This window comes from Zingiber officinale, chromosome 6A (assembly GCF_018446385.1).
Source record: "Zingiber officinale cultivar Zhangliang chromosome 6A, Zo_v1.1, whole genome shotgun sequence".
NCBI lineage: Eukaryota > Viridiplantae > Streptophyta > Magnoliopsida > Zingiberales > Zingiberaceae > Zingiber > Zingiber officinale.
Window position 1 is genome coordinate 24383374 of NC_055997.1, and position 72089 is coordinate 24455462.

A 72089-nucleotide genomic window follows, 5' to 3' on the forward strand; every position below is an offset into this window, starting at 1 on the left:
CCGAAACTTGCAAGAAGGAAGGTGCCTTGGTGGTTCTTATCAAAGTAGATCGTTGCCCACACAACGTCCGAGATAAGTAGAGGAATACGATAGAAGATCAAGAGGTTGTTGCATACAAAGAAAGGTATAACTAGTAATTCTATTCCGCATCATACTAGTTTTCTTTGTATGGATTTTGAAATACCAAACATAAGAGGCTAGTGATTCTAGGTTTCGGATTTGTGATTCAAAGTTACGTTTCTTTTATTTTTCAATCTTGTGATTCAATTGTTCTTTTTGGTTAAACCTAGGGTTACTATAAGAAAATTAAATATTGAATTTCGTTAAGAGGCTTTGTCGAGGTAGTGGTGGATGTTCCCATACCCAAGAAGGCCAAGTGCCTCACCATGATTGACCTGGGAGCCGATTTTCAAAATAAATATTTAATTGAATTTGTAACATAGGTGGATTTGGATTTATAATGTTAAGTATCGTTTGCGATCCAAGTCTAAACCTCTAAGAACAGATAATTTAAATTTGGAATCAATAATGTTAAGTTCCATTTGCGATTTCGAATTTAATTTCTAAAGAACACAATAGGTTGTTAGGAAAGGTTCAGGACTTGTACAAAATTTTTGTACAGGGGAACCGGTACGATATTCCCAGTAGCAACCAACAATTGGTATCAGAGCTAGGGTTTGTCTCTGTGTGTTTGGTTTTTAGTTTAATTATGCACATGTCATACATAATTTAGGCAGGATAATAGTAGATATACTAACTTTGTGGTTGCAGGCTCCAACTATTATGGCTTATGGTTATTGTGTGTGATTGAACCCTTGGACATGTCAAGGGCATTTTATTATGTGTGCATGATTGTATTTAACTAATACAGTAGGAGCTATATTAGTCCTAGGATTTTACATTTATGTTCGATCTAGACTTGATGTACATTCCCTTATGGAATATAGGATCGATGTATGTAAAATATTATTTCTGTCCCGGATCGTATCCTTGCGAGGCGTGGTGCTATTGGAGGACCAGAGGTGCAGCAGAAAAGGAAGCTCGATGGACCCGACGACATGAACCCTAGGGTTGGCAGCACGTGAATGACAGTGATGAAAAAGGTCATAATAGTTGGAAAATTAGTTTTCATATTTATTGCTTTTATTTACTGTGATGTGTGTGATGTGTGCTTGCTAGGTTAAAATTCCTCACCTTGAATAACTAAGTGGGAGAGGGATTTTTAAATAAATTCCACGGTCTCCATTACTGGTTTGTAAGTGATGCAAACAAACTTGCGCGTTGGCTCTAAGTGCCTTCCTCTATATCGGATGAGTTTGTTTGCGGATCACTAGATCAAACTTCTATTTTGGATGATTATAGGAAATTAATTAGGAGCGTGCGATCTTCCCCATCGGAAGGGATACAATCTTGTTTAATGGACTAAGTATCAAGTAATGGTATACACTTAGACACATTTAATAGTATCCTCTCCATCAGATTCACTGCTATTATTTGTGTGACCGAAGGAAAACCAACTATTAATTTTATTTTTCATAAAGTTAGGTTGACAAAAATAAAATTAATGGTAAAACCTCCTCTTACAAATGTTTGATTTTGTATACATCCACACTATCGTGGCATGCAAAATTCATGGTGATTTGAGGTGTTGGTAAATTTAAATAATATTATTTGAGGAATCAATGTTATTTTAAATTTAGAGTCCTGACCAAAGTTTATTTTGTGATTCTTAGGATGAGTTTCAATCCACTGGCCATTATACTGAAAGAGAACAAACTTACTAGTCCCAATTATATAGATTGGAAAAGAAACCTGGACATTGTTCTTACTGTTGAAGGCTATAAGTTTGAACTGTTAGATGTCTTCCCTAATGTGCCTAATAGTGATTCTAGTGAAGAGGAGATTGAGTATCATAAGAAGTGGATAAAAGCAGATGAGATGACACGGTGCTACATTTTGGCTTCGATGTCAAATGTGCTGCAACATCAATATCAGGACTTACCAACTGCCTATGATGTAACGCCCGCCCTCCCACTGCTTAAGAGGGATGGGGTTACTTACAGTCATATGTGCATGCATACATATAAAATCATGGCAGCGGAAACAGTTATTTATTTGTTTTTTTCTATACTAATCATCATGCTTATCATATTGAACATGTAGACATACTAGTATTCATATACTGTCAAAGCATAAAGACAACACATGGTTCCTATGCAAACTTAGAACATAAAAGCATAAAGCAGTTTTCTTCCACCGTGCCATTGTCACACACACTCTTGCCCTTCCTGCTGCTCCTCTTAGTTTAGCTATTCCTTTCCTTTTTCTGCAGTACAAGGAAACATAAAAACTATAAGCCCATAGGCTTAGTAACATGTTCATTTGGTAAATCATAACATAACATGTGAGAGCATAAGCATAAAGTCATATCATGACATGTGAGAGCATAAACATAAAGTCATATCATATCATGTGAGAGCATAAACATAAAGTCATATCATTTCATGTGAGAGTATAAGATCATATCATAGCATGTGAGCATAATCTTAAAGTAGTAACATGATCATATAAGAATCATAAACATATTTTCAAGAGCATCTTAAGTAAGCATAAAGGAAACCATATAACATGAACTTGTAGATGCAAGATGTTCTTTTGAAAATATGTATCATGAAATGAGTATATGCAAGATGTCCTTTTGAAAACATATATCATATACATACTTAAACATAATATCAACATGAGGGCCCGGCTTGTACCACATACATACATAAATGCGCGCATCCTAAATAGATCCAAGGTAGCTAATCTTGAACCTACTAGGAACTATGCCCGTTTCATAGACCATCGGCCTAGGGGCAACTTAGGAGCCCATCCCTTTTACTAGGCCCGTTTCATAGACCATCGACCTAGGGGCGCTTATGGAGCCCACCCTTGGTACAAGCCATACAAAAGTAAAATAGCATATCATGTTTCTTATCATATCATATCATATCATATCATGTTTCTTGTCATATCATGGCGTATCATATTTTTGTCATATCATGAATAGAGCTCTTAATCCCAACTTAAGGGAAGCATCTCTTTGTCATATCATGAAGAGTGCTCTTGATCCCAACTTAAGGGAAGCATCTCTTAGACTTTTCATCTTACATAAGCCTTTCATAAACATATCATGATAGCATGAGGTGAACATAACATAAGCATATCATAAGGAATCATAACATGATGACATAAGTGCACATATAACATAAGCATATCATAAGGAATCATAACATGATGGCATAAGTGCACATAACATAAAGCATATCATAAGGAATCATAACATGATGGCATAAGTGCACACAACATTTAACATATAACATACAACATGGTGACCTAAAGCCCATAGCACATCATAAGGAGTCATTATCATGCATGGTTGGGGTTTTGATCTTCCTACAAACCCTAACTCATTCTTGGCCAAAACCTAAAGGTGAGGTTCCAACTTTTCAATACAACATGTAGCATGGAAACTTAAACTAACAACATGTAAAAGATCATACATCATGAAGAAGCATAAACAAGCATGGTTAGATTTCAAAACTTTGTTCTAAGTCTCAAATTCAACCTTGGCCGAAACATAAAGGTGAGGTTTTAAACTTTTAAATACAACATGAAGCATGAAACTTAAACCAACCATATATTAGAGATCATACATCATGAGGAAGCATATACAAGCATAGTTAGGTTACAAAATTTTTCCCTAAGCCTTTCATCCATTCTTGGCCGAAACCTAAAGGTAAGGTTTTAAACTTTTAAATACAACATGAAGCATGAAACTTAAACTAACCATATATTAAAGATCATACATCATAAGGAAGCATATACAAGCATAGTTAGGTTTCAAAACTTTTCCCTAAGCCTTTCATCCATTCTTGGCCGAAACCTAAAGGTAAGGTTTTAAACTTTTAAATACAATATGAAGCATGAAACTTAAACCAACCATATATTAAAGATCATACATCATAAGGAAGCATATACAAGCATGATTAGATTTCAAAACCTTGCCCTAGACCTTGTATCTCAACTTGGCCGAAACTTCAAGGTAGGGTTTCTAAACTTTTAATACCACATGAAGCATAAAACTCTTAACTAACAACATATAAGAGATCATGTATCATGAAGGAGCATAAACAAGCATGTTTTCCTTTCAAAACTTTGCCCTAGACCTTGTATCTCAACTTGGCTGAAACTTCAAGGTAGGGTTTCTAAACTTTTAATACCACATGAAGCATAAAACTCTTAACTAACAACATATAAGAGATCATGTATCATGAAGGAGCATAAACAAGCATGTTTTTATTTCAAAACTTATCATGGCCGAACCCTAAGTTTCTTTTCAAAACATTTTAAGCATAGAAAACGTAGGAGGCTACTTGTACTGCAGGTGAGGGGGGATACTTACTTCCTCTCGCTTAATTCTCTAAGAGAAGTAACCTTGCTTGTGAAACTTTCCTAGAGAAGAATTCTTTTAGCTTGGTCTCGGTAATGGTGAGAAGAGGGAGCTTGGTTTCGGTGGGGAGGAGGAGGGAGGAGGAAGAGAGAAGAAAATGAAATTTTCTCTTTCCTTTTCTCCTTTTATTCCAAATGAAAGGAAGAAGGAAAAATGAACTTTTCCTTCCCTTTTCTTTTACTGATCCTAAATGAAGGGAGAAAGCAAAACTCTCTTTTCATTGTAATAAGAAGAAGGAAACTTGGACTTCTCCTTCTTAGTGAAGAGAGCCTTCACTTTCCTTACCTTTAATCATAATTTCCCTCTTTTCATAACAGCACACCCCTGCTTGGGCTACTGGTTATAACATGGAACCACTTACTAAGAGGTCCAAGGTTCAATCCTTGGTCATGCCTCTTTTTGGTTCTTCTTCTTTTTTTTTTTTTTAAAGAAGAGTCCACATGAAACCTATTTAACCATGCATAAATTCATGTAAAATTTCTAGGGATCCTATGGGTGTTACAATCCCCCATGCCTCATAAAAGTTCGTCCTTGAACTTAAAATAGCTCTGGGTAACTAAGGTGGCCTAGGACTTCCTGTTGAGTGCGTCAGCCACTTTGTTCACCTTTCCCGGATGGTAGAAAATCTCGCAGTCATAGTCCTTGACTAGCTCAAGCCATCTACGTTGTCTCATGTTTAGGTTCTTCTGTGTGAAGAAATATTTTAGACTCTGGTGATCTGTATAAATCTTACACTGTGCTCCATATAGATAATGACTCCATATCTTGAGAGCAAAGACCACGGCTGCTAGCTCTAAATCATGAGTGGGGTAAATTCTTTCATGTTCTTTGAGTTGCCTAGAGGCATAGGCAATGACCTTGCCATTCTGCATGAGTACAGCTCCGAGTCCTAATCTAGAAGCGTCGCTGTACATATCGAACCCTTCGTTACCTTCCAAAAGAGTGAGAATTGGAGCACTGGTCAGTCTCCTTTTCAATTCTGTGAAACTCTTCTCGCAATCGTCTGCCCATTCGTACTTTTTATTCTTCCGGGTGAGAGCTGTCATAGGGGCTGCAATTCTGGAGAAACCCTCTACGAACTTTCGGTAATAGCCTGCTAGCCCGAGAAAGCTTCTGATCTCACTAGCATTCTTTGGCCTTTTCCAGTTACTCACAGCTTCAATTTTGATTGGGTCTACCATCACTCCGTCTTTAGAGATAACATGACCCAAAAATGATACTCGATCGAGCTAAAACTCGTATTTGGAAAATTTCGCATACAGCTGCTTCTCCTGAAGAATTCGTAAAACTATGTTCAGGTGTTCAGCATACTCCGCTTGGGTTCTCGAATAGATGAGGATATCATCGATGAAGACGATCATAAATTTGTCGAGAAATGCTGAGAATACCCGATTCATCAGGTCCATAAACAAGGCAGGAGCATTCGTCACTCCGAAGGGCATAACTACAAACTCATAGTGTTCGTATCTTGTTCGGAAAGCCGTCTTTGGTATATCATCCCGTTTCACTTTTACTTGATGATAGCTAGACCTCAGGTCAATTTTAGAGAAGACGGTGGCACCCTTTAACCAGTCAAACAGGTCGTCAATCCGTGGTAGAGGGTACCGGTTCTTGATCGTCACTTTATTTAGTGCTCGGTAGTATATGCACATTCGTATAGACCCATCTTTTTTCTTCACAAACAGTACTAGAGCTCCCCATGGGAAGTGACTAGAGCGGATAAGTCTCTTGTCGAGTAACTCTCGTAGTTGTTCCTGAAGTTCCTTCAATTCAGCCGGCGCCATACGGTAAGGTGCTTTAGAGATCGGTTTAGTACCCGGAATCAATTCGATCTCAAATTCGATTTCTCTATCTGGGGCTAACCTTGGTAGTTCGTCGGGAAATACCTCTGGGTAATTGCATACAACTCTAACATCTTTCAGCTTCAGTTCCTCTGCTTGACTTGTATCAACCACATGTGTTAGAAACCCAGTGCATCCGTTGTCCAACATCTTCCGTGCCTTTAAGGCTGATAAGAATTTCTTAATTTCTTTCCTTGTCTCTCCAATAAATTTGAATGTCGGCTCTGCTTCTGGCTGGAAGACCACTTTTCTCTTACGACACTCTATCGAAGCACCGTACTTGCTCAGGAAATCCATGCCCAATATACTATCATAATCCTGCATGTTGAGCACTATCAGATCACAGTAAAGTTCCTTGTCTGTGATTCTGATGGGCGCGGCTCGCAACATATGAGTAGATGGCATTACCTCTCCCGAAGGGAGGGTCGTTAAGAATTTGCAGTCTAAAACTTGTGGCGGCATGTCTATCTTCCTTGTGAACGGTGTAGAGATGAACGAGTGTGTTGGCCCAGTATCAAATAATACAGTAGCATGCTGACTGAAAATAAATATCTGACCTGTGACAATGGTAGAAGCATTCGCCACATCTTCCTTGGTGAGGGAGAAAGTTCTGACATTCGTCGTAACTGGCGGGGCCTCCAATCTCCCTTGGCTTATCTGAGGACCTTCTATCGCAGCTTGCATCAGGTGTAGCTATGGGGGAGCACCTCTGTTCTGGACATACTGCTGAGGAGGTGTCTGACTCTGGGTAGGACAGTTTCTGGCCATATGTCCTTCCAATCCATAGTTGTAGCACTTATTTGTGCCCATACGACATTTTCCCTGATGCTTCTCCCCATATGTGGTACACTGAGGGAACGTAGGTTGCTTGTTTGCTGGACCACCCTTAGAGTCGTTCCATTACTTTCTCTTTCCACTGTGGTTTTCTTTCCAGTTGGCTTTGGTGTTTTGAGATTTTTGTCCTCCCAGCTGGGCTTGACTTTTGCCCTCGTTCAGCTCCTTCAAGTAGTGTTCGGTGATCAGGGCACTGCTGATTAGCTTTTTGGCAGTCTGCGGTCTATTAACTCCACCGGCCACATTCAGAGCTATCTCGGGTCTGAGCATCTTCAGCATAAGTCTAACCCTTTCTCTTTCTGTGCTGACCAACTCTGGGCATAGGCGCGCTAGACGGTTGAATCTCTTCATAGCTGCATTAACTGAGAGGTCACCTTTTCGGAACTCGGTGAACTCATCGTAGTGCTTGTTTGTGACACGCATGTGGAAGAATTCCTCGAAGAATTCAGTCTCAAAGTCCGTCCATCCCATTTGGTTTACTTGTCTCTTTGCTTTAACTCGGTCTCACCACATTCTGGCATCGCCCGTAAGGCAGAACGATGCACACTTGACTTTCTCGTGTTCAGGCTAGCTAATAGCTCCACTATGCTCTCCACAGTCTTGAACTAGGCTTGGGCATCCCATGGCTCACAGTTACCAGAGAAAGCTTCCGGCTTCAGCCTCTGCCACTGAATCAGATACGCCTCTTGGCGAACCACTAGGGCTGGGCCTACCGGTGGTACAGGTGCCGGTGGCACTGGTGCAGCCGCAGGTATGACTGACATCGCATTTTGATTCCCTGGTGGGGTAGCAGGGTTCCCTTGCTGATTCATTAGAGTATTTATTATTTACTGCTGTTATATGACCTGACGCTGAAGTTCAGTGACTACATGCATCAGATCAGGTGGAGGTACTGTCTCATTGGCTCTAGTATTGCGTCTTCTAGCCATGCTTATCTTCATGAATGACAACAAGGCTACCATAAGTTATTATTATTCCTAATCTACCATCATGCATACTTAAACTAAAACTGTAACTTATCATAATTAAAAATGGAGTAGACATGCATACTTAAATTAAAGCATTCCTTATCATACATAAAAAAAAAATAGAGTAGGCATAGATATTCTTACTTGGAGCGGCAGGATGTAGGCTTTGTTGGAGCACTCTTTCTCAAGACATTACTCATTGTTGATATTTGATTAAATTAGTTTAAGTTGAGTATTAATTGTGATCTAACATAAGTATTGAGTGAGCAGATATGAAGAGAAGACCAAGTATGAAGACTTGGCAAGGAAAGTTCCGGAGGTGCGATCTATTGGCATAATAGAGACTTAGCATGACAAAGCCAAAGGTAGCCCTTGAAGGCAAGTGCAAGGATGAGGAGTCATGGAGACGGAAGCATCTTAAGGACGCAAGGCTGAGGGAAGGTGCTTGGAGGCATGAAGTCTAAGTTAAGGAAGTAATTCAAGTGTATAAAATAATGTATATCTGAAACTGTACGTTTGTTGTAAATTTCAAAGATATAAGGTACCAGTCGACTGGTGCCCACACCAGTCGACTGATACCAAGACACAGAATGAACAGAAGGTCGGCAGACAGATTGGAGTCAAGCACCAATCGACTGGTACTAGTACCAGTCGACTGGTAGATGACCGTTATGAAGTGGCGGCTCAAAATCTCATCAAATCTTTAGTGCCGTTGAAGCCCATCAGTCGACTGATATGTATACCAGTCGACTGATGTCGGGAAAACTATAAAAGCAACTGTTAGAGCTTGGAGAAAGTACTACTGTTCAAAAACTGAAAAAGTGCTCATCAAGTGATCTTCAAGTCCACAGATATTCACTCTCTTCCTTCTGATCCTAATCTTCATTTTGTAAAGAGGAAGAGGAAATTGTGCAAGGGTTTCTCCACCTTCGATTGTGATTCAAGAAGGAGAAGTTTATAGAGGAGCTTGATTGTGTGGGTGTGTGCCTTGGATTAGTCACCTCAAGGAGGTGGAGACCAAGTAAACCAAGGAGTTAGCATTGTTCTCTTGTTTTCTTGTATTTTCTTTATCTCTATTTGCTTCCGCTAACAAGATTGTAGGAGAAATCGAAGAAAGGCTATTCACCCCCCCCCCCTCTAGCCAATAGCAAAGGTCCTATCAATTGGTATCAGAGCGAGGTTCACATCGGAAGACCTCACCGTCAACCGAAGCATCAAAATGACATTTCAAGAGGGATATAGCACCGCAAGGCCACCCTTCTTTGATGACAACGACTTTGCATATTGGAAAGGTAGGATGGAGTATTATTTAATGAATGACATTGAAAATTGGTTTAGTGTTGTAGTTGGATTCGAGATGCCAAAGGATGGGTCGGGAGCTCCTCTTTCAACCAAGAATTGGACAAAAGAGATGGCAAAGAAGGTTTAAGCAAATGCAAAGGCTACAACAACCCTACAATGTGGACTCTCAAAGGAGCAACTAAGCAAAGTAGGACCATTCAACTCCGCCAAAGAGCTTTGGGAAAAACTCATTGAGTTAAATGAAGGATCAAGCGAATCAAGGAGAGCCAAGAGAGATCTCTTGTTGGGGTAACTTCAAACTTTCACTATGAAGTCCAATGAGACCGTGAGTTAAATGCACGGTAGATTCAAGGAGATAGTGAATGGACTTCATGTAATAGGTGAGAAAATTGACAATCGAGACTTAGTAAGGTATGTTCTCCAATCCTTTCCTAGAACCACCTTATGGGCATCAATGGTTGATGCATATAAGGTCTCTAGAGATCTTTCTTTAGTTAAGCTTGATGAATTGTTTTGTGAGTTTGAACTACATGAACAAGCTAATGTGGTTTCAAAAGAGAAAGGTATGACTCTTGTTGTAGAAAAGAAGGAAAAGAAAAAGAAGAAAGAAAAGAAGGTGGAATCCTCATCATCCGAATCCGAGCAAGAATCATCGGATAGTGATGATGAAATGTCCGCAAGTGAAGTGGCACATTATGCCAAGAAGATGATGGGAAGATCAAGGAAATTCACAAGGAAGGATGTGAAGAGAATGTTCCAACCCTCAAAAGGTAAAAGTAATCAAAGTTCAAGTTTTAACCCTAATGTCATTTGTTATGGATGTAATAAGAAAGGACACATCAATCCAAATTGCCCGGAATTAAAGAAGAAAGAAGAAAAGGAGAAGAAGAAGGAGAAAAAGAAGAAGGAAGCCATGGTGGCCCAAGCTACATGGGATACACCAAGCATTGACTCATCGGATGAAGATGAGTTATGCCATGTTACTCGACATATGGCATTTATGGCTTTTGAATATGACAAAGAAGAGTCAAGTCAAGAAGAAGTGTCAAGTGAAGAGGATTCATCAAATGAAGAGTCATCAAGTGAGGAATCATCGTCAAGTGATGATGATGAGGTAAAAGAATCTTCCAAAGTAGAATTTCTCTATAAAACTATTGCTCACCTCAAAATGCTTTCGTCAAATCACAATCTAAGGTAAAAACCTTGAAGGGAAAGCTTAGGACCATTAAAGTTGATGCATGCATGTCTAGTGAGTCAAATGTGCTCAAGGAAGAAAATGAGAAATTGAAGAATGATGTGATTGAATTAAGAGCATGTTTAGAAAAATTCACAAATTGATCCAAGTATCTAGATATGATCATTAGAGATCAAAGAGCTGTTTACAACAAAGCCGGAATAGGATATAGACCTAAGGAAAAGGAAGTTGCATATATATCTCTAATCAATGGTACTAGAAATGATGCACTTAAGAACAAAGTTATGAAAAATCTTAAAGGGAAGGTAAAACAAGCTTGGGTGCCTAAGAAATATTTGAATGATATTTCTAAATCTAGTGCATGGGTACCAAAAAGTTATGTGTTTTATGTTTCTTAGGTAGAGGAGAAGAAGGATGCAAGTATGTGGATTGTGGATAGAGATTGCTCAAGACATATGACCGGTGATATGAGCAAGTTCTCTATAATAAATTATATAAAGAAGGGAACGGTATCATTTGGGAATAATGGAAAGCTCAAGATTATAGGTAAAGGTACAATTGAGGTATCATTTAAAATTACCATTCATAAAGTCCTATTGGTTAAAAGTATGGGGTTTAATTTGCTTAGTGTTAGCCAATTATGTGATACCGGATATAATGTGGAGTTTCATCCCGATAAATGTTTAGTTAAGCACAAAAATCTTGGGAATGTTGTGCTAAAAGGATTTAGAAAAGCAAATCTTTATTATATTGATCTTTCATATGCTTCTAATCCTCCTATTAAGTGTTTGATATCAAAAGAAGAGGAAGGATGGTTATGGCATAGAAGACTTGGACATATCAACATGAGAAACATAGCCAAGGTAGCCAAGATGGATCTGGTAGAGGGACTACCAAAGATCAAGTACATCAAGGACAAATTGTGCGATACATGTCAAGAGGGTAAGCAATCAAGGTCATCATACAAAGGTAAAACCTTAACTAGCACTTCATTACCTTTAGAATTATTGCATTTGGATCTTTTTGATTGTCATAGAATACCTTCTTTGGTAGGTAACAAATATTGTTTGGTGATAGTAGATGATTACTCTAGATATTCTTGGGTTTATTTCTTGAAACATAAGGGAGAAACTTTAGAAACAATTATGGGATTTACCAAGAGGGTAGAAAATGAACAGAACCTCAAAATTGATAGAATTAGGAGTGATCATGGTAGAGAGTTTGAGAATTTGAACTTTTCTAAGTTTTGTCTAGAAAATGGCTACAAGCATGAATTCTCTTGTCCAAGAACACCTCACAAAATGGTGTAGTGGAGAGGAAAAATCGAGCTTTACAAGAGGCGGCTAGAACCATGCTCAATGCATACTCCTTACCAAGCTATTTGTGGGCCGAAGCGGTTAATACCGCTTGTTACATTCAAAACCGTGTCTTGATTCACAAGTTTTTAGGGAAAACACCTTTTGAATTATGGAATGGCAAAATCCCTACAATTCACGATTTTAAAGTCTTTGGTTGTAAGGTTTATATTCTTAATACCAAAGATGACTTAGGAAAATTTGAGGCCAAGTCCAATGAGGGAATTCTAGTTGGATAGTCATCTACTAGTAGAGGATATAGAGTATACAATAAAAGAACTTAAACCGTTGAGGAATCATCCAATGTTGAGTTTGATGAGTCCACTAAGACTTATCCTAGGAAGTTCTCTATTGACAAGGATATAATTGAACATAACCAAACCATTACTCAAGAAATGCAAAATCCACAGTTAGGGGGTATTGATCAAGGGGGAGGAAGAGATGGTTCGGATGATGAAAGAAACAATGTAAACAATGACCCTTCCAAAGATGATGATTCGATTACCTCAAGGACCTTAAGGCATCATCAAGATCATCCTATTAATCAAGTAGTTGGAGATGTTGCACAAGGGGTAAGGACTAGATCATACTTTAGAGATCACACTAGTCAAATTGCTCTAATATCACAACTTGAACCAAAAACAATTGATGACGCTTTACTTGATACGGATTGGATTCTAGCAATGCAAGAAGAGTTGAATCAATTTGAAAGAAGTGATGTATGGGAGTTGGTTCCAAGACCAAATGATAGTACAATTGTCACAACAAAATGGGTCTTTAGAAACAAGTTGGATGATCAAGGGAGAGTCACTAGGAATAAGGCTAGGTTGGTAGCTAGGGGTTTCAATCAAGTAGAAGGACTTGATTATGATGAAACATATGCTCCGGTAGCCCGATTAGAGTCCATCCGAATATTATTAGGATATGCCGCTTACATGGGTTTTAAACTTCACCAAATGGATGTAAAATCGGCTTTCTTAAATGGGTTCATTAAGGAAGAAGTTTATGTAGAGCAACCACTCGGATTTGAAAATATAGATTGCCTAAACCATGTTTATAAGCTTAAGAAAGCATTATATGGGTTAAAACAAGCTCCCCGGGCTTGGTATGAGAGATTTTTCATCTTTTTTAATTTCTAAGGGCTTTAGGAGGGGAACAATTGATCCAACATTGTTTTTAAAGTCTAAAGATGGAGACATTTTCGTTGCCCAAGTCTATGTTGATGACATCATTTTTGGCTCAACAAATAATGACATTCTTCATGATTTTATCAAACACATGGAAAGTGAGTTTGAAATGAGTCTAATTGGAGAATTGAGTTTCTTTTGGGGATTACAAGTTAAACAAACTAATGAGGGAACCTATGTTTACTAATCCAAATTTGCTAAAGAACTTATCAAGAAATTTGGGTTGGAAAATGCTAAAGGAGCAACTACCCCTATGGGGACAAACACCAAGATAGATAGTAATCAAGAAGGAAAATTAGTGGACCCAAAGCAATATAGGAGCATGATTGGTAGTTTGTTATACCTAACCGCTAGTAGACCGGATATATTATTCGCTGTAGGAATGTGTGCAAGATACCAATCATGTGCTAAAGAGTCACATTTACTAGCGGTAAAAAGAAATTTGAGATACATCAAGCGTACTCTTAATGTGGGACTTTGGTATCCTAGAACTAGAAATTTTGACTTAATTGGGTATACCAATTCCGATTATGCGGGTTGCAAATTGGATAGAAAGAGTACTAGCGGTGGATGCCAATTTCTTCGACCTTCTCTTGTAAGTTGGAGTAGTCGAAAACAACCTTGTGTGGCATTGTCCACAACCGAGGCCGAGTATGTGGCAATGGGTGGTTGTGTAGCCCAATTGCTTTGGATGATGCATACCTTAGAGGATTATGAGCTACATTATTCCAAGGTCAAGGTCTTATGTGATAATGTGAGTACCATTAATTTAACCAAAAATCTGGTACATCACTCTAAAACAAAGCACATTGAGGTAAAACACCACTTCATTAGAGATCATGTGGCAAGAGGAGATATTGAACTACTTTATGTTGAATCCAAATCTAATCTTGCTGATATTTTTACCAAACCTTTACCTGAAGCGGAGTTTATCTCTATTAGAAGAGAGCTTGGTCTGTGCCTTGTAGAATAATAGATTTAGCTTTTCATGATCCCATAAATTTAAAAGGTAACTACATACTTGAATGTATCTCACAAAGACCTAGGATGACTTGCTTGTATTTAGACATCATGTGAGATATTAAAAAGATGCATTTGGTTCACCATATTAGTTATGATGCATTATTTTGAGCCAATATGACATCTAGTCACATTTATCCTTAATTGGACCAATCATTGGGAAGGCTTGTGCAAAATTAATGTGTACATAGCTCTTTGAACATGATTGGATATTTCCTTAAAAGATACAAGTATCATACCCTATTGTATGCAATTCAAGCTGACATGGCAAAATACCATATAAACACATGCAAGAAAGGAACTTTGTCCTAATATAGGTACAGCAACTATTGGAAAGTCCTAGTTGGAACTTTCACTCAAGAATATACTACATAATCTAACTAGTTTTGAAGCTTGTGTCAATCTTGGGATCTATGATAGACATACTTTTTTTGTATATTTTTCCCAAGTAACCATGATTCAAATAGACCTCTCCGCAAAATTTGAGATTTTTTTGAGGTCTGTAGAATTATTAGCAAGTTTCTGAAATTCGGGTCAGAATGGGCTAATATTGGTATCAGTCGACTGGTAACAGTAAATTTTTCAAACAGAATGGTTCTGTATGTTTCTATTTTAGGTACCAGTCGACTGATATGTACATCAGTCGACTGGTCCTCGCGTCTTTATATCTTTCCGTGCGGCAGGTGGCTCGATGGAAATCCTAGTTCCTTCCGCTGCCTGCTGTCGCCTGCGTTCCAGAGCGGCTCGTCGACGTCTCTTGTCTTCTCCGGCCTCCTAAACCTCATCTTCTTCCTTGATCTGCCCTTATCTTCCCTCTTTGCCCATTTTGTTTCTCCTGTTGCCTCTCAACGACAGTCCTCTTCCCTCTTTGCTCACCACGACTGCTTCTTAGCTATGGAACGAAGGTAATTCCTCTCAAACATTTTCCTCAAGTTCAGTTGTGATCTAAACCCTAATACTTTGTTCTTTTATGTTTGTTCTTGCTGTGCTCTTTTCATTTGGGGCTGCATTTGGATCATATGCATTGCATTACTACATTTAGGGTTAGGCAAAAACGCAGGGCTGGTGAGGGGACCTCCCGGCAGTCCGCTCCCGTTCCCTTGGCGGATCGATTTCGTTCCGAAGCCGCACGACAACGGTTCGCGAGCACTGATTTCGCTATGATGCCCTGTCGGTATCTGAATTAGACTTACTTTACTGAGATTGTACCAGATTTCATGGACACTATTCTATACTTTGGGTTGGATAAGTTAGTGCATTGCATGCATATGGTAAATCTGGATTTGTGTAAGGAATTCTACAACAATCTGCATCCTAGTGCTATCGGAGGCCGTGCATGGGTGTCTCGTGTAGGTGGTGTCGACATTGAGTTCACTCCGAGCCTTATAGTTATGGTATATTTGAAGGCCTAACTAAAACAAATTTTGCCAAATATCAAAAGGGGAGATTGTTGGAGCAATCTTGCTCAAGACATTCCTCATTGTTGATGTTTGATTAAATTAGTTTAAGTTGGGCATTAATTGTGATCTAACATAAGTATTGAGTGAGCAGATATGAAGAGAAGACCAAGTATGAAGACTTGGCAAGGAAAGTTTCGGAGGTGCGATCTATTGGCATAATAGAGACTTAGCATGACAAAGCCAAAGGTAGCCCTTGAAGGCAAGCGCAAGGATGAGGAGTCATGGAGACGGAAGCATCCTAAGGGCACAAGGTTGAGGGAAAGTGCTTGGAGGCATGAAGTCTAAGCTAAGGAAGTAATTCAAGTGTATAAAATAATGTATATCTGAAACTGTACGTTTGCTGTAAATTTCAAAGATATAAGGTACCAGTCTACTGGTGCCCACACCAGTCGACTGATACCAAGACACAGAATGAACAGAAGGTCGGCAGACAGATTGGAGTCAAGCACCAGTCAACTGGTACTAGTACCAGTCGACTGGTAGATGACCGTTATGAAGTGACGGCTCAAAATCTCATCAAATCTTTAGTGTCGTTAAAGCCCATCAGTCGACTTATATATATACCAGTCGACTGATGTCGGAAAAACTATAAAAGCAACTGTTAGAGCTTGGAGAAAGTACTACTGTTCAAAAACTGAAAAAGTGCTCATCAAGTGATTTTCAAGTCCACAGATATTCACTCTCTTCCTTCTGATCCTAATCTTCATTTTGTAAAGAGGAAGAGGAAATTGTGAAAGGGTTTCTCCACCTTCGATTGTGATTCGAGAAGGAGAATTTTATAGTGGAGCTTGATTGTGTGAGTGTGTGCCTTGGATTAGTCACCCCAAGGAGGTGGAGACCAAGTAAACCAAGGAGTTAGCATTGTTCTCTTGTTTTCTTTATCTCTATTTGCTTCCGCTAACAAGATTGTAGGAGAAATCAAAGAAAGGCTATTCACCCCCCCCCTCTAGCTAATAGCAAAGGTCCTATCAGGCTTGATGTGTGTGTAGTGGAAAGACAAACTTGGCTCTGATATCAAACTGTAATGCCCGCCCTCCCACTGCTTAAGAGGGAAGGGGTTACTTACAGTCATATGTGCATGCATACATATAAAATAATGGCAGCATAAACAGTTTTTTTTTTGTTTTTTTTCTACACTAATCATCATGCTTATCATATTGAACATGAATACTAGTATGTCTACATGTTCAATATGATAAGCATGATGATTAGTGTAGAAAAAAAAACAAAAAAAAAAACTATTTCTGCTACCATGATTTTATATGTATGCATGCACATATGACTGTAAGTAATTCTGTCCCTCCTAAGTAGTGGGAGGGCGGGCGTTACATATGACATGATGAACAATCTCAAGGAACTCTTCGGACAGCAGAATCGGGCTGCTAGGCAAGAGGCAATGAGAAAATTAATGACTGCCACCATGACAGAGGGTACACCCGTTAGGGATCATATCCTAAAGATGATGACTTACTTGAACGAGATACAAATCCTTGGAGCTGAAATCGATGGGGAAACCCAAGTCGATATTATTCTCCAGATGTTGCCCAAAAGTTTTGAGCAGTTCTGCCTAAACTACAATATGACTAAAAGGATGTATTCATTGGCAAACTACTACAGAACTTCATATAGCAGAAGGGTTATTTCGTCATAATTCTCAAATTCACTTTGCTGAAAATATTTCTACTTCTAAGTCGAAAAGCAAGAAGTAGAATAAACAAGCTGGCTCAGCAAAGAAAGTGAATCGATCTCTAAGTACTAGACCAAAAGCTGGAGTGAAGAAGACGAAAGGCAAGTGCTTCATCTGCGAGTGGGCTGGACATTGGAAGGCAAACTGTCCTCGTAGGAAAGAGAACAATAAATGTATATCTCATTCTCTAGTAGTTGAAACATGTTTAGTGGTGTTATCTACCAACACCTAGTGTGTAGATACGGGAGCCACTAATCATGTCTGCAACTCTTTGCAGGAGTTTCAGGAAACCCGACGACTATTTAAAGGAGAGATAACGTCTACATGGACAATGCTACTAATGTGGCGGCTATTGCAGTGAGAGACGTCTACTTATCATTTGATAGGAATAGAAGTTTGGTTTTAAGAAATTATCTTTATGTACCCAGTTTCAGAAATAATTTAATTTCAGTTTCTAAACTGTATTTGGATGGATATTCTATTTCTTTTAATAACAATGTGGTTATTAAGAGAAATAGGGTTATTAATCTATTCTGGTGCATTGGTTGGCAATTTATATACTTTAAATCCAATTTCTCCCACGAAGCAACAAATGGAAATTAATAACACATCTTCTAATTCTAATAAGAGAAAAGAACCTTTGGAAATGAACCAAACATATCTTTGGCATCTAAGGTTTGGTCATATTAACTTAAGTAGGATTCAATGGCTTATAGCTGATGGACTCTTGGGTTCATTAGTAGTGGAAAACCAAATTTAGTGAGTATGTGAAATGATTACGTTAATCCAAATAGGGTTTCCTAACCCTAATTGGGATTATGTCTGATTAATCAAATTATGGTAGATTGGCATGATTTATATTCTATGTTGCAAAGTTTTGATTCAATTTGTAGCAGACTCTAGGACTTGAAGATATTTAGTGCAACTTATATTAAAGGCGGGTACTTCTTCCTTGGCCTCTATAATTTATTAAACTAATTGTATGGATTATCTTGACTCCACTCATATTTTATCTATGTTTGATACTTATTTGATTGATCTTTGAGATGATCTCTTTATTGTCTATACAGTCTCACAATTTGATATTCCTATTCTATAGGGACACGTGTATGGTGTGTATAGTAAGAATTTGTATTAAGAATTTGTATGCTACATATTGTAGATGTTGGTAGACACATGTTGGGTCTTTTCATGCATATAGATACATGTGATTGATGGATCATATTTTTAGATATACATATATTGAGTGTCCGCATGTGTTTGCTATGTATTATTAGCGGTATCTTGTTGATTATACCTTTGTTATGTATGTATATGTGTTTGGTGTGTCCTATTAGAGGTATCTGGTTGATTATACCTATGTTGAGTGTTCACACATATCAAATGTATATTGTTGAAAGTATCATGTAATTATACCTATGTTGAGTGTTCACACATGTCAGATGTGTACTGTTATCATATTGATTATACCTATGTTGTGTGTGCATACATGTCGAGTGTATACTGTTGGAAGTATCATGTTGATTATTCTTGTATTGTGTGTGCATCGGATGTGTACTGTTAGAAGTATCATGTTGAATATTCCTGTATTGTGTGTGCGTCGAGTATGTACTGTTGAAGGTATCATATTAATTATACCCATGTTGTGTGTGCACACGTACCAAGTGTGTACTATTGGAGGTATCATGGTGATTATACCAGTGTGGTGTGTGCACAAGTATTTGATGTGTACTATTGGAGGATCATATTAATTATACCTATGTTGTGGTGTGCACACGTGACTGGAGTGTACTACAAGTGTTGTTAATTATTGTTTTTGTTATCTAATAGACATCTGTTGGATCTTATCATGCATATAGATATATGTGATTGATAGATTATATTTACAGATATACCTAGGTCTATCATGCTAGGTATGATTGTGTACTAGTGTATAAAGTCCGTATACTCCTGTTGATGTAGTTGGTTATTTAGTAAGTAACACTATACTATGTTGTTGTGCGAATCCTATCGACCAGGGCTCTCTCCCTTTGTAGGTTGAGGTTTGAGCCAGTCGGCAGTGATTGTTATACATCTGGAATTGCATGTTTCCTGTCGGCCAGGGCTCTTTCCCATTGTAGGTTGAGGTCTGAGCCAGTCGACAATGATTGTTATACATCTAGACTTGTATATATCCTATCAACTAGAGCTCTCTCCAATTGAGGGTTGAGGTTAGAGCCAGTCGATAGTGGTTGATATACCCTAAGTTGCCCACGAGTTATATGTGGTAGAGTGTTCTTGCGTAGCTTATAGCTAGATAGCTACATCTTGTCTGCCGAAGGGTTATTTATAGTAGAGTGTTCTCGCGTAGACAAGGACCTTGACATTTCAGACTGCCCATAGGTTATCTATGGTAGAGTGTTCTCGTATAGTCTCTATCTAGATAAATAGATATCTTGGTCATTTGTATTGCTTGTGGTGGACCATTTATACGGTATATTGCTTGTGATGGAGTGTTGCTCCCACATACGATGGATTGCTTGTGGTGGAGTGTTGCTCCCACATATGTTGTATTCATGTGATAGAGCACTGCTTTCACATTTGATGATTTATTACTGTTATATATATTGGCACATGTTTAGGTTTTGCGGTAACCATATTGCTTATGTTGCAGACGCATGTTGTATATATTTGAGATCTTACCATAATTCATACATGTGCATATATTATATATGGATATATTGTCATATATATTATTCAGGTGTTTTGAGCAGATCTGTTGTTGATCCCTAGTGATTTACTGATTGTTATACCATGCATATTAGACCGGTACTAGTATGTGTGGTATCATGTCATATATGATCATCTTCTTATTTCCCTACTGAGACTATTTATCTTTAATCGTCTTACACATTTATCCATGTACTACAATTTATCTATTATCCGCTGAGTTATCCGGACTCACTACCCCTTTTACTTGTTTTATTTCACCAGATAACAGGTAGATGTTGGAGAAGTTGCTTGAAGGATCTTGGCTGCCAGTCCCACACACATTTGAGATCAACTTTCCATGCTATTTCGTATTTCACTATTGGTACTTTATATTTGGTCTTGGTATTAAGTTATGTTGTTTTAGTTATGGTTTTGAGGCTTGTGACCACCTTTAATCGTTTTGGGTTGTTATTCTGGTGTAGGTCATGCCAACATGCGGCCAGTCTATTATCTTGTGTTGTCTTGTGTTTGTACAAACTGTGTAGGCTGTGTAGATTTATTTCCTTCCGTTGTACTTTTAATTCAGCCGTGTGGATTGCCTATATAATTGTGTGATTGTGATTATTTTTAGCTGTGTGGGTTGCATATACAACTGCATGATTGTGCCGTGTGGGATGTCATTTATTATACTTGTACATCCGAGTAGCTATGCATCCATGTTTCAATTATGATTGTTACAAGGGTGATTTTGTCTATTTGTCGGGTAGAGACTCCTTTGGGGCATGACATCTAATGCTCACTCCTCTCTTCTCTTATAAGTATACGTCCAAGTTGAAGATAAAGGATGAGGTGCTATGCGAAAGGTTTGCTCCCAAAGGCTGTGTGTCTTGGTAAAACCTCTAGTGAAGAGGAACATTCAACGACATGAGGGATTTGGTTTGTGAACTAATAAGGGTGATTCAATCTTATGATCGCTCTTTTGACAACTAGCTTGAAGAACACACATCTGTCGTCGTCAACCCACTATAAGTGTTTACGATTTACAGATTTTGTTTCTGTATTTTCATGCTTTATAATCTACATATTGCATTAGCAATCTCCTCCTTTAATAATCTTTCCTGTCACTTAAGCATCTCACTATAAACAAATATATTGATCAAATATCAAAACTCAATCCGAGTCAACTTGAATTAGTCAATTGGGCTTGGCCGACCTAGTTAACCTTGATTAGAAGACAATTGCACCAATATTTTTTCTTTTATGAAAAAAAATTTCATTTAAACTTATGTGGTTATGTATGGCTATAAATTATGAGAGGGTGAAGGGGAAAATGGAGTCCGGCTATCACTTGCTCTCTAAAGACAACGATGCTCTTTGTTGGAGGAAGGTGGGGACAGTCTTGGCCAAAAGTGATAACCATGTGAGAAGGAAGGGCATAGTTGATGGTGAGGTCATATGCATCCATGAGGGTGAAATTGGAAGAGCATTGTGTATACCACCCATTATCTTCAGCCATCACGAGGAAGGAGATGAGAAGAATGACAAGTGCGAGAACAGCGAAGAAGGAGAAGTAAAAACCTCAGGATTTTTTGAAAAACATTTATAGGGAGTTGTCAAAATCACCTATTCAACAGAGCTGTTATATTGTAATAGTAAAAAGGAAGGTTGCATTTTCAACCGCTAGATGGAGAAGAGAAAACAGTGGGTATGGTTAAAGGCATATGCTCATAATGACGAATACATACGTGACACCAAAAAAAAAAACCTACAGTAGTAACTGATTTGACAGGTAGTCATCTCGAAGATCAGTGCTTTTATCAAGGCAAACTTGGTTTTTTATGCAACCCTTTTTAAAGCACGACTAGCCCTAAGCTCACACGAATTTTTACAACTCGCTCAGGATGACAATAAGTAAAACAACTTGGCCAAAATTGTGTCTGATTAATTCAAGGCTCTGGGCAGAGCTAATATCGATAAGGTTTTATTCTGACTGATCTTAAGCATCTCCACCTAAATAGGTAATATTTGTTGTGGTCTGTCTTGTCTTAAAATCTAAACTTGAGTGGAAGTAAACTTAAGTGAACTTAAGATCGGTCGGCTACAAGGGTTGTCGTACCTAGCTAGAGATGCTTTATACCTTATAATCTGTTTAGCCTTAAGGGTAAGATGAATTCTACTCCAAAGGGGATTTGATAAGGTTGATTTTCCCCTAATTAAATTTTTGTTTTGTCCTGTCCAGATTTTTGCTCGGCTAGACTTACGTTATCATTAGTATACATAGGTTAAAGAAGGAAAAGCATAAATTACTAGATTCCTAAATTTGATAGTAAAGATAGCTAAATGAAAGTTAAGCTATATTCCTGGAAAATATTCACATATTCATCAACTAGAACAATGAAGGAAAAAATAAAGTAAATTCCAATAAATTTGGAAATAAGTCGGGCGGGTCTCTCTGGGTTATCCTTTTGCGATCTAGGAAGATGCTAGAGGGATCAGAAGTCAGATAACCACCTTCTTTTAATTGCTCCACGATACCCTCCGCTCCAAATAGAATTGCTTTGGCAAGAGAGTGGGTGACGGGTGCGTTAAACTCACATGTCAGAAAAAGGTTTTTTCCTTGTCTTGAACCTTTCGTCCTTGCCCTCTTGATAGCTTGCCAAGTTCGTCTGGGTAGTTGTTACTTCAAGTTGAGCGCTTGCTAAATCCGAGTGTAGAGAATCTCATTCAACACATTGAGCTATCAGCTCAGACTCTTTAGCGGCCAACTAAGCATTGTGCATAACTCGTAACTCCTACAGTTGAGCAGACAATTGTGAAATCTTTGCAGTTTGCTCATCTAGCTATATTTTCATTTTTGCTCGGAGAGTTGTTTGTGCTTAGAGTTTGTCTTCGGAGTTGTTCAGAGCAGTTCTCAATTTGGTCGCTTTTTCGAGTTCGGCTTTTGCAAGCCCTTGAGCCTCTTGGAGGTGAAGTTCTAATTCGCTTAGTCGTTTAGCGGATGCATGGAAGCTGCCTCAGAAAATTGTTGTGTTAGCGGCTCGTTTTCTTGAGTTAGGGTGTACAATTGTTGGGTCATGCCCATGCTCATTGCCCACTATTGAAAGATAAACATCAGTACGAACATCCTAATATGGGTACAGAACAGTAAATCAAATCACATTACCTTAGTTTGTGCATAGGAATAATCGTCTGCTAGATCCGTATGAGTAAGCTCGCTGAGTTGATTTCCTACGTCCTCTTAGACATTAGTTAAGCAACCCCCTAGCAGTATTTGAATAGTGGATGAAGGGGTCGATCTCGGGGAGACCACATCCTAGGCGAATGGTAAGGTGAAGGTGACCGATGATTGATAAGGCCGACTCGGTATAGTAATAGTGGTCTTTGCACAAGGAGATACAAAATATGCGGGCTATGAGAACCTGCCTGGTTGAGAAAGGACCTCATGTGTTGGGTTGGTTTGTACGGTTGGATTGACAGAGGGACAAATAGATAAGGTTCGTTCGAAAGATTACGCTTCCTCCCGGATGAGCTTTTCTTGAGTTGATGATGGAGGCAAAGAGGGTGTTTCCAAAGAGGAGGCTTGCCTCTTAGGAGATGGGAGAAGGGTAAGTTTACGCCCTTTTCTTTTTTTTTTTCTTTGGGGAAATATCTTTCTCTAAAGGAAAATCTTCATGTATTGGAAGCGAATCAGGATGTAGTTCTCTAGAAACAGCAACTGCTTTGGACTCAGTCATGTGACTTTTAGAAGCCCCACTGAAAGGGGCAGTCAAGGGCAGGCTTTGTTCAGTCAACAATTCTTGCTCCTTTAGCCGGAGCTCTTCGGTGGATAGGTCAATTGTTTCATCGACTAGAGATTTCAAAATAGCATCCATTGAATAGAATAAAAAATATCTCAATTTGCAATAACGCAAGGATTAAATTACTAAAACTTATCAAAAGAGCAGGATAGCTTCTTTTGGATGGGGCTTGAACCAAACAGATATAGAAAGCTTTCACACAGCCGCTTATGGATTCTAAAACATTGGTTGTTCAACTTGGGAAAGTAAGAAACATATAGATTGGATCTTGCTTAAACTTTCTAAAGTTAGGGAGAGGAGGAAAAGAATATTGCCATTGTAAGAGGTTCTTCTTCATACAGGACATCACTAGAAACTAACTGGAGTGGTTACGACCAGCGTTATGACCAGCTCACAAATCTATCTGAGGGCCCCCCTGAGCCAGGATATGTGCCCCTCGTCCATATCTCACCACTACAAGAAAAACCCTCATAGACATCGATTTTCCACCGCTGTCTATTACATTTTCGACCGATGTCTATGAAGGCGATGTAAAAGGTCTGTCATTTTAGACATCGGGTTATACCGGTGTATTATCACTTAATGACACCGATTTTCGAACCGGTTATTAACCGGTGTAGTATCACTTAACGACACCGTTTCATCAACGGTGTAAAACCGATATAATATTATATGTTAATAACACTAGTTTTGGCAGCGGTATACGACCGATGTAATATTAGTTAATGACACCGATTTTGGCAGTGGTGGAAAACTGATGTAATATTAGTATTGTTTAACGACATTCGATTTCCGAAACAGTGAAAAACCAATATTATATAACATTTTAATAGTGCAAAATTTAGTTAATATTATTATACATCGGTGTATCTAAACACACCAAGTCAATATCCATGTAACCAAAACATAAATATTATTCTTGCAACGTAAAAAGATAATAGATATTGTACACATCAAGTCCGTATCCATAAATTACACAAATATAATATGACAAATAAGTAAGATGGAACTGAGTACAATCATCAAATATAGAATCACTAGTCACCATCAGAATATCCATTTGTTCGAACTATTTCTTTTGCCATGTCAGCCATTTGAGAGCATTCCACCTGCACATCAGATTTAACCCAATAACATCAATCAAATTAGGAGAATAATAAAAAATAAGAATAAAAACTAATAGGTACATAAACGAATCCTTTTTGTTGTTTCGTGTTCCAACAAAATATTGTATTTGAAAGCACTATGAAAGTAGGAACTAGCTAAGCTAGTTCATGGAAGGACACAAGAAGAAAAAAGGAGGACACTTAAAACTCCAGTCATACATTCTATACTTGTGATTACTCTCTGTATATACTTTGTCGAGCAGCATGTTTGATCTAGTCACATGGAGGTCCAGAAATTCGCACAAAACCGGAAAGAAAGTTATAATCGATTAGGAAAAAAACCCTTTCAAGATTTTCAAAGAATAGTTCTACATATCTAGAATTAGTTAGGGAATAACTATCATTTTCCCATTACACGATAGCTTATTTCACAGATATGATATGATTTCCAACTATTGATGACCTAATTCATTCCAGAGAAGGTAATTCAAAAAATGACTTACTGCATATACGTGTTTTGCCCCTGCTTTAGCACAAAACAGAAACAAAATTCCTGTTCCTGCACCCACATCAAGGACGACCTTGTTCTTGAATAGAAATGAATTCTAATAAATAACATTCTGATATGTTTTTGTCCTAACAACGTCCTTTAACATTTCCTGCAGGACAAAAAAAGTAAAGGGAATCCAGTGCATCAAAATTTAAAAAAACAAAGATAAATGATTTCAAAAGAGCATAATAGAAAGCAAAAGAAAATAACAACAGACAATTAAAAGAGATGAAAATCTTACTATCATCCATGATGCCCAGAAATTTTTATATCAGTATGAATCAACTAAACAAATATACTAACCATTTAAGCATATAACAACAGACTAAGTATGCTTCTATGGCACAGACAAAGAAGTTCATGTCAAACAGATGCATCCCTTTCAACATTTAGTTAAGGCTACTAAATATCCCAAAGAAATAACAGAACTTTTTTTGTCAACGGTAGCACTTAAATATGCATAAACAATAAAAAAAAATCGACACACAAAAAAAGAAACTTGATAGTTAAAGGAATACATAAAATCAACTTAACAACAGGAAATAACAACTCCTTAATCTAGCAAACAAAAATGATAAAATCAACTCAGGGCAGTGTTTGAGGAAATTCATCAAACACATTGCATGCATCAATCAATTAAATTTGTCAACAGTAGCCTTGGTCCAGAATTTTGTTTTCTGGATAAGAGCATCAGTTCTAACATCCACTACTGCTGTAGCTTCATCGAGGGCAAGAATCTTTGATCTCCTTAACAATGCTCGTGAAAGACTGAGAAGTTGTCTTTGTCCGACGCTGAAATTCTCCTCAGCTTCCGAGACCTAATGGGTACGACACATGTATGTTAAATAAAAAAAATAAGCATATTCATTGTTGTAGTTGTTGACATGGTATCCAGAGAAAAGAAGTGTATCGAAAGACAATCCTGAGATGCTTCACCAATTAAAGGAATTCAAGAGCTATCGCTTATATGTACAAGCCTGAACAACTACAGCACTTGTAACAAGGATTTAGTACATGTCGATAAAAAAGTTATGCTTGACAAAAGCATCCAACAATTACAAAAGATGACAATGCATATTGTAAGAATAAGATGAACTATACCTCTGCATCGAGCCCCAATGAATTCCTTCGAATCACATCTTTTAGATGAGCTCTCTCTAATGCTTCCCAAAGATCAACATCATTGTGCTCATTGAAGGGATCCAAATTAAACTGAACAGTTCCTGAAAAGTTTTACGAACCAGACAGTAACATACACAAACAAAGAAGAGCTCGGTGGCATAAAGAAATAACAAAGACAACCACAAAAAAAATCAATTATGTTTTAACAAACTCCTCAAGTAATTGTTCCACTTCCCACTAATGCTACAGAGCAATGTAACTGAAGATGCACGGTCAGAAAAAGAGTGGAAATATAAACAGGCAAAAGGCAAATGTTAAATTTTAATTCTCAAAAGCCAAACAAGAAATGATTATAACTCATTTCACATTTACTAATGTAATTAAGATACAAAGAGAAATAGAACCTGTGAAAAAGATTGCAAAAATACTATTAGATAGTGGATAGAACCAGAATCTTCTTTTATTTTATAATACCTACTATTAGATAATGGAGAGAATCATCGTCTTCTTTTATTTTATAATACTGAGCATAATCACACCAGAATCTGTCATATTACTAGAACCTTCTAGTAAACTCCGCGAATAAACAAGACAATTTTGTTTATAGTAAATTTTGAGGGTACAATGAATAACAGTATCCGTGCATCGGTTGTATTAATCCGACAGTAACTATGAAGCATAGTAAAAGTTAGTTCTTGACACAAGAACTGGGAATAAGAAATCCTATTTGTTGAGAACTGGAGTGAAGATGATAAAGATCACACCTTGACAGATCCAATCTAATACATCCAAAATTTGAACAAAAAAGAGTTCTTTTCTAAAAAAAAACAATTGAAAAGCACTGAAACAACCCAAACATCAAAGGAATCCAAAAAAAAGAAATGGAGCAAGCAACTTACAGCGTGAGGAAGTCGACATAACAGACAAGGGGACTCCAGCCGAGAGAACAGTACAGATCGACGAAAGGCTTCAGATCGCTCTCCTGGCTCAAGAGCCATGAGAAGAGCACGGCGATTCCCTTTGCTTCTCTCCGCGCTTCTCGCTCCGACCTTCCCCAGTAGAACCACCCTCTCTCCCCCCACATCTGGCCAAATTCCGCAGCCAAAACCTCGATATCCTGGATTTTCAGACCTCGTTGACGAGAACAAGAACCCTAATTTATGTAGCATCCAAACCCACCGAAATTAGAAGGAAACAAATGGGAAAAAAGAGGAGAAAAGACGCACTCTTCTCCACTCTTTCGTCCATGGAAAGCCTTGAATTATTTGGATAGGATCGGCAACCGAGTCCATCGTGCCATAAACAGCAATTTTATAATCTCTCATTTTATAACCACTTCGTTACCCTCTTTACAAATGAAGAATCGTCTCCACTAGCGCAATGGTCCACAAAAAAAATTAAACATCTTATCAGACAACACCATCATCCATAAAGCAGAAAAAAAATCTGACACAACAAAGACACAAAAAAACACAAAGTAAAACTTCGGAAAGGATAAGCTAGATCCGATGGCACTAAAAGGAAGGGAGCCCCTGAGGTTGAGAATGAACTAGCGGAAATGGAACCAAAGAGTTCGTGTTTCTTAACTGTTTGACCTCCTTCCGTATCTCATTTCGGTAGGCATCGGTGGGGTTCATCACCTTTCCTCCTTTGGTTGTCTTCATCTTGCCTCCCTCCGCTGCAACTACTCTGAGATCCGACGATAACAAAACCCTAGAAAGCAAAACCAACTCGTCACCTCTTCTTTCTCGAAATGCGAAGAAGGGCTCCTCTTCTCACCCAAAGGGAGGAGGTGGAGGAGATGCTGTGTGGTTGGACGGAGGAGCAGGGGCGTCGATCCCGATCGGGAGAGGAAGGAGCGTCTATCTAGAAAGGGGAAGAGGGAGATGAGACTGAGAGAGATAGCTGGACAGCGCGATATAGGTTTAGGTTTGGAGGGAAGAGTGAAGTGTTGTAAATTTTGGCTAAGTATTGATGGGAAAATTAAATTATTTTATTTTGGTTCATTAACACCACTTTTAACAACGATTTTTTACTATATGATTTCGTAGATAGAATAAAGAAGCTATCATAGACACCGGATTTTAAAAACCGCTATTAAAATCAATTTCTTTTAACAAAAAAAAAAGACGCTCATAGACATCGGCTAAAAAACCCGATGTCTATGAGCGAAAATCTATGCTCATAGACACCGATTTTTGGAAAAATCGGTGCAAAATACTCAAAGACGTCGGAATTTGCCTAAAACCGTTGTTGTTCCACCGATGTCTATGAGGGTTTTTCTTGCAGTGCATGTGTTTCCTTAATCTCCTATTTATCCCATTTCTTAATATATTTTTGGGACCGGGCTTGAGTATCGGAGTGCAAGGCCGAGACAAGCCCGATCTATTTGCAAATTCTTTTATCGATGGGATAGCTCACCCCCTCCTCTTGGTTTTTAGCTTGAAGTCTCCTGACAGTCAATACCAGCACCACATCACCGATGGTTCATTCTTCTCAGCTTTCGGACAGGATCAAAATACATATATGAGACGGGGCTAATTTAAAATATTTTATAAAAAAATATAATAAATCCACTCCTCGAAATTCTTCAATTAGTCATTCTTCTAATAAAACCATTCAATTTGTCCCCGGGCTATGATGCAACGGTAAAGGTGCTCAGTTGTCTTCCAAATACTTACAGTTTAATTGCTAGCTATAACATATTTATAGAGATTTTTTTCTCTAAATGAGACTTGTAACAAAGGGATAATAGATTTCCAAACTACTCGCCATAAATATTTTTTAATTTATTTTGATGATCGATAAAAGACTTCTATCTCATAAGATCAGTTATTGCAAACTCGATGTTAGCCAACATTATTAATCATAATAAAATCATTCAATTTAATATCACACGCAACTATAAAAAAAAATTATAAAATCTTGTTGACATTCCTAAGAATAATTTGATAATAGTTATGCATGGTAGTCCTGCACAAATCTCTATCTTCCTGTTTCCAAACTTTTTTCTCATTAATCGAACTCAATCAATTTTCACAGAATAAGAGATATTGGCCTTTTCTCCTGACAATCAACCGAGCAAGTTGGACTTTTAAGTTCATGAATACTTTTCTCATTCATGAATGCTTGTTCTCCTATTTCTAACCCTTACATCAAGAGCTTAATTATATTCACACTTATCACCATATTTGACTTTGAAGGCACGAGTGTTGAGTTTTGAAAGATGCATACTTAGAAGCCCTAACAGAAGATGTAACAGAAGAGGTCTAGTCGTCGAGTTCAAGGAGGAGGTAATTACTAAACATCAACTTAATTAAGATCATAAATGAGGTCAATTAAATAATAATTTAATTTAAAACATCAACTTCCATTGTCATCCGTCCCCTTTGAAAGGCCAAAATTTAATTGCTGATAATATTAATCACTTTTTTTTTATAATCTAATATCCAAATACTTACCCGTCCCCTTTGAAAGGCCAAAATTTCTTTGCTAAGATACTGTCTCACACGATTCATCGGATTAATTTAGAAGCACAAATAATTTCTTGTCCAACCGCTATTGTCTTAAATTTCCATTCTACATAAAAAAAAATTCCTATGTGCTTAGTGTATAACCGACCCTCAAGCTAGTGGCTAAGAAGTAATTAGAGTTTTTTTTCGAAGATATACGTTTGTCAAAACTTAATCTCTTATCCCTATTGTAATATAACTATCATCTTCTATGTAGTTAGATATTCAAGGGAATAATATTGGAAAATTTAATGTATGATAATAAGTTCGTACCAACCAACTTAACCTTTTCCCGAGAGATTATTGGAAATATACATGCATGCATACTTAGGTTGTAAATTTCTTTTATTTTTCTTCTATTTTTCAAACATACGTAAAGAAAAATGGTGGAAATTAAGAAATATAGGAAGATAATTTTGATGTATGGATAATGACTATAGTACGAATTTTGTAAAATATCTCCATGCTCTCTTAGCATAACAATCTTTTTATTAAAAATATTTAATTAAAATTAAAATTGAAAATTCAGAACACTGCTTCTTCGGTCAAAGAAATATTTTAATTGGCTTGGAGGAGCACGAGGGATGACTAGGGAAAGAAGTATGGATTTCAAATTTTACACGAGCATAATACGGTGATGGACTAAGTGACGTTTAGATCTTCTATAAATGCATGTAATTAAGTTGAGGGAGAGAGTCACAAACAATATCATTTAAGTGCTTTAATTGTTACTTCACTGCCATGACCATGGAAGCTAAACCCCTCTTCTCACCTTTCTCCTTCATCACTCTCTTCCTTGGCCTCTTCATAATTTTACTGATAAAGATCAGATCAAGGAGCAGACTAGCATTAGCTCCTCTCCCACCCGGTCCGCCCAGGCTTCCCCTCATCGGAAACATTCACCAGCTCGTCGGCGGCAACTCTCACCGTATCCTTCTCCAACTCGCCAAAACACACGGCCCCCTCTTATATCTCCGAGTCGGACAGGTGGACCAAGTCGTCGCCTCGTCTGTGGAGGCGGTGGAAGAGATCATCAAGCGCCATGATCTCAACTTTGCTGACCGACCCTTCAACTTGACCTTCTCCAGAATATTGAGCTATGGCCCGCGCAACGTCGCCATGTCCCCCTACGGTGGCTACTGGAAGCAGATGAGGAAAATCTACGCCATGGAGCTACTCAACTCCCAGCGCGTCAAGTCCTTCGCCACGATCCGCGAGGTTGTCAACCTAAAGCTCACGGCGGAGATCGCCGACAAGGCGTTTGCTCAAACACCTTTCAATCTAAGCCAGATGGTGATGTCCATGACTAATGAGCTAGTAATCAGAGCTGCGTTTGGTAACAAGTGCAAACATAAAGCGGAATTCTTGAAGCTGGTCAAAGAGACAGCGAGCAACGTGACCAGCTTCGCGGTGGCTGATATGTACCCCTCGCTCAAATTCTTGGATATTATCACGGGATTGAAGTTCAAGTTAGAGCGAATTCTTGCTAAGTTCGACAAAATCTTTGAGGAAATCATCGCAGAGCATCAAGTCTTACTGGCCTCTGAGCAAGCAGAGGAGGATCTACTTATCGATGTACTTCTCAAGCTTAAAGATGAAGGAAATCTAGAATTCCCAATCACATACGACTCCATCAAGGCCGTCGTCATGGTAACTGAATTATATATATATGACAGAATATTTATTTATTAAATATCTTTCCATTGTTGATAGCTTAATTATTATCTTTAGGAAATATTCCTGGCAGGGACGGACACATCATCAACGACTATTGAATGGGCTATGTCAGAGTTGATCAAGAATCCTAAGGCAATGGAGAAAGTCCAAAAGGAGATGAGGGAGGTTATGAAAGGGAAGACCAAGCTCGAAGAGAGTGACATCCTCAAATTCAGTTATCTAAATTTGGTGATCAAGGAGACGATGCGGCTCCACGTTCCAGTCCCTCTGTTGATGCCGAGAGTATGCAAAGAGACGTGCGAGGTCATGGGATATCGAGTGCCCGCCGGAGCTATAGTGCTCATCAATGCATTTGCACTGGGCAGAGATGAGCAGTACTGGGGCTCTGATGCTGAGAGCTTCAAACCTGAGAGATTTGAGGGCGGCTCGGTGGACTTCAAGGGCTTCAACTTCGAGTTCTTGCCATTTGGTGTAGGGCGAAGGATGTGCCCCGGCATCAATTTTGGGTTGTCGACCGTGGAAGTCGGACTGGCTCATCTCCTCTTCCACTTTAACTGGCAGCTTCCTCGAGGCATGAAGATTGAAGATTTGGACATGATGGAAGTTTTTGGGGTTACCTCATCAAGGAGATCACCTCTCTTTGTGCTTGCCAATCCAATAACGCCTCTACCATAGTTATAATTATATAGTCTTTAATATATAATAAGAAAAAGATGCATATCCTATCTTAAAGAAATATTTCGATACAAAATAAATTAGTAAATTATATACTAGTCATTGCTCTTTTTAACTAGTCAAGAAATTAATGTTGCTAATTTATGAACTCCGATAGTTTGAAATTTAGGCAATGATGGCTTATGAGGTTCTTCAAAATTTATTTTATGAGCAAACATGGTTAAAGAATTTGCATTACGTGTTAAACTACAAAATATTTTAATTTGAATGTATTTTATTAGGACAGTTTTTTATAAAATAATCTTGAAATTTATTGATCTTTTATTTGTCATAATAAGAATTGACCTGCTGGATAAATTAGAATTTTATTAAATATTTCATACAAATTAAATAAAATGAAAAATTTCATGTCCGCTCTTTAAAATTCTTCATCTCAATTTAATATTACATGAACTACATAAAGAGAAAAATTATAAAATATTCTTCTTGACACGCATAAGCAAAATTTGATTAAAAGAAATTAAATAATACTTTATAGTCATACACATGAATTTCTATTAAAAACATAGAGTGCTAGCTGTTGGAAGAAATGGGTGGGAGGAGAAAGAATAAGAAAATTGGTGTGAACATGTTTTTGCTGGAAAGATTAAGGGAGAAAAAGATTAAAAGGAAAAAACTTACAGTTGTTATTGGAAAAATCCGAAAGAGAGTTGCTATTATTTGGGAGGGAGGGAGAAGAAATTGAAATTGAAATTGAAATTGGAAAAAAGTTTTGGGACAAGGAAAATCATACGACTGGCTTGTGTAAAAAAGAGGAGGGTCCGGCTGATAGAAGAAGCTGAAAATAGGGAAGAAATTGGAGAATAAAAAGGAAAAGAAGAAGATAGGAGAGCAAGACGGGGCATGTGAAAAGGAGGAGAAAATAACGAAGAGATGGGGTGGTGGCAATTGGCTAGGGCATAGGTGTCATGCTTTGATACGGTTGAGTTTGTGCTACAATAATAACGAAGAACTGCAGAGAGAAGAACTCGAAGAGGAGAAAGAAGAAGAAGATTCGAGAGAGAAGAAAAAATAAAAGACATAGAATTATTGTGGTTCGGTGATGTATTTATTACACGAAAAAGGTTAAGAAATTTTATTAGAATTTTCTCAACTTCAAAGATCCTATTTATAGAGCTCAAATCTTACTTGGTATTTTGGACTCAAAATATCATGTATTATATAAAATTTTAAAAATCTCGGCGCACTTCCCACATCTTCCTAATGCCACCTGAATCAAGCACGGGCGTGCTCGAGTGAGCGATGCCTCCCTAATGGAGAACAACTAGGTCGTGCCCCTGGACACGATCGAGGCATAGGCGTGCCCGAGTGAGCAACACCTCTCGAACGAGGCATGATCATGCCACAAACGTGCCTTCTTTCCTGAACCTCGGGCGTGCTTGCGCTCCAAAGGATCCAAACGCAGCTCGATCGTGTCTCGCGCCACTATCATGTTTCTTTGTGCTTGTTGAAAATTCGAAGTCGCCATGCCCTAGCTGTGCTTCTAGTATGGTCGTGCCCCTGCTTCAACTCCATATAAATCATCTCCAACAATCTCCGCCTTGACGAATATTCAACCCCTTCGAAGAAACACAAGCATCTCAGAAAACCTCCACTTGGAATATTGAGTTCGGGCTACAATCCTCTAGCAATTAGCGAAACGGATCAAGTTCAAGCCATGCTTGAATTTCTCTATGGTAACTAGCTTTGTCAACATATCTCTGACATTTTCAGAAGTATGATCCTTCTCAAGAAGTATTTTCTTGGAAGAAATCAACTCCCTAATCTTGTGAAACTTCACGTTAATCTACTTGGTTCTCACATGATACACCTTATTCTTCACCAAATAGTACTCTAGTAATCACAATGAAACTTGACTCCACCTTGTTGAACACTCAATTATCTAACTAACTCAGTAAGCCACAATGCTTACTTGGTTGCTTCAATTACTACCATATATTTTGACTCGATAGTGGAAAATACAACTATAGGATGTATCATGGACTTCCAGCAAATAGTTCTCCTACCATAATGAACACATACCATGTAGTAGACCTTCTATCATCCATTTCTCCTACATAGGATGCAACCACATATCTTGTAACTAAAAGATTAACTTGTTGTCTGCTGAACTCAATGCCATAATTTGTAGTATTCTTCAAATATATGAAAATCTACTTGACCACATTCCAATATTGTCGAGAAAGATTTAAAAGAAACTTGTTCACCATATTAACAACTTGTGCCAAATCCGGTCTTGTGCAAAGAATGACATATCAGACAACCAATTGCACTAGCATGGGAACCTTTGACATGATTTTGAAATGATCAATGAGAATCATTATGTTTACCTAAGAAAAGATAAAGGAAAGTTTGTCATCTTATCATTATATGTTGATGATATGCTAATAGCTGAAAATAATATGAAGTTTGTGATAGAAGTTAAATCATGACTTTCATCACAATTTGATATAATAGATATGGGAGAAACTGAGTATATTTTAGGAGTAAAGATTATTAGAGATCGATCAAAAATACTTTTGGAGTTGTCTGAAGAGGCTTATAACACTAAGATGCTATAACACTTGAATATGTCAAATTGTAATATTGAACAAACACCTGTAGCAAAAGGTACTATTGTCACGCCCCAGAGGAGTCCCAGTTAGACAAAAATCTGACAGCATCTCTCCTATACCGGTAACAATCTAAATCCATAAATACACAGCCCTCAGGACCTCTCAATCCTCGGCCAACACGGCTGAAACATAAGTAATAATTTAAATAAACATTCCACACAGTTATATATGTAAATATCAAACCTACTCCACTACAGTGAGGAAAACACAACCCACAACTGAAAAACCATCGCAACAGAAAAACATGGGCAGCGTACCAAAAACTCGATATAGAATACATGAGTGCAAGAACTACACATCATAAGTCTAGTTCACATAACAAGGAACCAAAGTCCGAAAATAGAAAAAAAAATCATATCGACACAGAGTGAGGACTAGCAACTGCAACTTTTTGACGGTTTCAACCTGAAATAGGAAATAATCAATGGAGTGAGTTCAAGAACTCAGTAGATATCGAGCAGACATGCATAGTAAGATATAGCTATCAGCAATAATCATGCAGTATAATCTTCTGAATAATAACAGGAAATGTAAAACTGAACAACAGAAGAAGCTGTACTCACCAGGACCTCCTATCCGAATACAAGGGTTGTCAGACCAAATACCTCTTGTCTCTTGTATGCATGTCAATCATATGCAACCACCAAAATGTAGCATTCAAAATGCAGCAATCATAAGAAATAAATGCAGTACATGCATATGATGCAAATGACATGGTCACCCTTGACGCCAGTCAACCACCTCACACGCGATGGTGAGATTGAGTGGATAGGGCTATGACAACTGTGCACTTTGCAATCACTACTCCTGAATAACCGAGTGGACAAGATGCTGTCGGAGTACACCTATCCTCCTACCCCAAACATAGTGGGGGAGCCTAACCTCTCATCTCCCTGTATCATAGTCAAGAGGAGGGATCTATGCCCGCTACCACGCTGCAGTTACACTACCCATGAGCAGACCAACGGAGCCCTGACAGAGCAAACTGCACACACCCAGCCTGATGTACCACTAACCCGTGAGTGGTTGTGTGTGCAGATCATGTAACTGGCGATATGCTCAACTATAAAGGAGCTGACAATCGCTCAGCATACAATCATGCAAAATGGTGACACTAAAGCATGTAACTCCTAAAAATATCAACCTCCATAAAATATGTACCAAAAGGAAAACCGAGTCCATAACAAGGATCTAGGTATACATGCCAGGCAATAAATCTAGGTACACATGCCAAATAATAAAACTAGGTACATATGTCAGATAATAAATCTAGGTACACATGCCACGTATATCTAGTAGCTATGCCTATACCCGGTAATGCATTGTATGTCACTACTTCTATGAACATAAGTACACATGGCAAGAATCAAGAGGCATAAACATAAATGCATAATAGATAAAAATATGGGCATACTACCGGTATCAAGTAGTGACATACCAAGTAAATATAAACATAACCATTACTACTAGTTATAACCTATTACACATATCAGAATGATAATATCAAAAGAGATAAGTTAAAGGTACCCGCCTCGAAAAGAAAATCGTATCAGAAAAATCCCACGATGCCTAGCTCGTCCAGATCAAGGACCTGTGATCACATAATGTATAGTTTAGCTAACCACATTTTGCAAACATCCAGCTAAACTGAATCCCTAACCTAATTAGGGGAAACCCTAATTGAATGGCCATTAATTAACCTTAATTAATGATCAACTTCAATTAATCCCAACTCCTTACTAATTAGGTCTAGCCCACACTAGCCCTAATTCTTCTCCAATTCATCCACACAATTAGATTAATTTTAATTATAACTCATCATAATACTCACTAAGATATGTTGTGGTCCCTAGTGGATCACAGCAAGATACAATGCATAATCGGAGAAGATAATCGGAGCTCTGGATCACCGGCGAATAGTACCGCTGGAGTTGCAATGACAATCCAAAGAAAGTCTTACAATCCAGCACTCAAAATGAAGTTAAGGGAAAAATGACAAAGCCTCAACTCATCCCTAGCACTCAACCAATTTTGATGTGGTTGTTGGTGGCAGCAATGACCAGAGCAAAGGTGGCGACTGCTAGTCAAGCTCAACATAGCCGATGGGCATCAGCACATAGGGAACCCGGCAACTCTCACGACAGTCGCGGTGTCACCAATCTGGCCTCACTAAAAAGACAGTGGCACCAAGCGATCAGGATCGTGGCACAAGCGATCAGCGTCATAGTGAGATCGCAAGAGATTAGCGACAGATCAGGAGATAAAGAGCATATCAGAAGAAGGAAGAAGAGAAGGCATATACAGCGATGGATCCATGTCGACGGTGAAGAGAGAGCTTCACTAAAGATGGCTAACCCGCCTGGAACGTCGGCATCGACGATCGATGATCAACACAGTGGCATCCAGAACTATGGCACAGCATCAACAAGGGCGGCGATGCGTTGGGATGAGTGACATGGCAAGATCACAAGGAGAGGCGGAGGGTCAGGCGGAGAGGGGAAAGCGCACACCAGGTCGATCGATGCAAGGAGGCAGTGGTGCGATCCGGCTCGAGGAAGAGGAGGCAGGCGTCGGGTGAAGAAGGAAGAAGTGTTCGAGATCAGGAATAAGGAGAATGGGACTTAGGGTTTCCATGCTTAAATAATCTAACTTTAGATTAATGAAGTTAATCAACTCCTAACTTAATGGTTATTCCAAACAGACTTTCCCCAAGGCTATAAATTCATCCCCTCAAAATACGTCATACGAGTTTCGAAAAATTTCCAGAAAATTCTTAAAATTTTCTAAAAATTCCGTTAAGGTTATTCATCCATTAAACCTTATTATTATTATTTCGTTACAGTATTTTACATTCTCCCCCATTAATAAAAATTGGGTCCTCAAATTTTATTATTTACCATCAGCAAGTACTAGCAATAGATGAACTATATAAATGTTGAATGAAACTCTAACCCACACACCTCAAGTAAAAAGATGGAGGTATCGAGCTTGGATCGTATCCTCAAGCTCGCAAGTAGCATCCTTGTCAGAATGATACTATCATCCGACTTTAACCAGCCAGATAGCTTTGTTCCGCAGCTGACGTTCTCTGTGATCCAGAATCTGTACTAGAACCTCCTCATAAGTAACGTCAGGCTGAATGAGAACTGATATATCTGACAGACCATGTGCAGGGTTGGATTCATATCTCCTCAGCATGGACACATAAAATACATCGTGAATGTCTGCCAGAGATGGTGGTAGCGCTAGACGGTTGTTAGGATGTATACTAAAAGTCTAGCTTTTGGTATAAATATTTATCTAGAAATAAGAATCACATTGGTCAAATGTCTACATTTATGATAAATATAGTTGTTCAATTAATTTATATTGTAGATAACATGGTGTGTGGTGTCACACACAGAGGATCATGTTATCAGTACCTTATAAATTATAAACAGTAGCTCACGACCAAGATGGAAAGGAATAAACCATTGGAAGGTCGTAGTGTAATTAGGTATTAGTTTATCTTAACTATATAATTACACTAGTACACTTAGAGTGTATTGAGTAGGACCACTAGAGGTCGTTTCTTTTTATACTGACTTTATAAAGGAATAAAGACCTCAGTTATTATAGAAGTGTGTGCTCTTAATCCTAATATAATAACAAGCACATATATTTGATATTTATTTCTTTAATTTATCAATGGGTGAGATTTAGTTTGATAAATCAATAAGCCCGATAAGTTGAGAAATGATATCACTTATAGTGTGTGTTGTTAATTATAAAAGGAAACTGTGTCATAGAAATCTAGGTTGAGAATGCCCCCAAGAGGAGCTCATAAAGATTATCCTATTAAACCCTGCAGGTGGACTTAGTCCGACATGATGATAAGGTTGAGTGGTACTACTCTTGGACTAAGATATTAATTAAGTGAGTTGTCAGTAACTCATTTAATTAGTGGACATTCATTATCTTAAACACAGGGAGACTAACACACTCATAATAAGAAGGAGCCCAAAAATATAATTTGGGATTGGTGCGGTAGTTCAATAATAATTCTTTAGTGGAATGAATTATTATTGATGAAATTAAGTTGTGTGTTCGGGGCGAACACGGGATGCTTAATTTCATCGGGAGACCAAAACCAATTCCTCCTCTCGGTCCCTATCGTAGCCTCTTAATTATAGAGTACTATACCCACCTTCTTACCCATCCTATAGGGGCCGACCAAGCTAGCTTGGAGACCAAGCTAGGGCCGGCCATGGCTTGGTTCATGGGTGAATTCATGTGGCCGACCCTAGCTTGAACTCAAGCTTAGGTGGCCGACCCTATTAAAATAAAAAGGAATTTTAATTTTAAAAAATTTTCTTATGTGGATAACATGATTTAAAAGAGAGTTTAAAAATTTAAATCTTTCCTTTTATAAGATTCTACAAAAGATTAAGAGAAGAGCTAAATCTCTTTCCTTATTTGTAGATTAAATGGTTGATTTTAATATTGGTAAAAACTTTTCTTTTAATCCTGTTCATAATTTAAAAGAAAGTTTAAAAATTAAAAATTCTCTTTTATTAATTTCTATAAAAGATTAAGAAAAGATTTAATATCTTTCCTTATCTGTAGATTGAAAGGAGATTTTAATTTTTAGAGATAACTTTCATTTTTGGAAATTATCCACATGTTTAAAAGAAAGATTTTAATTTATAAAATTTCCTTTTTATTAACCAATCATGAAGGGATAAAAATTATTGGAGAAATTTTTATAAATTTCCAAAAACAAATTAGGAAGTTTTAATTCTTGTTTTAATTAAAACTTTCCTTGTTTTGGGGAGAAAGTGGACGGCCAAATAAGTTGGAAAAAGAAAATTGAATTTTAATCAATTAATTTTTCTTTTTCATGGCAAAGGAATTAAGGAAGTTTTTATTTAAATTTCCTTATTTGCCAAGGCCAAGGATTATAAAAGTGGGGGTAGAGGTGCCTTCAAAAAAAATACACAATAACATCTATTATTTTTCTTCCCCTTTTCCTTGGTGGTGTGGCTGGCCCTTCCTTCTTCTCTTCTTCTTCTCTTTGTGGCCGAACCTCTTCATGCTCTTGGAGTTTTAATTGTGGTCGGATTCTAGCTTGGAGAAGAAGGAGAGAAAGTTTGCATCCCTTGGAGCTTGTTTGGTGGAAAAAGTTCTTTATACTTAGGTGGTTTTGTGCTTGGCCGAAACTTGAAGGAAGAAGAAGAAGGTGCTAGGTGGTTCTCATCTCGGAAGATCGTTGCCCACACAATGTTTGAGATTAGAAGAGGAATATGGTAGAAGATCAAGAGGTCATTATTCACAAAGAAAGGTATAACTAATAATAGTTTTCCGCATCATGTTAGTTTTGTTTCTTTGTAAAAATATCAAATACAAGAGGCATGCGATTCTAGTTTTTCGAATTAGTTTTCAAAGTTGTGTTCTTTTATTTTTTTCTTTTCCTTGTGATTTGATTATTCTTAGTGGTTAACCTAGGGTTACTATGGGAAGGTTAAATATTTAATTTCCTTAAAAGGCTTTGTCTAGTCGGTGGTGGTTGTTCCCATATCCAAGAAGGCCAAGTGCCTCGCCATGCAGTACTGGAAGCCGATTTTGGAAATAGATATTTAATTGTCTTCATGACCTAGGTGATTTGGATCGAACGTGTTAAGTTCCGCAGGAGATCCAAGTCTAAACCTAAAAGAACAAATAAATTAAACTTAGGATCAAACGTGTTAAGTTCCGCAGGCGATCCAAGTTTAATTTAAAAGAACACATGGTAGCTAGGAAAAGATTCAGACCTTTGTATAAAATTTTTGTACAGTGGAACCATTAGGTTTTCTGAGTAGCAACCAACAATTGGTATCAGAGCTAGGGTTTTGCCTCTGTGTATTTGGTATTAGTTTAATTATGCACATGTCATACATAATTTAGGCAGGATAATAGTAGGATGTGCTAACTTTGTGGATGCAGGATCCAACTATTATGACTTATAGATATTGTGTGTGTGATTGAACCCTTGGACATGTCAAGGGCATTATATTGTGTGTGCATGATTGTATTATAAAATATAGCAGGAGCTGTATTTAGTTTTATTAGGATTTTATTTTTTTGATCTAGATACATGTACATTCCTTCGAGGAATATAGGATCGAAAAATGTAAAATTCTATTTATGTCGCGGATCGAATCTTGCAAGGCGTGGAACCTTTTGAGGACCAGAGGCGCAGCGGAACAAGGAGCAAGATGGATACGACAACTAGACCCGGTGGCAGTGGCCAAAAATGGCAACAGCTAGGGATGGCAACACACGGTGGACAACAATAGATAAAAACCATAATAGTTGAAAATTAGTTTGTCTATTTATTGCTTTTATGTTGTGCTGTGTGTGCTTGTTAGTATACATGTTAAGTAGGCTAGCATAGTCAAAATTCCTCACTTTAAATAAGTAAGTGGGAGAGGGATTTTAAATAAATTCCACGGTCTCCATTACTGGTTTGTAAGTGATGCAACAAGCTTACGCGTTGGCTCTGAGTGCCTTCCTCTATATCGGATGAGCTTGTTTGCGGATCACTAGATCAAACTTCCATTTTGGATGACTATAGGAAGTTAATTAAGAGCGTGTGATCTTCCCCATCGGAAGGGGCACAATCTTATTAATGGACTTAGTGTCAAGTAATGGTATACACTTAGGCACGTCTAATAGTATCCTCCCCATCGGAGTCACTACTATTATTTGTGTGACCGAAGAAAACCAACTATTAATTTGTCAAATAAATAGGTTGACAAGATAATAAAATTAAAAACTCCTCTTACAAATGTTTGATTTTGTATACGTCCACACTATCGTGACATACAAAATTCACGGTGTTTGAGGTAATTTTATTTTGTCATAAAGATTTATTGACAAGATAATTAATGGGTAAAACCCTCCTCTTACAAATGTTTAAATTTTATATACGTCCACACTATCGTGGCATGTAAAATTCACGGCGTTTGAGGTGTTGGTGAATTTAAATAATATTGTTTGAGGAATCAATGTTATTTTAAATTCAAAAGTTTTGATCAAATATTTGATCAAAGACATATCAACTATTAATTTTATTCGTCATAAAGTAAAGTTAACAAGATAATAAAATTAATGGATAAAATCTCCTCTTTGATTTTGTATATGTCCACACTATCGTGGCATACAAAATTCATGGGGATTTTAAGGAATTGATCTTGACCAAATATTTTTGTGATTCTTAGGATTTAAAATATTTGTCAATTCCCTAGTTGTTATACTATAGAAAAGACTTAGTAGTCCCAATTGTAATGATTGGATATAAGACTTGGACATTAAGGTAGACTGTCTTCTTAGAACTAAGAACAATATAGGTGTATTTAATTCATTAGTTGAAACATGTTTAGTGGTGTTATCTACCAGAATCTGGAGTGTAGATACAGATGTCATTAATCATGTCCGCAATTCATTGTAGGGTTCCAGGAAACCCGACAACTAAATGAAAATAAAAACACCATCCACATGTGCACTGCTGTAAAAGTGACAGCTATTGTAGTGGGAGATGTTTATCCTTTGATAAGAATAAAATATAGATTTTAAGTAATTATCTTTACGTACCAAGTTTAGAAAGAACTAGTTTTCAGTTTCTAAACTATTCAAAGAACTTGATATTCTGCCTCTTTTAATAACAAAGTTGTTATTAAGAAAAAGAGGGAAGTTATCTGTTCTGGTACGTTGGTTGGCAATTTATAAATCCAATAACTCCCACGATGCAACATATGGAAATTAGTAACACATCTTCTAACTTTAAGAGAAAGCAACCTTCATAAATGAACCAATTATATCTTTGGCATCTAAGGCTAGGTTATATTTGTTGATGCGGGAAGTATCCGATGATCGAACTCGTGTTTTGATAATGGCAAAGGATTCAAAGTTAAGCTATCTTGTGATCTAACAAGTCTGCTTGAGTATTTCAGGAAAGTCTTAGCTGCGGTTAGGCAAAGGGAAACACCCTAGGGGGTGGTAACCCTAGGTCATAGGGGGAGGTAACCCTATGTGGAAAGTTTTGGCAGGTCGATGGCTTCAGGCAAAAGTCCTAGGGGGTGGTAACACTAGGTGGAAAGTCCTGGTGTCGCGAACCAGGTGAAAGACTGGACTAGCCGGGAAGCAGATGTCCAGCAGAAAGTCCGGAAGCGTCGAGTGCTGAGCAAAAGTCCAGTCGATCTGGAGGATCGCACTAGCAACAGGTAAAATCTCTTGAGTGGAGTAGGTGAGGACGCGTTCCCCATAGAGGGAACAGTAGGCGTCGGGTCGAAGTGGTGCATTTGGCCAAGTGGAACTGACCGAAGCTACCCTTAAATGGATCCTAACTAGTTAGACCAAGAATTAGTATTAAGTTCAATGGGTAGGACTATTTGGGAAACCTCGAAGGCATGATTACTTTAATGAGCTCCTTAGGACTCACCATAGCCCAGAAGTTTATCCAAAGAATGCTTACTTGTTGAATCCAAAGCTAAACCTGAATCTAACACAAAGTTAAACCAGACCTTTAAATTTAACCATAATTCATCTCACAACAATTATAGGGTTCCCTGATTGACAATTTAGATCGGGTGAGATGACTAAGAAATTAAATTTTTAAAATTATTTTAAACCCAAATTTCAAAATTATTTTAAAAACTCAATTTCAAAATTATTTTAAAAACTAAATTTCAAAATTATTTTTCAAAATTATTTTAAAACTAAATTTGAAAATTATTTTAAAAACTAAATTTAAAAATTATTTTAAAAATAAATTTCAAAATCATTTTAAAACTAAATTTCAAAATTATTTCAAGAACTCAATTTCAAAATTATTTTAAAAAATTAAATTTCAAAATTATTTTAAAAACTCTATTTCAAAATCATTTTAAAACTAAATTTCAAAATTATTTCAAAAACTCAATTTCAAAATTATTTTAAAAACTCAATTTCAAAATCATTTTAAAACTAAATTTCAAAATTATTTTAAAACTAAATTTCAAAATCATTTTAAAACTAAATTTTAAAATTATTTCAAAAACTCAATTTCAAAATTATTTTAAAAACTCTATTTCAAAATCATTTTAAAACTAAATTTCAAAATTATTTTAAAACTAAATTTCAAAATCATTTTAAAACTAAATTTCAAAATTATTTCAAAAACTCAATTTCAAAATTATTTTAAAAAACTAAATTTCAAAAATATTTTAAAAACTCTATTTCAAATCATTTTAAAACTAAATTTCAAAATTATTTCAAAAACTAAATTTCAAAATTATTTTAAAAACTGTATTTCAAAATCATTTAAAACTAAATTTCAAAATTATTTCAAAAACTCAATTTCAAAATTATTTCAAAAACTCAATTTCAAAATTATTTTAAAAAATAAAATTTCAAAATTATTTTAAAAACCCTATTTCAAAATCATTTTAAAACTAAATTTCAAAATTATTTAAAAAACCTTTTCAAAATCAATTTTCAAAATTATTTAAAAACCTTTTCAAAATCAATTTCAAAATTATTTGAAAAACCTTTTCAAAATCAATTTTCAAAATTATTTAAAAAATCTTTTCAAAACTAAATTTCAAAATTATTTTAAAACTAAATTTCAAAATTATTTTAAAACTAAATCTCAAAATTATTTTGAAAACTAAATTTCAAAATTATTTTAAAACTAAATCTAAAAATTATTTTAAAAACTAAATTTCGAAATTATTTTAAAAACTCTGTTTCAAAATCATTTTAAAACTAAATTTCAAAATTATTTTATAAACTCAATTTCAAAATTAGTTTAAAACTAAATTTCAAAATTATTTTAAAACTAAATCTCAAAATTATTTTAAAAACTAAATCTCAAAATTATTTTAAAAACTAAATTTAAAAATTATTTTAAAACCAAATCTTAAAATTATTTTAAAAACTAAATTTCAAAATTATTTTAAAAACTCTATTTCAAAATCATTTTAAAACTAAATTTCAAAATTATTTTAAAAAATTTAATTTCAAAATTATTTTAAAAACCCAATTTCAAAATTATTTTAAAACTAAATTTCAAAATTATTTTTCAAAATTACTTTATAATTTAATTTCAAAATTGTTTAAAAAAAAAACTTAATTTCAAAATATTTTAAAACTTAATTTCGAAATCATTGTAAAACTAAAAAACAAAATTATGTATTTAATTTCAAATTTCTTAAAATGGCACCTCATGGAGGCGCCTCCCACACGGGAAGGCGCCTCCAAGCGCGGCGGGAAAATTTTCGCCGCATCTTCCTAAGGCGCCTCGGATCGATCCGAGGCGCCTCTAAAAAACTACTTAAGGCGCCTTAAGATGCTTAAGGCGCCTTCAAACCCAAATTTTAGGAAGCAGAGGATTTTTGCGACCCTCGGCCGATTATGTCGTTTGGCGACCTCTTTCAGATTCTTAGTTACTTTCCAAAGGGCAACAGAGATGATCTCACTTGGTTATCGTCGAGGTTTAGAGTTCAACTCGGGGAGGCAAAACCACCAGTGAGTAGCCCAAGGGTCGTTAGAGGGTCGCTAAACGGGCTTGTAACCGAGTCGCAGCCAAGAGGGCGTCCGAGCGACCTCTAATGTCGACGGTCACTAGGACTTTCCACCTGGTGGTAGATTTTGCCTCCTAGGTTCGAACTCTAAACCTTGGGGCTTAAGTATTAAAGTTTATGAATCACGATAACCAAGTGAGATCATCTCACTTGGTTGAGATCATAAACTCTAATACTTAAGCACGGAGGTTTAGAGTTCAACTGGGGAGGCAAAATCGACTGGTGGAAAGTCCTAGTATCATCGACGACGACACGACATAAGGGCCGACGGTCGACGACCCGAGGGTCGCCAAATGGGCCAAGAGGGCCGGGTCGTTACAACTTTAGTAACCAAGGGGTCCAGCAGGGGTGTGCTGAAAGAAGAGGAGAGAAATTATATTTATGATTTAGTTGGGCCGTATTAATTGTTGGTGCAATCTTAGGTCAAGGTTGACCTGGTTGACCTGACTCGAGTTGACCTGACTCGAGTTGTGTTTTGATGTTTGACGATGTTTGACGAGAAGAGAGTTGTATTCTTGATGTTTGACAAGAATAGGTGTTTGGGAGATTGTAGGTGCAACCTTAGGTCAAGGTTGACCTAGTTGACCTGATTCGGGAAAAGTCCAAGCAGGGAGCTTGGCACGCGAAAAGTCCAAGTATGGAGACTTGGCACTGGAAAAGTCCAAGTACGGAGACTTGGCACGGGGAAAAGTCCAAGCAGGTAGCTTGGCACGCGGAAAGTCCAAGTATGGAGACTTGGCACGGGGAAAGTCCAAACAGGAGGCAGGGGAAAGTCCCGTGAGTGAAGCCGAGCAGTGGAAAGTGAGGCGGTGAAAATCCTAGTGAGTGAAGCTAGGTGAAAGTGGAAGTCCGGTGAGTGAAGCCATTCGTGAAAGTCCGGTGAGTGAAGCAGGCTTTGGAAAGTCCCGTGAGTGAGGCAAGGGAAAGTCCTAGTGAGTGAAGCTAGGCAAGTGGAAGTCCTGGCGGGTTGTGGACCTGGTGAGTGAAGCGGTGAAAACCCTAGTGAGTGAAACTAGGTGAAAGTCCCGGTGAGTGAAGCCGGGCAAGGGAAAATCCAGATGAATCAAGGGTGATCGGACATCTGGTGATGGGAAGTCCAAGTAGGTCATAGGAGTGACCGGATACTTGGTACGAAGAGAAAAGTCTAAGTGGGTCAAAGGGATTGAGCGGGGAGTCCTAGCAGGTTAAGGGAGTGACTGGATGCTAGGCGCAATGTACCAACAGGTCAAGATTGACCGGATGTTGGTTTGGACTTGGTTTGGGCGAAAACCATGAGCCGGATCGATCCGGTGATACCGATCAGTAACACATCAGTAGCCTACTGTGTGATAACTGATCGGTCTGGTGACCGATCAGGAGTCGATCAGAAGCCGAACAGGAGCGAGGCGCAAGAGGGGCTGATCGGTCTGGGGACCGATCAGCACAAAGCCTGATCGGTCTGTGGACCGATCAGGAGGTTCCCTGATCGGTCCATGGACCGATCAGGGACGGAACAGAAGCGAAGGCTAGGGAATAGGATCGGTCTGTGGACCGATCCACATGGAGCCTGATCGGTCCACAGACCGATCCAGGCACTAGCCGTTGCGACGCAACGGCTAGATTTCTTCTGTGATTCTTCGCTTTCTTCGCAGGTTATAAAAGGAGGGCTGCTGCTGCGAGCCTCAACTCTTCTTCTGCTTCTCCTACTTCTAGCTTGCTGCTGCTTGCGATCTGAGCTTTGTTGAGCTCTCCCCAGTAAGCTTCGTGTGAGCTTCCAGTCGACGGTCAGCTGCTGCTGTTGTCCGAGAAGTTGTTGCTTCACAGGCAGTCGACGAGAAGGCGAGTTAGTGTTTGTACATTGTTCTTGTCTTTCTACTTGTATTTCTTGTACTCCTTCTTGTTGTTGCAAGTTTTGTGGCGAGGTTTCTCCACCCAGAAGGAGTTCATATTAGCCGGTTCTCCGGGGACTCATCCACCGACGGATTGACTGGACTCGTCCACCTTACGGACACGCCGAGGAGTAGGAGCCCTAATCTCCGAACCTCGTTACATCAGTTTGTTTGAGGTTTGTCTTCTTTTCTTTCGTTTCTACGTGTTATTTTCCGCTGCGCTAACCCTAGTTTGTAGAAACGCGACGATTTGGGGTCGGCTATTCACACCCCCGCTCTTTAGTCGAGTACGAACGATCCCAACAAGTGGTATCAGAGCGAGGCCGCTCTTCGACGGATCAACACCCGGGGGAGCACGGGCTAGAGATGGATCTCTATGGAGAAGATGTCACGATTCAACCCTTCTACGAGTCTCACGACAACTTCACATATTGGAAGGTAAGGATGATGTATTTTCTTAGGACTAATATGTTAAATTGGTTTTGTGTACAAGAAGGGTTTTCCCCTCCGATGGATGAGGAAGGAAAACCTATCAAGAAGAAGGAGTGGACGAAAGAGCAAATCCGACAATCCGAAATCAACGACGAGGTAACAAAAATTATTGAATTTGCTTTACCTAATAATGTTTTGTGCAAGATAGATAGGTACAACAACGCCAAGGAATTGTGGAACAATTTGGCAAAATTCCATGAAGAGGAGCCTAGTGAGCCAAGTAGCTCACATCATGGAGGAAGCGAATTGGGAGTTGAGGGCTACTCAACATCCAAGGAAGAAGAGGAGGAGAGCTCTTGTTCAAGATCGGAGCAAGAAGAGGCATCTACCTCCGGAAGGGATGAAGAAGAAAGCTCATCTACATCCACAACCCTAGGTAACTCAAACACTGTGATTTCAAGCAAATTACACATAATGTGTTTTGAGTGTAGGAAGTTTGGGCACTACAAGAGTAAGTGTCCAAAGAGGGTTAGAAAGACTCCACCGGCACCAAAGGTCAAGGAAGCCGGAGTCCCGATATGCAAAGGCAAAGAGCACGTGGTGTGCTTTCAATGCAAGCGAAGGGGACATTATCGGAGTCAATGTCCGAGGGGGAGGCAATCTCACAAGGACAAGAGACCGAGCACGTCGATGGGGGGAGCTAAGGCAAACCCTAAGGTAACATTTAAGGCACATTCTTGCAATAATAATAAGACTCATGCTAGTAGTTTTATTGCAATTGTCAAGAATGATAAGCATGATAATCTTAGGAATCAATATATGTGCTTAGGTGCCAAACATGTGAGCCTAGATAAGGATAACACTAGGAAAGCCAACCCTAGAATTAACTCATCTAAGGCTAAGGAAAACCTAGGTAGGAATCCCAAATCAACTAGACACATGCCTAGGAATGCCTCAAAGAACAATGACAAATTAAAACTTGAGGTATTAGAGAAGGAGAATCAAGTCTTGAGGTCAAGACTTGATACTTTGGAAAAGGCTCTTAAGAACTTGGAGAAGTCATCTCTAGGGTTTAAGGGTCAAAAACCAATGTCCAAGGACAAGAAAGGTTTGGGTCACAAACCTAAGTCCCAAGTGGTCAAGCCCACTTATCATAATGTTCCATTCGATTATGGAACAAAATCTAGGGCTAGGAAGACCATCACCAAGGTCACAAGGGGAGTCACCCTAGAGTTGATCTTGATGAGTCCCAAATGACCAAGGCTTTAAAGCCTAAGAGGGTCATTAGGAGGGTTGCTAGGGAAGTTATCCCTAGTGAATATTTAGTGAACCCAATGAGCTCAAATAGGTATTGGGTTCCTAGGAGCATCTTCTCTACCCCATAGATGGGTTAGAGAGTGTCAACTCCGATTAGAAGGGTAGTTAACCCAACTTTGAGAAAATTGACACTCAAGGAACATTTTCAAGGTTTTTGGGAACCTTTGAAAATGAAATGGAATATTTACTCCTTGGAAGAGTAAAATGTGCCATCATGGAAAATGATGATGTTAATTTCAATTGGCATAATTTGGAAAAATTTAGAGAACTCTTGAGGAAAAATGAAACATGCCAAGATTTGAGGATAAATTTGATCTTTAAGTGGCATGAATGAATCTAGAGTTCAAGAAGTGTCAAAATTAGGATTTTGGCATATTAGGGGAATCAAGGGTTAAAGCTTAAGTATTAGCTAAGGCTAAGGATACTTAGATAGGTAATCTAGGTATGTCTTATTCGTGCTAAATCTTGCCATGAATGTTTGCCCTCACATGTCATGACATCATATTTAAGTTTATTTTTTGAAATGTCATGATAATGCTTAGGTTAGTTTTATGTCATGTTTATTTAAGTTCCAAACTTTATGCCATGACATCATGACATTGGCACATGCTTCTGTTTATGATATTATTTCATGCCATGTCATCATCTCTTGCATTAATGATCAATGAAATTGATTTAAGGATAAAAACACATTTTGATATTGAGATCAAAGTGTAGTTTAGCAAATGCATGAGAACTTAGCGTAAGATGACCTAAACCCATATCTCACATCAAAATTAACTTGGATGTGTTTGATACACTTTAGATGTGTGTGAGATATTAGGATCATGAGTTAGGATCAAGGTACATAGTTCTTATACCTAGATGAGCCTAATTCAAGAGATTGGGGATCATAGGGAAAGCTTTTGTACAAGTCATGTACATTTAGCCCTAAGATTATGGTCCTAAATTAAAAGGTTTAAAATCATTTTGAAATTGATTTGAAAAACCTTGATGAAGCCATTTTAGTGATATCATTCATCATTGAGCAAATTGATACAAAGTTGACTTAACTTTGAACTATTTCAAAGTTTTTGAACTTTGTATCAAGATTTGAAAATGGAAGTTATTTTCATAGAAAACTATTTTTCCTTGATAGTATATGGTATGAGGAATGTATCCTCAAAATTTCATAATTTTTCGAATTTTCTGGAATTTGTTGTGAGTTTCTGAATTTCGGGAGAAGGAAATCAGAACTCCCTGTGATCAGAGTCTGGATCGGTCACTGGACCGATCCAGGGAAGGCTGGATCGGTCTAGGGACCGATCCAAAGGGGTCCTGATCGGTCCGGTGACCGATCAGGCGCGCTGAATTTGCTGAATTTCGACTGTGGTCTGAAATTTCAGCTGTGGGAGTTGAGTTTCGGGTTTCTAAAGGTTTGAAACTCTCCAAGACAGTGTTGGTGCAATGGTCAAGGGGGAGCTGACCTTTAGGGGGAGTCTTAACTAATTGTCAAGGGGAAGTTGACTTTTAGGGGAGTTTTTAAGACTTTTGAGGATCAGTGATATGAGATTGTCACTAAGTTGAGTGTTGAGTTTAGTTTCAAGGGGGAAATTAAGGGTTTCAATGAAAGGTATGGGACTTTCATTAGGAAGAAACTCTTGACCTTGATTCCCTCTTTTTGATGTGTGTCAAAAAGGGGGAGAGATGTCACAAGGGGGAGAGTGTAGGTTTTGGAAGAATGTTCAAGGAAGAACATTGGAAAACCTAAGTTAGGTTATCGGGTTAACCTAACTTGATTTTGGATTTTGTCAAACATCAAAAAGGGGGAGATTGTTGGTGCAATCTTAGGTCAAGGTTGACCTGGTTGACCTGACTCGAGTTGACCTGACTCGAGTTGTGTTTTGATGTTTGACGATGTTTGACGAGAAGAGAGTTGTATTCTTGATTTTTGACAAGAATAGGTGTTTGGGAGATTGTAGGTGCAACCTTAGGTCAAGGTTGACTGGTTGACTGATTGGGAAAAGTCCAAGCAGGAGCTTGGCGAAAAGTCCAAGTATGGAGACTTGGGACGGAAAAAGTACGGAGACTTGGCACGGGGAAAAGTCCAAGCGGTAGCTCGGGAAAAGTCCAAGTATGGAGACTTGGCACGGGAAGTCCAAACAGGAGTTTGGCACGGGAAAAGTCCAGGTGATGGAGACTCTGGTAAGTGAAGCGCGGTGAAAATCCTAGTGAGTGAAGCTAGGTGAAAGTGGAAGTCCCGGTGAGTGAAGCCGGGCATTCGTGAAAGTCCAGTGAGTGAAGCCGAGCAGTGTTGAGGCCAGGCAAGGAAAGTCCTAGTGAGTGAAGCTAGGCGGTTGGAAGTCCGGTGAGTGAAGCCAGGTCCTGGTGAGTGAAGCCGGTGAAAACCCTAGTGAGTGAAACTAGGTGAAAGTCCCGTGAGTGAAGCCGGCAAGGGAAAATCCAGATGAATCAAGGGTGATCGGACATCGGTGATGGGAAGTCCAAGTAGGTCATAGGAGTGACCGGATACTTGGTACGAAGAGAAAGTCTAAGTGGGTCAAAGAGATTGACCGGACACTTAGCGGGAGTCCTAGCAGTCAAGGGTGACTCGATGCTAGGCGCAATGTACCAACAGTCAAGATTGACCGGATGTTGGTTTGGACTTGGTTTGGGCGAAAACCATGAGGATCGATCGGTGATCGATCGATACTCGAATATTCGATCGGTCGGTGACCGATCGAGCTCATCGATAACTGATCGGTCGGTGACCGATCGAGTCGATCGAACAGAGCGAGGCGAGAGGCTGATCGGTGGGGACCGATCTCGGTCCCGGACCGATCGAAGTTCCTCGATCGTGGACCGATCAGAGATCGGTCCATGGACCGATCGAGGGAATAGGATCGGTGGACCGATCCATGATCGGTCCACGCATCGATTCAGGCACTAACGCAACGCCAGATTTCTTCGTGATTCTTCGCTTTCGCAGTTATAAAAGGAGGGTCTGCGAGCCTCAACTCTTCTTCTCCTACTTCTAGCTTGCTGCTGCTTGCGATCTGAGCTTTGTCGACGGTCAGCTGCTGCTGTTGTCCGAGAAGTTGTTGCTTCACAGGCAGTCGACGAGAAGGCGAGTTAGTGCTTGTACATTGTTCTTGTCTTTCTACTTGTATTTCTTATACTCCTTCTTGTTGTTGCAAGTTTTGTGGCGAGGTTTCTCCACCCAGAAGGAGTTCATATTAGCCGGTTCTCCGGGGACTCATCCACCGACAGATTGACTGGACTCGTCCACCTTACGGACACGCCGAGGAGTAGGAGCCCTAATCTCCGAATCTCGTTACATCGGTTTGTTTGAGGTTTGTCTTCTTTTCTTTCGTTTCTACGTGTTATTTTCCGCTGCGCTAACCCTAGTTTGTAGAAACGCGACGATTTGGGGTCGGCTATTCACACCCCCCCTCTCTAGCCGAGTACGAACGATCCCAACATTAATCACTTAATATAAATAGGGAATTTAAGGGGGGATTTATTATTTTGATCGAAAACTTCTTTTATCCCTCACCCTCACCCGGCGCCCCTCTCTCTTCCTCACCCTCTCGGCGCACAAACCCAAGAAAAACTTAGGGTTCCATCCCTAGGGTCATAGGAGCACCTTCCGGTGATGTCTCCGATACGAGGACGCTCCTCTCCGCGAGAAGAATGCGTAGACGTAAGTGGATCGCCGAAGAGATCTTCTTCTCCAGAAACCTAGCGATCGGATTATAAGAAAACTTAGCGCAGGAAGTAAGTAATCCCTCACCTCTAGTATAAGTAGCTAATCGTATGCTTTTATGTTCTTAGTTCACTTTTATGTTCTTAGTGTAGCCATATGCAAAGTTAGAGCACACCAAGTGCTCGATAAAATGGTTAGTACAGTTATATGCTACAGTAGACATTTTAATAGCTCAGTTAAATGCCAAAGATGCATTTTAAATAGCATACATAGTCTTGCTTCAGTTTATATGGGACTACGGTCCAATGGGTGGGCTCCCATAGTCGCCTCTAGGTTTAGATAACCTAGCTCTAGGTTCAAATAACCTAGTAAGAGCAAGATAAGATAAATTAGCTTATGAATAGTATTTTACTTTTATCAATGACACTGTACTAAACTCTCAGTTGTCCTTGGGTTGGGCTCCCATAGTCGTCCCTAGGTTTAGATAACCTAGTAAACCCTACTAGATTCGGGACTAGCTACCTCGGGTTTAGTTTGGGATGCGCGCATAGCAAGTACAATTATCGGGCCCATCAGCAGCATGATTAGTATTTTTATCTATTATGAAAATAATTTTCAAACTTCACAAACCAGATATGTGAGTACAGTACAGTTTCAACATTAACCTAACATTTATTTTAACTTAGCTTATGTACCAGTTTAGCTTTCTTGTTGATACAACCAATGGTTTACGTTTAGTAGTTGATTGCCATGACCTATATGTCAATATGCCATGTTTCAGTATTCTAGTATGATTTTCATCATGTATATCAGCATAGCATCTTTTAAAAGCATGATTTCATCGAATGCATGTTTTGTGAGGTAGAAGGTTCTTACTAAGCTCCCAAGCTTATAGTTTCCTTTTTCCTTATACTGCAGATAAAGGTAAAGGGAAGATGGATTAGCGGAGGCTGGAGTTCAATGCGACCCGATGTGTGTGAGAAGGAACTTGGAATAAAGACTCTTGGGGATTTGTCTATCTAAGGACTTAGATTTCTGTTTTGGTTACTTTTCTACACTTCTAGGGTGTTTAAGTATCATGAAATGTGAAGGTATACACTTCGCCATGCTTAGACTCCTCGTTGTCTTGATATTAGATCGTAAACTATAAGTAGTGTCATGCTTAGTAGTATTTTTATGCATTTAGTGGTTTTCTGAAAGTTCTATATGAGTTCGGGTGGAAATTCTGGAAAATCAGAACCCAATCGATCAGCCGATCGATTGAGGGGTCCTCAATCGATCAGTCGATCGATTGGAAAGAAATCCCCCGCGCATAGAGAGCTGTTGGATCGATCAGCGGATCGATTGTGGAGTCCTCGATCGATCAGCCGGTCGATTGAGACTCGACTTCCGCGTACAGAGAGCTGATGAATTGATCAGCTGATCGATTGGCCATGGATCGATCAGCCGATCGATCGGGAATTTAATTTCCTTGAACAGAGAACCTCTGAATCGATTATCGGATCGATTGGCCAGGCAGGATCGATCACCCGATCGATCCAGAATTGACCTCCGTGCACAGTAGCACATTGAATCGATCAGGGGATCGATCAAATAACTCCAATTGATCAGCCGATCTATTGGAAAGTCTGATTTCAGCTAGAAGTGTCTGATTTCAGCTCTTTGATCAAATAGAAAGTTTAGGTTCCCTTCTTTAGCATATGTACAACATTAAAAGTGTATTTTGAATATAAATTTCAGATTTTATAGCAATTAGCAGAGAATTTTAATTAGTTCAGCTTTTCCGCACCTTAATATTCAGTGATAGTCCCAGAATAGTTTAGCATAATGTAACCCCCGACCTTACAGCATAGTCAGTAGGAGGCGGGGCGTTCCAGAGTGGTATCAGAGCAAGTTCCATACTTCCTCCACACACACACATCAACATTGAACCTGCAGCTTCCAAGTAAGAATACCTCTCACTTTATTTATGTTCCTTGCTTTCATATTTATAGATAACTAAAGCATATTTATATATGATAACATCTAACATGATAACAGTAGTTATGTAAATATGATTGTATTAGTTATGTATGTCCTCTATTTCTCTAGAAAATGGTACGAGGACGCCCAGCTAGAAGGGCACCAGCTACTGAGCCCCAGCCTGAGGCAGACAGTTCAGTGCCTCCCCCAGACCTTACAGAGGTAGTGACTCAGTTACAGAAGCAACTAGCTGAACAGCAACAGGAGATAGCCACCCTAAGGGCTAATCAGCAGAACACTCCCACTGCCACTCCGGAACCTAACTTAGCAACCCCAGTAGTGATAGAGGTTCCACCAGTCCAACCTACAACACCAGTAGCCCCAGCAGCAGGGCAAGGAGAGAAGCCTATCTGATCCAGTGGCAGAAAATCAAGCCAAAGAACTTCTCAGGCACTAGTGAACCATGGGATGCCCAAGCCTGGTTTAAAATACTGGAGAGTACGATGGAGCTTCTAGACTGGCCAGAACATGAAAAGGTGAAATGCGCCTCCTTCTGCTTGGAAGGAGATGCACGTATGTGGTGGGAGAGAATTAAAACGAAGCGCCTAGTGAACCAGATGACATGGGCCGACTTCGAAAGAGAATTCTTTGAAGAGTTCTTCCATATGCGGGTCACAAACCGCCACTACGATGAGTTCACTGAGTTTCATCAGGGCAACCTTTCAGTTGAGGGACGGTGAAGAAATTCAACAGGTTGGCCCGTCTGTGCCCCGAACTAGTCAGCACTGAAAGAGAATGAGTCCGGTTGATGCTTAAAATGCTAAGGCCGGAAATAGCAATGAACGTGGCCAGCGGCGTTCATAGGCCGCAAACCACTGAAGAACTGGTAAGCCTTCTCAGAGTCCAAAGGCCAAGGAGGCTCAGGTACTCAGAAACACTAGGGCCACAGCTCTAACTGGAAAGGGAACTCCAGTAATAAACGTAAACCAGGGAGTTACCCAAAAGGAGGACCAACTAGTAAACAACCTAGTTATCCCAAGTGTTCTACTTGTGGGAAATTCCACCCAGGAGTTTGTCACAAGGGCACATGAGGATGCTTCGAATGTGGCCAGGAAGGACATATGGCTAAGCAATGCCGGAACAAGACCAACTTTCCTCCACCACAGCCGATTCAGTACGGAGACAAACCAGCATAGTTACACCAGATGCAAGCAGTTTTAGATGGTCCACACATCAGCCAGGGAAGACTAGAAGCCCCCTCAGTCATGACGAATGCGAGGATCTACTCACTAACCAGAGAGGACGTAGCAAATGCCTCGACAGTTGTTACAGGTAAGATCAGTATTTTACAGAAAAATGCAACTGTCTTATTCGATACTAGGGCAACCCATTCTTATATATCCAGGACATTTGTCGAAAAGTTAACAATATCTCTAGAGGTACTTAGTGGTCAGTTTCTGACGACACTACCTTCAGGAGAAATCATGGCATCCACTGTCACGCCCCAGAGGAGTCCCTGTCCGAGACAATTTTGGCAGCATCTCCCCTGTACGGTGGACAATCTGAAACTTTTCTACATCCTCATATACCTCAGCCACAGGCGGCTGGAATAATAACAATAAATAAAAACAATCACCACGCAATTTATATAGATATTCAGCCTCTGGCTGTCACAACCACGCAGTTAATAATAGTAATCACAACTATAGTACTCTGACTCGGAATCCACCCTACTCAACTACACTCGTAAAGCTCAAATCCGACGAAACTCACCTCTTCTGCCGTCCAGGCAGGCATGTAGTAAAAACATATCGAATAGAACATCCATCAATATCAAAAGAAAAACATACGATGTCCAAGTATCCAAATAACCAAGTACACACATAAGCAAATAAAAACCAAACCAAATGGTAAATAAATCCGAGGTCCAGGATCTAGCACTACGTGCGGTGAGGACTAGCGATCGAACTCCCTCGACAACATCAACCTGAAAATAACAACAATGGAGGCGGGTGAGTCAGCACAGTACAATTGATATGCAAAGTAAAGAAATAACACCTAACACTAATCATGCGTCCTGATATAAGAAAGATATAAATATGCATAAGTAAGCAGAGAGGAACTACTAACCAGACTGTATAAAGACAAACAACGATGCAGGTGGTATAGGAATCACATGCATGTCAAACATAGGTATCCAAACAATATCAACATATAAATGTAGCAAGCACAAACACAACAATAAATGCATCATGCACATGATGCCAATGATGCGTCCCCACGCCGATCATCTCACACACAATAGTGAGGCCGAGTGGGTAGGGCTGTGACGCACTCACTACTCCCGATGAGTGACCGAGTGGACGGATGTTGTCCGAGTACACCTATCCTCCTACCCCAAATCATAAATGGGGAGCAATGCTCTCATCTCCCCGTACTCAAAGACGGGGAGGAATCCCTGCCGGATAACACGTTGTGTCACACTACCCATGAGCGGACCAACGGTGCCTAACAGAGTCCCTGCTGCAACACACTCAGCCTGAATCGACCACTAACCCATGAGTGGTGGTGTGTGCAGATCCATGTAACTAGCGATGTGCTCAACAATAATGGAGCGGACTATCGCACAGCATGCAATCATGCAAATGGTGCATGGCACTAACCACAAAATATCCTGACCTAATCCACATGTATATAAAAATGCATCATAGGTCCACGAATCAAAACAATCCAAAGGTACACAGAAGGTATAAAACCTAGGTCCTGAACATGGTAAAGCATGGTATATCACTACCCCCTATAAGCATGTATAAATAGGTAAAATATACATGAGATGCAAACCAATCAATAAATCAAGCATGTACCAAGATTTGGGTAGTGATTAATCGAAACAGATAAGAAACACAATTAATGCAACATGTTAATTTCATTACTAAGCATATCAAAGACAAAAAGTCAAAAGTACCCGCCTCCGAAAATAGAAAGGTCCAATCTGACTCCGAGATACTCGTCTCGCTTCAAGGTCCTGTATATTAAACATAATTTATTTAGCTAACTCAAATGTATAGCTAAATAAAATCCTTAAGGCTAAATTAGGGTAAAACCCAAATCCACTCAAGCCACATATCACGATTAAATAGAATTAGGGCACCCTAACAAGTTCACAACTAGAATGAAATCTAGTACATATACAAACTTACCTCTACAACTTGTCTAAATCTGGTTGGAAACGTTGCTACTGTAAATCAACAGTCGGAGCAAGATTAAATTGTCAATCTCCCAAACCGATAAACCTAAATCACAATTCCAACACCTTCATTAATCACATTAAACCCAAACTCAGTAAAAAAATTATACCATCTACACCTTACCTAAATTCACAGCAGGAATCACTGATCCACTGAAGGTTTGTTACTGCCAACAAGGGTTGATTGCTGCTGGAAACCTTAAATTACACTGCCGAATCACTGCTGGAATCACTTGTTGTTACCTCATCCGAACAACCTTACTCTGAAGAGGAGATGAAGCTCAGGCACGGGAGAACACCGGTAGTGGTACTCGGGTGCCAGCGAGATGGAGGACTAGGGCATGGTGTAATCTCTACGCGTCGACGTCCAGTGGCTACTGATCACCGCGATGGGGCCGAGATCAAAGGTGTCCGACGGTGGCTCGTCGGACCGAAGGAGAAGAGAGGGAGTCTCGGTGGCCGAAGGCGGCGGTGCTAGGTCAGTGGTGGCTCTGTGCAGAGCTCAGCGTGGAGAAGGCCGGTGATGGATCTAGGGCACGGTTGGCGCAAAGAGGAGATCGGAGAGGCTAGGGCTCAAGCAATTGGGGCGGTAGAGCAAAGGAGAAGAGAAATAGTGGAAGGAACCACCGGTTAGGGTGGTTAGGGCTCGGAGGAGAATCGGCGCTAGTTCGGCAGGGAGAAGGAGTGAACGGCAACAACCAAAAACAAAGAAAAAAGAAAATAAATAAAGAAAAAGGAATTAAGAAATTCAACTTTTCTTCTTTTAAATAGGGTAGCCAAAACAGGTTTTTCCGGGCCCCATTTTGTCCCCGTTAACTCGTCCATACGAGCTCCGAAAAATTCCCGGAAAATTTCCAAAAATTCTGAAAAATTCCCTTATTAATATTCACCTATTTTCCGGTATTTTACATTCTCCCCCACTAATAAAAATTTGGTCCCCAAATTTCGTTTCTACCATCAGCAAGTACTAACAACAGATATAAAGTATAAATGCTGAACGGTAAACTAATCACATACCTCAAGTGAAAAGATGGGGATATCGAGCTCGGATAGTATCCTCGAGCTCCCAAGTAGCCTCCTCGTCCGAATGATGCTGCCATCCGACTTTAACCAGCCGGATAGTCTTGTTCCGCAACTGACGCTCTTTCCGGTCGAGAATCCGTACCGGAACCTCCTCATAAGTAATGTCAGGCTGAACTAGAACTGGAATATCTGCCAGCACATGCGTCGGGTCGAGCACGTATCTCCTCAGCATAGATACGTGGAATACATCGTGCACGCCTGACAGGGACGGTGGTAGTGCCAGTCAGTAAGCTACTGCTCCGATCCTCTCCAAGATCTTGAAAGGGCCAATATACCGCGGAGCTAGCTTACCCCTGAGACCAAATCTCTTCACCCTTTCGTGGGTGAAACTCTCAGAAATACATGGTCGCCAACAGAGAACTCTAGTGGTCTGCGTCTCCGATCAGCATAACTCTTCTGACGGTCCTGCGCCTCTGACATCCTCCGTCTGATAGTACGGACCAACTCTGCATCCTGCTGAACTCTATGAGGTCCCAACAACTAGCCTTCCCAACCTCATCCAGAGGGTGGGTGTCCGACAAGGCCTACCATACAACACTTCAACGGTGGCATTTGGATAGTCGAATGCAAACCATTGTTGTAGGCGAACTCTACCAATGGCAAATGGTTCTCCCAACTGCTTTCAAAATCCAATACACATGACCTCAGCATGTCCTCTAGAGTCTGAATGGTCCTCTTTGACTATTCATCTGTCTGAGGATGGAAAACTATACTAAACAGAGCTGCGTGCCCAAGGCCTGCTGCAGACTCTGTCAAAAACGAGACATGAACCGGGGTCTCTATCCGAAATAATAGTCAACAGAATACCACGTGATCTGATAATCTCCCGGCAAAACAGATCTACCAATCGATCCAGGAAATCAGTCTTCCGGATCGCTAATGAGTACGCGGATTTGGTTAATCGATCAACGATTACCCAAATCACGTCATGGTCTCGTCGTGTCCTCGGCAAACCTACCACAAAGTCCATAGTAATGTGTTCTCATTTCCACTCAGGATTAGGAATCTGCTGAAGTAAGCCGGCAGGTCTCTGGTGCTCGGCCTTTATTTGTTGACAGACAAGACATCTAGCTACAAAATCCGTGATGTCTTCTTTCATGTCGTCCTTCATGTCGTTCCACCAATAGAAACATCTCAAGTCTCGATACATACGGGTCCCGCCCGGATGGATCGCAAATCGAGAGCGATGAGCCTCCTGAAGTAGCTCCTGTAAGACCGGATGAGATTGAAGTACGCATAATCTGCCTCGGAAGTGAATAACACCCTCCTCGTCTCGTGTGAACTCGGTCTGCTGCCCGGAAGCTATCTGGCTGCAAATAAATTGCAAATGCTGATCAGCAACCTAGGGCTCTCGTATCCTCGTCCTGATCAACGACTGAGCACCCATGGTACCAAAGTACCCTACTCTGTCTGTCCTTACCCCTCAAGGACCAAATCGAAGGAACCTTAAATCAAGTCTGTGACCACAACTCGGTGGCAAACTAAAGTCCCTCCGGACTTCCTGCTAAGCACATCGGCAACCACATTAGCTCTCCCCGGGTGATAGCTAATGATACAATCATAATCCTTCAGGAACTCCATCCATCTCCTCCGTCGGAGATTAAGTTCCTTCCAAGTAAACAGATATTTGAGACTCTTATGGTCAGTGAGAATCTCAAATGTAATGCCATATAAATAATATCGCCAAATCTTCATGGCAAAAATAATGACGACTTGCTCCAGATCATGTACAGGGTAGTTCTTCTCATGTTCCTTCAATCGACGAGAAGCATAGAAGACTACCATATCGTGCTGCATCAGAACAGTGCTCAACCCTGAATAGATGCGTCGGTGTAGAGGACATATCCGTCCTCTCCAGAAGGTAACACCAAAATCAGAGCCGACACTAGTCTCCGCTTCAACTCCTAGAAGCTGGTCTTGTCATCCTTAGTCCAAGTGAACTTCACGCCTTTCCAGGTCAGACGTGTCAGTGACATAGCTATCCGAGAGAAACCCTCAACGTATCTCCGGAAGTATCGAGCCAAACAAAGGAAGTTGCAAGCCTCTTCTATAGACTCCGTCTACTCTCAACGGTAACAACCTCGTCCTCCTGTGGAACCACGGTATACTCCTACTGGTGACCGTGTGTCTCAAACATCTCACAGAAGACAACCAAAATACACACTACTGAACTTCACATATAGACGTTTCCATCGAAACATCTCTAGAACTATACAAAGATTGTGTACGTGATACACCTCATATCAGGAATAAAACACCACATCATCAATAACGATAACGAATTCTGATCCAATATCCTAGGGATACCCAAATCATCTAGTCCATGAAAACATCTAAGGCTCCGCAAGCCCTAATGGTAAAACCAATACACATAATGTCCGTATCACAGACATTCCCAATCCATAAGATCCTCGACAATAAATCTGAAATATGATCACCAACGATATAAAACATCTAAGCATAGATCCTCTAGTGTGAGAGCAACGCTCCATCACAGAAAATACCACATATGTGGGAGCAACGCTCTACCACAAGAAATCCTCAATATGTAGGAGTAACACTCCACTACAAATAATCTGAAATATGTATCGCAATAAATATAGGGGCCATGCTCTGCTACAAGCAATCCGTAATATGTGGGAGCAACTCTCCACCACAAAATAATACATAAGTACCCCAAGGAACCTAACTATCCAGCTAGAGACTATACAAGATCTCTCTACCACAAATCATTGTGGTTAGCCTAGGCTATAACAACCTAGTAAACTAATCAAATCCATCATCAACTCTATCAGCATCCTAGTGGGTCATCCACTGATAGGAGAATTAGTTGATGAGTTAATCCAACAAATGACATAATGCAGTCACTCCACATTCTGCATTCAACATAAGTAGAATCATCATGCTGCCACCAATATATACCTGGCACACGTGCTCACACAACATATGTATGATCGACATAATCCTCCAATTAGTACACACCAAACATACTCCCAACATAGGTATAAATCATCGTGATATCTCCAACAATGCATACCGAACCCGTGTGCAAAATCAACATAGGTAAAATCAACAATACACCTCAAACAACACTCACATAACATATAGTATAACCAACATATGCTTCCAACAAAACATACTAAACCCAGGTGCACTCACAATCAAACATAATCAAAAAGATACCTCAGATACCACACCAAACACATATATACATATCACAACTAAGATTAAATCGACAAAATGCCTCCATCAAAACACCACCGATGTACTATACTACAACTCGGATTTAATCGACAAGATATCTTCAATAATACATCCAGATACATACACCGAACTACATATCTATGATCCACAAGGAACCTTCAAACCATATCAGAACATGGATACATATACTACTTGCAAATGGACAGTCTACCATAGGACTCCTACAACACATAACAATCATAATATACATGCAACATAGACATGCAAAATCAGCATACCAGCTCAACCAAAGAGACCAACCTTATGCTACCAACACTCATGGGTTACGGGTATATCTAAACAAAATTCATGCAAATGTATCAAGCATGAATACATCAATCAAAAGCAACCCAAAATAAAACAGTCTAATCATCCAGTAACAACCCTGCTCTAGGTTCAAAGGAACTAATATCCGACAAGAAAGATATACACACCATGGTATAACATTGCAAGTCAATGTCATACACTACCAAGACCATATCTAATGGGGAAAATTTTATCATCATAATTCTAAATGTACTCTCCCAGTATACACTAGTAACGATTTTATCCTATAAGTGTTAAGCAATTAGCTCTACACTTCCTTACATCAGCAGGGTCACATATCCCAATGCACCCTCTAAGTTATCCCACCAGGTATATGTAACACCCACTAAGCTTTTAAAAATAAATATGAGAATGATGAATTTGCCTTAGAAAAATAATAAGAAGTGAGTTGAAGTAAAAAGAAATAAAATGAAATAAAAAGAAGTGATGGTCAAGGATTGAACATTGAACCTCTTATATTACAATTCATAGAATTAATTAGTAGAAACCAATTGGGATAGAGAGAAGATATTTATAGCAAAGGAGGGAAACTCATGATAAAGGTGAGAATAAAAGATAGCCAAAAGAAAACAAGAAAATAGCAAGAGAAAGGCAACTTGCCTTCCTCCCTTTCTCTCCCTCTTTCTCTCTTCTCTTGCCAAAAATAAAAGAGACCATTAAGGGGATTCATTCCCCCTTATTTCACCATGAATGATGAGGATAAATAAACAAATAAAAATAAAAATAAAATAGAGAAAAAGGGCTAAGGGAGAAGGAAAGCAAAAACTAAGTTTGCTACCTCTTCCCCCTTAACATAAAAGGGAGCAAGAAAAGAGAAAATTATTTTACTCTCATTTTCTCTCACTCATCCTCTCCCTCACCGAAACCACAGTCCCCTCTCCTCCACCTTCAGCCCCAAAGCCAAATTTTTCCCTAAGAAAAGCCTAAGATACAAGGAGGACTTAGCAAAGGAATCAAGGGAAAGGAACTAGAAGAAGAGGCTACTTCTTCTTCACCATACCTTAGATTCACAAGCGAAAAAGGATGTAAGCTTCCCCTCACCTGTGGTACAAGGCTTTTATATTTTTTTCGGATTTTATGAAGATCTTGAAACCTATAAACAAGTTTGAGAAAATTCGGCTAAGAAGAGCTTTCAAAAAAATCTAGTGATGTTTAATTAGTCTTCACTACATGATAGATTTTCTATGCCATGGAAAAGGGTTCTTTTTCATGTTTTTATACCTATATGATGCTTGATCAGAGAAGTACTTAACCCTAGAATTTTGGCCAAAAATATTTTTAAGAGGCTAGGGAAATTTATTGTTTTACCCAACTAGTACAAGGTTCTCCCTATGAAATATTAAGGATCATGTATTAGTTTTCTTGCTTAGAAGATATTTGAAATAAAAGAAAACCCACTCATATGTTTCGGCCAAGAAAGGGTTTAGGGTTAGGAAGACCCTTAAATTTAAATAAACAAGCTCATGTGATAGAATACAAATATCTTAAAAGAGTTGTATGTTTGAATATTGCTAGAACTTCATGAACTCTTTCTTAGGGTTTTCGGCCATGATGAGATGGATAGCTTAGAAAAGCTTAAACAAAACTTTAATATGCTCAAGACCTCTGTGATGTTTAGATATGAAAGTTGTCTAATGCCCTGATGCTTAATTAGGGTGTAGAAAAATTTGTTATATGACATATGACATGTATGATCACAAGAGTCCAAGTTTGTTCATGAACCAAATTTATATATATGTTTCTTAGTAAATTTTACCATGAAATTTACTTAGGTTTTTCATGCTTTAGGCCACTTAAAAACCTAGCTAAAGAATGGTAGGTTTCGGCCATGAGAAAAAAATAAAAGAAAAAGAGAAAAAGAAACCTAGAAAGCCTAAGACACAATTCATATATATGCTCATTATGCTTGTCTTTACACATGCTATGAAACTTGTATGACTTCATATGTTTTTATGTTACTTGAAGCAAGTTTAAACACTGATGAGTTTCTGCCAAGTAGGATTTAAATGACCTAGAGGCCCTAGAATTTAAACCAAAGGTGTTAAAATGTTTCTTATGAAAATATGATAACCTATTGATTGTGTCACATGCTTGTATGATTTTTCCATGACCTAAATGGACCATTGTAAGTCTCGGCCATGAAGGTTTAGATGCCCTAGAAACCCTAGGACTTAAATTAAATATTCTCATGTCACTCTACATGAAATATGATAAGTAGAAAGCCAAGGTTCAATTGCTATATGTTGTTTTATGACCTAAAATGATGCTAGGGTATGTTTCGACCATAACTATTGGATGATGCCTTGTATGAATTTATACATAATGTTAGTCCAAGTTCACATGCTTGTATGCTTGTTTGTATCCCTAATGAGAACTTGTTAAATTTCGGCCATGACATATGTTAAGGGCTTAAAGAACTTAGGAACTAATTCAAATGTGTCAAATGTGTTTACCTTGTTCCTTGGTAAAAATGTTATAAATATGATTTAAAGTTGTCCATGCTTTTATGTCATATGGAACCTTATTTGACACCTTAAGGTTTCGGCCATATGAAATTAGGGACTTGAGGAACTTAGAAATTAAGTTAATCATGTTTATAATGCTTCCTATGAAAATGTTATGATGATAATTTAGGTGCCACATGCTTGGATGTTGTGTTTAACCTAAATTGAGCTTTAAAGGGTTTCGGCCACAAGGGTTTAGGAAGCTTAAAACCAAGATAAATATGATACCATGTTTCCTATGATAGGATAATCACAAGATACACCCTTATGCTTAATATGTATGCTTGTGATTTATGACTTATGATATGATATGTATGCTTTTATGATATGATATGCTTTGTGCTTAAATTATGCATGCTTATATTATGATATGTGGTTAAATTATGCATGCTTGATGCTATGTTTAGTGCTTAAAATATGCATGCTTTCATGATATGATATGTGATTAAATCATGCATGCTTGATGATATGCTTTATGCTTAAGATATGCATGTTTTTATGATCTATGCCTAAGTGATGCATATTGTTATGACATGATGTATGCCTAAGTGATGCATACCTTTATGACATGATGTATGCCTAAGTGATGCATACCTTTATGATATGATGTATGCCTAAGTGATGCATACTTTTATGACATGATGTATGCCTAAGTGATGCATACTTTTATGATATGATGTGTGCCTAAGTGATGCATGCTTTTATGATACATGATATGTATGACATGTACTTTACTTTATATGTGAGTGGCTGGTACCAAGGGTGGGCTCCATAAGCGCCCCGGGGACTAAGGACCTCGTTAGGGATGGGCTCCTAAGTGCCCCTAGGACTAAGGGCCTAGTATGTTTGCCTCGTAGGGTTCAAGACTTGCTACCTTGGACCTACAAGGTTGCGCGCAATATGTAAGTAGTACATAGCCGGGATCCCCCTTATGTTGAGATTATTTTCAAGTATATATGTAACAGAAAATGGTTTAAAAGATCATGAGACATACACATGTTTTTCGGATACATGTTTTCCAAAATCATATTGCATACACCCTATGATTATGCTATGTTTCATGTTATGCTCTTGATTATGATATGCCATGATAAGGTATGATTACGTTATGTTCATGCTATACCTTATAGACATGTTTCGGCCATTGATTTGTTGATGCTTGCTATATAGATTTCGGCCATGGATATGATGATGCTTGATGTACATGTTTCGGCCATAGTATGATGCTTTGATATACATGTTTCGGCCATGCTTTGATATACCATGATACTTGTTGTTATGCCATGTCTAGCTATGTTTTATGCAATGCATTATGTATATGTTTTGGCCATGGTGATGCTTGATATGCTATGACTAGTTGTGATTATATTATGATGCATGATATGCTTGAATAGAATGCTATGTTATGCCATGATTAGTTTAGATTATGACTTGTTGATGCATTCTTGATTATGTGCTGATTGATGGTTTTAGTGAGTAGGAAAGGAACTTACTGAGTCATGAGTGCTCATAGCTTACTTTCCTTGTACCACAGATAAAGGAAAAAGCTGGATGAGTTAGAGGAGCAGCAGGAGGGGCAACGAAGATGTGTGTGGCAGTGGCTAGGCAACCAAATAAATAAGAACCTGCTTAAAGTTTCTTTAAAGAACTATGCATTGGTATTTTATAACTTATGATACCTAAACATGTGTGGCTTGACATTATGGTTCCACTGGATTTGATGTTATGATTTTTGATGCCATGTGATAGTATAGTTCAAAAGAAATTTAAAAGAAAAGTTTTATTAAAACTATGAAAATTATTTTAAGTCTTCCGCTGTTTTAAAAAGAAAATTTGTACGTAGAGTATCGTAGCCCCGTCCCTTAGGGTTAGCAGGGAGGGCGGGCGTTACAGGTTGGTATCAGAGCCAAAGTTTATTGCCAGCTCACTACACACACATCAAGCCTCCTACCTGCCTCTCCAAGTAAGAATGTTTATGCTAAATTTGCTTGTTATATTCTTATGTTTGATTTTCTTGTTATATTGCCTATGCTTTATTTCTTTACTACATTGCTTATGCTTTATTTCTTTATGTTACATTGTTGTCATTATATTCCTTATTTTTCCTTATGTTGTTTATGCTTTAATTTAATGTTTTACTTACTTATGTTTGATGCTTTATTCTATGCTTTTAGTTATAATTTAGATTAGGATTACATATTAGTAGGTTAGGAATAATACCAGAAAAAATAGATAGAAACAAAAAAAAACAATAGGTTAGATTGGCTAAAAACGATAACCACTTACACTAGTCTGTTTGTCCGTATTTAGATAAACATGGTTAGGACACACAATGCCCGAACCGGAGGAACAGTGACTCCACCAGATCTGACACAGGTAGTCGCAGACCTCCAGCATCAGATCGCAGAGCAACAGCAGCTGATCACTACCTTGATGGGTCAGCAAGGCAACCCAGTCACCCCACCGGTGAATCCACTACCTGTTGTACCTACAGCTGCACCAGTGCCCCCGGCAGCCCCTACTCCGATGGTCCGACTAGAGGCCTATCTGATTCAGTGGCAAGGCTTAAGCCGGAAGCATTCTCGGGAAACTGTGAACCATGGGATGCGCAAGCCTGGCTCAAAACCGTGGAGAACATAATGGAATTATTGGATTGGCCTGAACACGAGAAGGTCAAATGCGCGTCGTTCTGTCTTACCGGAGATGCCCGGATGTGGTGGGACAGAGTAAAGGCGAAAAGACAAATAAACCAAATGCAGTGGACAGATTTTGAGACAGAGTTCTTGGAGGAATTCTTCCATATGCGAGTGACCAACAAGCACTATGACGAGTTCACGAAGTTCGGCAAGGTGATCTGCCGCATTAACGGCCGTTAAGAGGTTCAACCGCTAGCCCGATTGCGTCCGAACCGAAAAGAAAGGGTCCGATTAATGTTAAAGATGCTCCGACGAGATAGCTCGAACGTGGCCGTGAGTTAATAGACCCCGCATGCAGAGGAACTAGTCGGCCACGATTCCGAGCACTATCGAAGCAATGAATAAGGGCAAGAACCAAGCACCGACCGGAGGACAAAAATCGCACAGTACCAGAACTGACTGGAAAGGAAACTCAAGTGGAAAGAGGAAACAGTGGAATAAAACAAAAGGTGGTCCGGCCAATAAGCAGACTAAGTCTTCTGAGCACCAAAAAGTGCTACAACTGCGGAGGGGAAGGTCATTTGGCGAGAAATTGCCCTACTCAGTCTCAGGCACTACCTTCGCAGAACTTCCAGAACATGAGTGCCCCTGCACAGCTTCACCAGATGCAAGCTGCCATAGAAGGGACTTCGATCAGCCAAGGAAGATTAGAGGCCCCTCCCACTATGACCACTGCCAGAGTCTACTCTCTTACCAAGGAAGACGTGGCGAATGCTTCTACTGTTGTCACAGGTCAGCTACTTATTTACAATCAGTATGCTCTAGTATTATTTGATACCGGGGCAACACACTCGTTCGTCTCAACGCCTTTTATGAAGAAGCAAGATATACCACTCCGAACTCTAGAGGACATGTTCTTAACAACCTTACCATCCGGGGAGATTATGCCATCAGACTATATGCTGCAAGCAGTACTTATTCGGATCGCAAACAGAGAACTCTACTGCAATCTGATAATACTTGATATGCAGGATTATGACATAATTTTGGGCATGGATTTCCTTAGTAAGTACGGCGCTTCAATCGAGTGCCGCAAAAGAAAAGTGATTTTCCAACCCGAAAATGAACCAGAGTTTGAATTTTACGGAGAGTCAAAAGGAACAGAGAAGCTATTGTCATCTATTAAAGCACAAAAGATGTTAGATAAAGGATGTATGGGGTTTCTAGCACACGTGGTTGATACAAATCAAGTCAAAGACCCGAAGTTAGAAGACGTCAGAGTAGTATGCAACTATTCAAAGGTATTTCCTGATGAACTACCAGGGTTGGCCCCTGACAGGGAGATAGAATTCGGAATCGAATTGATTCCTGGTACTCAGCCGATCTCGAAAGCACCTTATCGTATGGGTCCGGCTGAATTAAAGGAACTTCAGGAACAGTTATCCGAATTACTCGACAAGGGACTTATTCATCCTAGTCACTCTCCATGGGGAGCTCCAGTGCTATTCGTAAAGAAGAAGGATGGGTCTATGCGAATGTGTATAGACTACCGAGCGCTGAATAATGTGACGATCAAGAATCGGTACCCACTCCCGCGGATCGATGATCTGTTCGATCAACTGAAGGGTGCGACTGTTTTCTCAAAGATAGATCTACGATCCGGTTATCATCAAGTGAAGGTGAAACCAGATGATATACCAAAAACAGCATTTCGAACCCGATATGGACATAGTTATGCCTTTCGGAGTAACTAACGCTCCTGCAGTATTTATGGACCTGATGAACCGAGTATTTACGGCATATCTTGATAAATTTGTGATCGTCTTCATTGATGATATACTTATCTACTCGAGAACTCCAGAAGAACATGCTGAACACCTGAATACTGTACTACAGATCCTTCAAGAGAAACAACTATATGCAAAATTCTCCAAATGCGAGTTTTGGCTTGATCGGGTAATATTCCTAGGTCATGTCATCTCCAAAGATGGAGTTATGGTGGATCCAAGTAAAATCGAAGCTGTAAATAACTAGAATCGACCAAAGAATGCCAGCGAAGTCAGGAGTTTTCTCGGATTAGCAGGTTATTACAGGAAATTCGTAGAGAATTTCTCCAAAATCGTAGCTCCTATGACAGCCCTCACCAAGAAAAATACAAAGTATGAATGGACAGAAGCTTACGAAAAGAGTTTCGCGGAATTAAAAAGGAGACTGACCAGTGCTCCGATTCTTACTCTTCCGGAAACCAACAGAGGCTTCGATATGTACAGCGATCCTTCCATCACAGGACTTGGAGCTGTACTCATGCAAGATGGCAAAGTCATTGCCTACGCTTCTAGACAACTTAAAGAACATGAGAAGAATTATCCTATTCACGATTTAGAACTAGCAGCCATGATCTTCGCTCTAAAAATATGGAGACATTATCTATATGGAGCTCAGTGTAAGATTTATACCGACCATCAGAGTCTGAAATATTTCTTCATGCAGAAAGACCTGAATATGAGGCAACGCCGATGACTCGAATTAGTTAAAGATTATGACTGCGAGATCCTTTATCACCCAGGAAAGGCGAACAAAGTGGCTGATGCACTCAGCCGAAAGTTCAGTGTCACCTGAAGCAACTATTTTAAAGTTCGAGGACGAACTTTTTATGAGGTACGGGGTACTATAACACCCACTAAGCTTTTAATAATAAATATGAGAATGATGAATTTGCCTTAGAAAAATAATAAGAAGTGAGTTGAAGTAAAAAGAAATAAAATGAAATAAAAAGAAGTGATGGTCAAGGATTGAACCTTGAACCTCTTATATTACAATTCATAGAATTAATTAGTAGAAACCAATTGGGATAGAGAGAAGATATTTATAGCAAAGGAGGGAAACTCATGATAAAGGTGAGAATAAAAGATAGCCAAAAGAAAACAAGAAAAGAGCAAGAGAAAGGCAATTTGCCTTCCTCCCTTTCTCTTCCTCTTTCTCTCTTCTCTTGCCGAAAATAAAAGAGACCATTAAGGGGATTCATTCCCCCTTATTTCACCATGAATGATGAGGATAAATAAACAAATAAAAATAAAAATAAAATAGAGAAAAAGGGCTAAGGGAGAAGGAAAGCAAAAAGTAAGTTTGCTACCTCTTCCCCCTTAACATAAAAGGGAGCAAGAAAAGAGAAAATTATTTTTCTCTCATTTTCTCTCACTCATCCTCTCCCTCACCGAAACCACAGTCCCCTCTCCTCCATCTTCAGCCCCAAAGCCAAATTTTTCCCTAAGAAAAGCCTAAGATACAAGGAGGACTTAGCAAAGGAATCAAGGGAAAGGAACTAGAAGAAGAGGCTACTTCTTCTTCACCATACCTTAGATCCACAAGCGAAAAAGGATGTAAGCTTCCCCTCACCTGTGGTACAAGGCTTTTATGTGTTTTTCGGATTTTATGAAGATCTTGAAACCTAGAAACAAGTTTGAGAAAATTCGGCTAAGAAGAGCTTTCAAAAAAATCTAGTGATGTTTAATTAGTCTTCACTACATGATAGATTTTCTATGCCATGGAAAAGGGTTCTTCTTCATGTTTTTATACCTATATGATGCTTGATCAGAGAAGTACTTAACCCTAGAATTTCGGCCAAAAATATTTTTAAGAGGCTAGGGAAATTTATTGTTTTACCCAACTAGTACAAGGTTCTCCCTATGAAATATTAAGGATCATGTATTAGTTTTCTTGCTTAGAAGATATTTGAACTAAAAGAAAACCCACTCATATGTTTCATCCAAGAAAGGGTTTAGGGTTAGGAAGACCCTTAAATTTAAATAAACATGCTCATGTGATAGAATACAAATATCTTAAAAGAGTTGTATGTTTGAATATTGCTAGAACTTCATGAACTCTTTCTTAGGGTTTTCGGCCATGATGAGATGGATAGCTTAGAAAAGCTTAAACAAAACTTTAATATGCTCAAGACCTCTGTGATGTTTAGATATGAAAGTTGTCTAATGTCCTCATGCTTAATTAGGGTGTAGAAAAATTTGTTATATGACATATGACATGTATGATCACAAG

At 38.9% G+C, this 72089-nt stretch overlaps 1 protein-coding gene and 1 long non-coding RNA gene across 6 annotated transcripts; one reads left to right on the plus strand and one right to left on the minus strand.

The window, feature by feature from the left end:
• Positions 1–24728: 24728 nt before the first annotated feature.
• On the minus strand, positions 24729–28537 carry LOC121996142. Of its 5 annotated transcripts, XR_006115979.1 has the most exons (6): positions 28390–28537; positions 28198–28323; positions 27510–27982; positions 26590–26711; positions 25442–25597; positions 24729–24941 (listed from the first exon to the last, which is right to left on the minus strand). It is a non-coding gene; the product is annotated as an uncharacterized LOC121996142 (long non-coding RNA). The 5 variants fall into 5 exon arrangements; XR_006115976.1 differs by having other exon boundaries at positions 27510–28323; XR_006115977.1 differs by having other exon boundaries at positions 28198–28536.
• A 2277-nt stretch (positions 28538–30814) lies between these two features.
• Positions 30815–32572, plus strand: LOC121993812 (alpha-humulene 10-hydroxylase-like). The gene is made up of 2 exons (XM_042548115.1): positions 30815–31772; positions 31854–32572. The coding sequence occupies exons 1-2, from the start codon at positions 30864–30866 to the stop codon at positions 32472–32474; spliced, it is 1530 nt and encodes a 509-aa protein (XP_042404049.1). The 5' UTR covers positions 30815–30863; the 3' UTR covers positions 32475–32572.
• Positions 32573–72089: the final 39517 nt, after the last annotated feature.

Excerpts from the sequence above, each read along its gene's own strand:
- LOC121993812 (XM_042548115.1), top strand. The coding sequence starts at position 30,864 with ATGACCATGGAAGCTAAACCCCTCTTCTCACCTTTCTCCTTCATCACT. Across the intron at positions 31,773-31,853 it reads CCATCAAGGCCGTCGTCATG|GAAATATTCCTGGCAGGGAC; the intron begins GTAACTGAATTA and ends TATTATCTTTAG.